Consider the following 72,089-nt stretch of genomic DNA (forward strand, 5'->3'; position numbering starts at 1 on the left):
GGACACAGGGGGGCAGAAAGCTGGACACTGGGGCAGAACGCTGGACACAGGGGGGGGCAGAAAGCTGGACACTGGGGGGCAGAAAGCTGGACACAGGGGGGCAGAAAAGACATTGGGGCAGAACGCTGCACACGAGGGCAGAACGCTGGACACGGGGGGCAGAACGCTGGACACTGGGGCAGAACGCTGGACACGGGGGCAGAACGCTGGACACTGGGGCAGAACGCTGGACACTGGGGCAGAAAGCTGGACACTGGGGCAGAAAGCTGGACACTGGGGGGCAGAAAGCTGGACACTGGGGGGCAGAAAGCTGGACACAGGGGGGCAGAAAGCTGGACACTGGGGCAGAACGCTGGACACAGGGGGGGGCAGAAAGCTGGACACTGGGGGGCAGAAAGCTGGACACTGGGGCAGAACGCTGGACACAGGGGGGGGGGCAGAAAGCTGGATACTGGGGGGCAGAAAGCTGGACACAGGGGGGGGCAGAAAGCTGGACACTGGGGGGCAGAAAGCTGGACACTGGGGCAGAACGCTGGACACAGGGGGGGGCAGAAAGCTGGACACTGGGGGGCAGAAAGCTGGACACAGGGGGGGCAGAAAGCTGGACACAGGGGGGCAGAAAGTACATTGGGGCAGAACGCTGCACACGAGGGCAGAACGCTGGACACGGGGGGCAGAACGCTGGACACTGGGGCAGAACGCTGGACACGGGGGCAGAACGCTGGACACTGGGGCAGAACGCTGGACACTGGGGCAGAACGCTGGACACTGGGGCAGAAAGCTGGACACTGGGGGGCAGAAAGCTGGACACTGGGGGGGCAGAAAGCTGGACACAGGGGGGCAGAAAGGACATTGGGGCAGAACGCTGCACACGAGGGCAGAACGCTGGACACGGGGGGCAGAACGCTGGACACTGGGGCAGAACGCTGGACACGGGGGCAGAACGCTGGACACTGGGGCAGAACGCTGGACACTGGGGCAGAAAGCTGGACACTGGGGCAGAAAGCTGGACACTGGGGCAGAAAGCTGGACACTGGGGGGCAGAAAGCTGGACACTGGGGGGCAGAAAGCTGGACACAGGGGGGCAGAAAGCTGGACACAGGGGGGCAGAAAGCTGGACACTGGGGCAGAACGCTGGACACAGGGGGGGGCAGAAAGCTGGACACTGGGGGGCAGAAAGCTGGACACTGGGGCAGAACGCTGGACACAGGGGGGGGCAGAAAGCTGGACACTGGGGGGCAGAAAGCTGGACACAGGGGGGGGCAGATAGCTGGACACTGGGGCAGAACGTTGGACACAGGGGGGGGCAGAAAGCTGGACACTGGGGGGCAGAAAGCTGGACACAGGGGGGGGCAGAAAGCTGGACACAGGGGGGCAGAAAGGACATTGGGGCAGAACGCTGCACACGAGGGCAGAACGCTGGACACTGGGGCAGAACGCTGGACACGGGGGCAGAACGCTGGACACTGGGGCAGAACGCTGGACACTGGGGCAGAACGCTGGACACTGGGGCAGAAAGCTGGACACTGGGGGGCAGAAAGCTGGACACTGGGGGGCAGAAAGCTGGACACAGGGGGGCAGAAAGCTGGACACTGGGGCAGAATGCTGGACACAGGGGGGGGGCAGAAAGCTGGACACTGGGGGGCAGAAAGCTGGACACAGGGGGGCAGAAAGGACATTGGGGCAGAACGCTGCACACGAGGGCAGAACGCTGGACACTGGGGCAGAACGCTTGACACGGGGGCAGAACGCTGGACACTGGGGCAGAACGCTGGACTTTGGAGCAGAATGCTGGACATTGGGGCAGAAAGCTGGACACAGGAGCAGAAAACTGGACACAGGGGCAGAAAGCTGGACACTGGCAGAAAGCTGGACACAGGGGCAGAAAGCTGGACACAGGGGCAGAAAGCTGGACACAGGGGCAGAAAGCTGGACACAGGGGCAGAAAGCTGGACACAGGGGCAGAATGCTTGACACAGGGGCAGAATGGAGAAACGGGGCATGATTGGAGACACGGGGCAGGATGACAGACATGGCGTCATGACTGGAGACACTGGAGGCAGGATTGGAGACAGATGGGGCAGGATCATGGGGCAGGATGGATACAATGGAGACAGATGGGGCAGGATGGGAAGATCATATGGGGCAGGATGGATACTCATGAGGGCAGGATGGGAGAACATATGGCTGGAGCCAGGAATGAGACACACGGGGGCCAGGATGGCGAATATTATTACCACAGGGGCTAATTAAGGGATATTATTACTGCAGTGATGTATTTATTTTATTTTTTGAGTATACTGTTTTAAATGGAGGGGCAGTCCTATTACTGTGAGAGTGACACTATGTCGCCTTCTTCATGTGGTGTAATGTAGAAGTTGGGAAAATTAAGTAATGTGTTCTGCAAGTGGAACTCGTGATAACTGTGTTATTTCCTGCAGAGACGAGTCCTGGCTGGATGAAGTGATGGCGGTCTGTGCTGGATGAAAGATGAAGGACTTCACCTAGAGATGTCACTGGTGAGTCTTTGTGTTACCTATACACTGATACTATACACTGTATACTATATACTGAGGTCCTGTGTATGTCACCGGTGATCACTGTATTACCTATACACAGACGCTGCATACTAAGTACAGATCTCCTGTGTATAATGGCACTTATGGTGATAGTATTGTGGTTTTTTTTTATTATTGATCAGTATTGTAGTATTCAGTCACTAACTGGTGGTAATATGTGGTCTGGTCATGATGTTGTGGTATTTGTTCCTTGTATTTGATATTATTCGATCACTGTGGTGGTAATATGTCATCTGGTCATGGTGTGGCGGTATTTGTGCCTTGTAGATAGTATTATAGGTCACTGCGGTGATATGGTGTCTGGTCTGTCTATTGAACATCAGCTGAGTGAAGAAATAGACTTGTTGTCCTGACTATTTTTGGTAACCTTTGTGTGTATTGAGCCCGGGGGGGGGGGGGGGGCGCCGTCCTGCAGTCTCGCACAGGGCGCCTTTTGGGCTAAGTCCGGCCCTGACAGAGACCGAGCCCGGAATCTGCCTCGCTCTGCAGTGGGAAACTCACTTATTCAGTAAGTGCATCTAGCTGCTTGCTGCTGAATGTCCAGTAATGTTACATCCAGGGGTGGAGGACAGAGACCAAGTCTGGAATCTGCCTCGTTCTGCAGTAGGAAACTCACTTATTCAGTAAGTGCATCTAGCTGCTTGCTGCTGAATGTCCAGTAATATCGTATCCAGTGGTGGAGAACAGAGACCGAGCCCGGAATCTGCCTCGTTCTGCAGTAGGAAACTCACTTATTCAGTAAGTGCATCTAGCTGCTTGCTGCTGAATGTCCAGTAATGGTACATCCAGGGGTGGAGAACAGAGACCAAGTCTGGAATCTGCCTCGTTCTGCAGTAGGAAACTCACTTATTCAGTGAGTGCGTCTAGCTGCTGAATGTCCAGTAATGGTACATCCAGGGGTGGAGAACAGAGACCAAGTCTGGAATCTGCCTCGTTCTGCAGTAGGAAACTCACTTATTCAGTGAGTGCGTCTAGCTGCTGAATGTCCAGTAAAGTCATATCCAGTGGTGGAGAACAGAGACCGAGCCCGGAATCTGCCTCGTTCTGCAGTAGGAAACTCACTTATTCAGTAAGTGCATCTAGCTGCTTGCTGCTGAATGTCCAGTAATGTCGTATCCAGGGGTGGAGAACAGAGACCAAGTCTGGAATCTGCCTCGTTCTGCAGTAGGAAACTCACTTATTCAGTGAGTGCATCTAGCTGCTTGCTGCTGAATGTCCAGTAATGGTACATCCAGGGGTGGAGAACAGAGACCAAGTCTGGAATCTGCCTCGTTCTGCAGTAGGAAACTCACTTATTCATTGAGTGCGTCTAGCTGCTGAATGTCCAGTAATGTCGTATCCAGTGGTGGAGAACAGAGACCAGGGCCGGCCTTTGCCCTGTGCGACCTGTGCGGCCGCACAGGGCGCCAAGCAGTGGCGTAGGAAGGGGGGGGCGGGCCGCCCCGGGCGACACAATGCGGGGGGCGGCACAATGCGGGGGGCGGGTCGCCGGCGGCGCAGAATTTACCTGTTCGCATGTCGGCTTCAGAAAAATGGCCGCCGCGATCTCCATCTGCGCATGCGCGGCATCCCGCGGCCATTTTCCTGAAGCCCCAGGCAGCAGAGCACTCCACCTGCGCACGCGCGGCCTCAGGAAGATGGCCACCCCCACCGATAACCAGACAGAGCAGGATCGCGGTCAGGTAAGCAGAACTTGTTTTGTTTTGTTTTTTATTGAGAGCGGCGATCGGGGGGGGGGCCCAGGGCAGAAAGCTGGACACAGGGGGGCAGAAAGCTGGACACTGGGGGGCAGAAAGCTGGACAATGGGGGGCAGAAAGCTGGACACTGGGGGGCAGAAAGCTGGACACAGGGGGGCAGAAAGCTGGACACTGGGGCAGAACGCTGGACACAGGGGGGGCAGAAAGCTGGACACTGGGGGGCAGAAAGCTGGACACAGGGGGGCAGAAAGGACATTGGGGCAGAACGCTGCACACGAGGGCAGAACGCTGGACACGGGGGGCAGAACGCTGGACACTGGGGCAGAACGCTGGACACGGGGGCAGAACGCTGGACACTGGGGCAGAAAGCTGGACACTGGGGCAGAAAGCTGGACACTGGGGCAGAAAGCTGGACACTGGGGGGCAGAAAGCTGGACACTGGGGGGCAGAAAGCTGGACACTGGGGGGCAGAAAGCTGGACACAGGGGGGCAGAAAGCTGGACACAGGGGGGCAGAAAGCTGGACACTGGGGCAGAACGCTGGACACAGGGGGGGGCAGAAAGCTGGACACTGGGGGGCAGAAAGCTGGACACTGGGGCAGAACGCTGGACACAGGGGGGGGCAGAAAGCTGGACACTGGGGGGCAGAAAGCTGGACACGGGGGCAGAACGCTGGACACTGGGGCAGAACGCTGGACACTGGGGCAGAACGCTGGACACTGGGGCAGAAAGCTGCACACGAGGGCAGAACGCTGGACACGGGGGGCAGAACGCTGGACACTGGGGCAGAATGCTGGACACGGGGGCAGAACGCTGGACACTGGGGCAGAACGCTGGACACTGGGGCAGAACGCTGGACACTGGGGCAGAAAGCTGGACACTGGGGGGCAGAAAGCTGGACACGGGGGCAGAACGCTGGACACAGGGGGGGGCAGAAAGCTGGACACTGGGGGGCAGAAAGCTGGACACTGGGGGGCAGAAAGCTGGACACTGGGGCAGAATGCTGGACACGGGGGCAGAACGCTGGACACTGGGGCAGAACGCTGGACACTGGGGGGCAGAAAGCTGGACACGGGGGCAGAAAGCTGGACACAGGGGGGCAGAAAGCTGGACACTGGGGCAGAACGCTGGACACAGGGGGGGGCAGAAAGCTGGACACTGGGGGGCAGAAAGCTGGACACTGGGGGGCAGAAAGCTGGACACTGGGGGGCAGAAAGCTGGACACTGGGGCAGAACGCTGGACACAGGGGGGGGCAGAAAGCTGGACACTGGGGGGCAGAAAGCTGGACACTGGGGCAGAACGCTGGACACAGGGGGGGGCAGAAAGCTGGACACTGGGGGGCAGAAAGCTGGACACTGGGGCAGAACGCTGGACACAGGGGGGGGCAGAAAGCTGGACACTGGGGGGCAGAAAGCTGGACACGGGGGGGGGCAGAAAGCTGGACACAGGGGGGCAGAAAGGACATTGGGGCAGAACGCTGCACACGAGGGCAGAACGCTGGACACGGGAGGCAGAACGCTGGACACTGGGGCAGAACGCTGGACACGGGGGCAGAACGCTGGACACTGGGGCAGAACGCTGGACACTGGGGCAGAGCGCTGGACACTGGGGCAGAAAGCTGGACACTGGGGGGCAGAAAGCTGGACACTGGGGGGCAGAATGCTGGACACAGGGGGGCAGAAAGCTGGACACTGGGGCAGAACGCTGGACACAGGGGGGGGCAGAAAGCTGGACACTGGGGGGCAGAAAGCTGGACACAGGGGGGCAGAAAGGACATTGGGGCAGAACGCTGCACACGAGGGCAGAACGCTGGACACGGGGGGCAGAACGCTGGACACTGGGGCAGAACGCTGGACACGGGGGCAGAACGCTGGACACTGGGGCAGAACGCTGGACACTGGGGCAGAACGCTGGACACTGGGGCAGAAAGCTGGACACTGGGGCAGAAAGCTGGACACTGGGGCAGAAAGCTGGACACTGGGGGGCAGAAAGCTGGACACTGGGGGGCAGAAAGCTGGACACTGGGGGGCAGAAAGCTGGACACTGGGGGGCAGAAAGCTGGACACTGGGGGGCAGAAAGCTGGACACAGGGGGCAGAAAGCTGGACACAGGGGGGCAGAAAGCTGGACACTGGGGCAGAACGCTGGACACAGGGGGGGGCAGAAAGCTGGACACTGGGGGGCAGAAAGCTGGACATTGGGGCAGAACGCTGGACTTTGGAGCAGAACGCTGGACATTGGGGCAGAAAGCTGGACACAGGAGCAGAAAACTGGACACAGGGGCAGAAAGCTGGACACTGGCAGAAAGCTGGACACAGGGGCAGAAAGCTGGACACAGGGGCAGAAAGCTGGACACAGGGGCAGAAAGCTGGACACAGGGGCAGAATGCTTGACACAGGGGCAGAATGGAGAAACGGGGCATGATTGGAGACACGGGGCAGGATGACAGACATGGCGTCATGACTGGAGACACTGGAGGCAGGATTGGAGACAGATGGGGCAGGATCATGGGGCAGGATGGATACGATGGAGACAGATGGGGCAGGATGGGAAGATCATATGGGGCAGGATGGATACTCATGAGGGCAGGATGGGAGAACATATGGCTGGAGCCAGGAATGAGACACACGGGGGCCAGGATGGCGAATATTATTACCACAGGGGCTAATTAAAGGATATTATTACTGCAGTGATGTATTTATTTTATTTTTTGAGTATACTGTTTTAAATGGAGGGGCAGTCCTATTACTGTGAGAGTGACACTATGTTGCCTTCTTCATGTGGTGTAATGTAGAAGTTGGGAAAATTAAGTAATGTGTTCTGCAAGTGGAACTCGTGATAACTGTGTTATTTCCTGCAGAGACGAGTCCTGGCTGGATGAAGTGATGGCGGTCTGTGCGGGTTGAAAGATGAAGGACTTCACCTAGAGATGTCACTGGTGAGTCAGTGTGTTACCTATACACTGACACTATACACTGTATACTATATACTGAGGTCCTGTGTATGTCACCGGTGATCAGTGTATTACCTATACACAGACGCTGCATACTAAGTACAGATCTCCTGTGTATAATGGCACTTATGGTGATAGTATTGTGGGTTTTTTTTATTATTGATCAGTATTGTAGTATTCAGTCACTAAGTGGTGGTAATATGTGGTCTGGTCATGATGTTGTGGTATTTGTTCCTTGTATTTGATATTATTCGATCACTGTGGTGGTAATATGTCATCTGGTCATGGTGTGGCGGTATTTGTGCCTTGTAGATAGTATTATAGGTCACTGCGGTGATATGGTGTCTGGTCTGTCTATTGAACATCAGCTGAGTGAAGAAATAGACTTGTTGTCCTGACTATTTTTGGTAACCTTTGTGTGTATTGAGCCCGGGGGGGGGGGGGGGGCGCCGTCCTGCAGTCTCGCACAGGGCGCCTTTTGGGCTAAGTCCGGCCCTGACAGAGACCGAGCCCGGAATCTGCCTCGTTCTGCAGTGGGAAACTCACTTATTCAGTAAGTGCATCTAACTGCTTGCTGCTGAATGTCCAGTAATGTCGTATCCAGTGGTGGAGAACAGAGACCGAGCCCGGAATCTGCCTCGTTCTGCAGTAGGAAACTCACTTATTCAGTAAGTGCATCTAACTGCTTGCTGCTGAATGTCCAGTAATGGTACATCCAGGGGTGGAGAACAGAGACCACGTCTGGAATCTGCCTCGTTCTGCAGTAGGAAACTCACTTATTCAGTAAGTGCATCTAGCTGCTTGCTGCTGAATGTCCCGTAATGTTACATCCAGGGGTGGAGAACAGAGACCGAGCCCGGAATCTGCCTCGTTCTGCAGTAGGAAACTCACTTATTCAGTGAGTGCGTCTAGCTGTTGAATGTCCAGTAAAGTCATATCCAGTGGTGGAGAACAGAGACCGAGCCCGGAATCTGCCTCTCTTTGCTGATGTAAAGTCGTCTCCAGCTGGATCCCATGTTCTTTGTGGGTTCACAGCGAGACCCCGCCCTGCCTCACCTGCAAAATAAATGTCACAACATTAGCAAAACAGTAAAGATGACTATATGGATATGGAGACAGATTTTAATGAGCAAGACAGCTGGAAAAGTTTATATGTCATTAATTATTTCCAGATTATATTGCTTGTGGAGACTTAAAGGAAATGCAATGCTTCCCAGGGAATCTGAATAAGTAAATAACCTCTTCAGAGAGGAAGAGGACGTGAACTCTCTCAAATTCCCAGGGAAGAATTGTCTACACGAAGAAACCTAAACTCTTAAACCCCATGTCAGACGTCTCTCACGCAGGAAAATCAGATCTCCTGCTTTACACTGATGAGAAGCAAACACCCCGAAACACATATCTGCAATGGGAATTTCTGCTTTGGCTTCTTTTCCTAAGTTATGTGGCAAGGTTTTTTAAAAAGTCGATATTGACTTTTAAGATTGCTACTTGGAATAGATGGCACTACTGTTCATGTCCTCTGCCTCTCTGAAGAGGCTTCTTACATTATATTACAGTCTTTACAGGCAATGAACTGATCCTAGCCTTACAGGCCATCCTCTGACAGATTGACTACTAGATTATCGATTAGTCTCTTATTGAAAGGAAATGGATTTTAGAAACATTAACAGAACCAGTATGGAAACTCCCCTCTGTATCACTCTGTCACTGTTACTTTGCTTACTGTAAGTGATAGCTGTAATTTGTGTTTAACCCCTTCTCATGCACATCACCATGGAATCAATGGTGCTATATGAATAAATAATAATAATATGTTGCTGGTACCAGCTAGACTCCATACAAAGACCGGTTTTGGCTCCCAGTCTGAAGCTTTAGCTTGCACAAATAAAAATATCGCTATCAACATTAAGGTCTCGAGTGATCAATTTCTAATTAGTTATCCCACTGCTTGTTAATGCTAGAACATAACATACTGTATATCATTAAACATATATTTAAGTCTTAAGAACTTACTGTCGGTTTTGGCTGGGACGGGCTTCATCTTCCGAGAAGCCAGTAGGACGTTCAGATGCTTTAAGAAAAATAAGCAGAGGAGGTGGAACATGTTTTTTGTCCTCTTGATGTTCTGTAAAATACAATGTTAGTGAGACTAGTTGATCATGAAAAGAACATTGATTCTACTCTACAGCCATCCTGGGATTGGAGACCCCCAGCATACTAGGAAATGACTTAAGGGGAAACTGTCACCATGAAAACACTGTTCTATCTGCAGACATCATATAATAGATCTGGGGGATGAGTAGATTGATATATAATGTAGTTGTGTGAGAAAACATTCAGTATTACCTGTGTTTTAATCATTGTTTCCTTTGCTTTTTCTTGGATTTTCGGACCAATTGGCGGTACTATCACTGACACATTTCTTTGTCCATGTATGTATACAGAGGTAGCTGTCAACCACGGATAGGACTGCCCACAGGACCACAAATCCCAGAAAGAGCAGAAGTTTAAATGATTAACTCCTACATGACCTATGACATATATATATGTCATAGTTTGTGCTCTGCATTACATGCAGGCTACTATTCTGAACCCTCATGTTTTTAGGCACATGAGAGCTGATCTGATCAGCTGTCATGTGCCCCTAACAGCCGTGAGTGTAATCATGATCCACCCATAGCTGTTAACCTGTTAAATGCTGCTGTCAATCTACAAAACGGCTGCATTTATCATATTCACGGCAGAAGCGCGTCACTAATCTCACCCATCGTCGTGCCCGTCACATAAATACGAGGTGCCAATGGGATAGCATGACAACCCGGGGTCTGCAAGAGACCCCTGTGGTTGTCATTGCTGATCTGCTATGAGTGCCACCCTAAAGCTATTTTCACACTAGCGTCGTGCACTGCACGTCGCTATGCGCCGTTGCAGCGCATCAACACTAGCGTTGAAAGTGCCGCACAACGGGGGCAGCGGATGCTGTTTTTCAACACATCCGCTGCCCCATTGTGAGGTGCGGGGAGGCGGGGGCGGAGTTCCGGCCGCGCATGCGTGGTCGGAAATGCTGCAGACGACGCACCAAAAAAACGTTGCATGCAACGTTTTTTGGTGGCGACGGTCCGACGCAACCGTCGCACGATGGTTGCGACGTGTGGCAATGCGTCGCACTGCGCCGCTAATTAAAGTCTATGGAGAAAAAAACGCATCCTGCAAGCACTTTTGCGGGATGCGTTTTTTCTGCCAAACGACACATAGCGACGTGCAGTGCACGACGCTAGTGTGAAAGTAGCCTTAGCCCAGCGCTCATAGTAAATGATAATTTCTGCTACAGGCAGCAGGGCTGAAGCGAACAGATGATTGCAGCTTCAAGTCTCCTAAATAGAGCATTGAAACAAGTAAAAAGTGGAAAAAAATGTTTTTAAAAACATGAAGAGAATTAAAAAAATAAAAATTCAACTCACTCGCTTTTGCCCCATTCAAAATAAAGTGATAAAACAAAAAAAATAAAATACACACACATTTGGTATCAACACATTCAGAAATGCCCGAGCTATCAAAATATAAAAATAATTAATCTGATCAGTAAGCGGTGTAACGAGAAAAAAAAAAAATCTAAATTTCAGAATTAAGTTTCTTTGGTCTCCGCAACATTGCAATAACAGGCAATCAAAAGATCGTATCTGCACCAATATGGCATCAATAAAAACGTCAGCTCGGTGCGCAAAAAATAAGCCCTCACCCGGCCCAAGATCCTAAAATTTGGAGACATTACGTGCCTAGGAAAATGGTACCATTGGTTTTTTCTTTTTTTTTTTTTTTTTTTTACAAACTTTCGATTTCTTTCTCACCACTTACCGTAAATAAAAAGAACCTAGATATTTGATGTAAGAGAACTCAGCTGGAGAATCATAATGGCAGGTCAGTTTTAGCATTTAGTGAACAAGGTTAAAAAAAAAATAATAATTCAAAAAAGAAAAAAGCAAGAAGAACGGCACCAGATACAACGGTATAGATCAAACGACCAAAACTATAATTAGTCTGATTGTTACTCAGCAGGTGGTGTTCAACACGCTTCTTGTGGTGCTCGACATCATATATATGGTCTTTGAAAAATGCGTACACCAGAGACAGAGAAAGATGCGGCACTCACCAAATCGTGTTACAATAAAAGTCCTTTATTTCGCCATTACATGGATTAAGGACGTCACTTCATAGGCTGTGGGTACGTGCGAGGGTGCATGGTCATACAGGACCTGTATGATCATGGTGTTTTTGAGGATTTCTCTCCTTTCCGCCATGGGTCCGTGAGGAGCGACATCAGTCACAATATTTGTTTTGCCCTCATGCTTTCCCATAATGTAGAATATTGAAATTACCGTATTTTTCGCTTTGTAAGACGCTCTGGATTATAAGACACACCCCAAATTTTGAGGAGAAAAATAAGAAAAAACTTTTTTTAATAAATTGGTGGGGCTTCTTATAATCCATGCGTCTTATTGCTTACCAGAGGTTGTGGCTGCAGTGGATCAGGGTCCCAGGGTCGTTGCTGGAGGCAGGAGTGGAGCATTGCTGCCGGCTGGGATGAGGGTGTCTGCAGGGGGGCTCCTGTGCTGCGGGGGGGCTCCTGTGCTGCAGGCTGGGATGAGGGGGTCTGCAGGGGGCTCCTGTGCTGCAGGCTCGGATGAGGGGGTCTGCAGGGGGCTCCGGTGCTGCAGGGGGGTTCCGGTGCTGCAGGGGGGCTCCGGTGCTGCAGGGGGCTCTGCCGACATTTTGGAAAGGCCAGAGCCCCCGGCAGTTCGTCCATGCTTTCCTGTGCGGTGAACTTCGGGAAAATGGCCGCCGGGAGGCGGCGCATGCGCAGATGGAGATCTTAGGACGAAGATCTCGAGAGATGAGATTTCAGCCCTGAAATCTCATCTCCCGAGATTCCGGCGGCCATTTTCCCGGAGTCAGTCATACAGAAAAGCATGGACAAACTGTCGGGGGGGCTCTGGTCTTTCACAAAATGTCGCCAGAGCCCCCCTCAGCACCGAAGCCTCCAGCATCACCTGGGGCAGCAGCGGACAACCGCGGCATCGGTGGCGGGCGGCAGCGGTGGCGGACAACAGCGGCGGCAGACAACAGCGGCGGCGGACACCCCCTCATCCCAGCCTGTAACGGTAAGCGGTATATCCGCTTTGTAAGACGCACCCCCATTTCCCCCCCACATTTGGGGGAAATAAAGTGCGTCTTACAAAGCAGAAAATACGGTAGGTTAAAATCTCACTAAGGACAACATTTGCAAGGAGTTTGTGTGGGTTTCCTCTGAGTTCTCCCCACACTCCAAAGACATACTAAGGGGGGATTTTGATTGTAAGCCCCAATGGGGACAGTAATAACAATGTAAGTAAAACGTTGTGGAAATAATGGTGCTACATACAGTGGGGAAAATAAGTATTTGACACACTGCCAATTTTGCAAGTTTACCCACCTACAAAGAATGGAGAGTTCTGTAATTTTTAATGTAAGTAAACTTCAACTGTGAGAGATAGAATCTTAGAAAAATCCAGAAAATCACATTTTATGATTTTTGCATAATTAATTAGCATTTTATTGTATGAAATATGTATTTGAAAATAGAAAAACAGAACTTAATATTTGCTACAGAAACCTTTATTTGCAATTACAGAGGTCATATGTAGTAGTTCTTTCCCAAGTTTTCACACTTCACCAGGGATGTTGGCCCACTCCTCCATACAGATCTTCTCCAGATCTGTCAAGTTTCGGCAATGGTGGAGAGGTTGGAGTGTGATTGATTGAGTGTGTGGACAGGTGTCTTTTATACAGATAACAAGTTCAAACAGGTGCAAATAATACAGGTAATGAGTGTAGAGTAGGAGAAATTCTTAAAGAAAAACTAAAGGTACCTTCACACTGAGCGACTTAACAACGAGAACGACAACGATCTGTGACGTTGCAGCGTCCTGGATAGCGATCTCGTTGTGTTTGACACGCAGCAGCGATCTGGATCCCGCTGCGATATCGCTGGTCGTAGCTGAAAGTCCAGAACTTTATTTGGTCGTCAGATCGGCGTGTATCGTTGTGTTTGACAGCAAAATCAACGATGCCAGCAATGTTTTACAATGGTAACCAGGGTAAATATCGGGTTACTAAGCGCAGGGCCGCGCTTAGTAACCCGATATTTACCCTGGTTACCATTGTAAAAGTAAAAAAAAAACACTACATACTCACCTTCTGATGTCTGTCACATCCCCCGGCGTCCGCGCTGCTGCTCAGAGCTTCCTGCACTGAATGTGTCGGTGCTGGCCGTAAAGCAAAGCACAGTGGTGACGTCACCGCTCTGCTTTAGGGCCGGGGCTTACACAGTGCAGGGAAGCAGATGCCGGGGGACGCAACAGACACCGGAATGTAAGTATGTAGTGTTTGGTTTTTTTTACATTTACACTGGTAACCAGGGTAAACATCGGGTTACTAAGCGCGGCCCTGCGCTTAGTAACCTGATGTTTACCCTGGTTACCCGGGGACCTCGGCATCGTTGGTCGCTGGAGAGCTGTCTGTGTGACAGCTCTCCAGCGACCACACAATGACAAAACAGCGACGCTGCAGCGATCGGCATCGTTGTCTATATCGCTGCAGAGTCGCTTAATGTGACGGTACCTTAACAGTTCTCCGAGAGCCAGAATTCTTGCTGGTTGGTAGGTGATCAAATACTTATTTCATACAATAAAATGCAAATCAATGATGTAAAAATCATAAACTAAATCCAGAAAATCACATTGTAAGATTCTGTGTCTCACAGTTGAAGTGTACCTATGGTAATAATTACAGACCTCTCCATTCTTTGTAGGTGGGAAAACTTGCAAACTTGTCATTGCATCAAATACTTATATTCCCCACTGTAAGTGAGATAAATATATAAAATAAACATCATATAAATGTTATAACCTCTAATTGGTACAGTGATGTATAAAAAAGATGGACCAAACCACTAGAGTTACCTCTGTGTCTAGGGTTTATTCACTGACATTTTCCTTTAAGAGGCTTTTTTTATAAGGGCGTTTTTCCATTAAATTTATGTAATAAAAGTCCTGAGTACTTACTGTCAGAGTTGACGATCGAGTTCTGATGTGACTGGAATTTGGCGACCAGATCCCTAACCGGACCGGAAGGGATTCTGATGTTTTTGAGCTTGTCCCTTTTTTCAGCCCAGGGTCCGTGAGGAGCTTTATGATTTCCTGTAACAGAAAGCACAGAAATCAGTATTTTGATAATAAACACTTCTCTATGTTTCCCATAGATTATTACCTCTACGTCTACGGATCTTTTACCGACAAGATCTTTTAAGAGACGATTTTTACAAGGTTGTTTTTCTTTTCATTGCATTTCTAACATATTTTCAGAAGGGGAGAAAAAACAGAAACGCAAAAAGGGAAAACCTCAATGTCGTGAAGGGATTAAAAAATGGGTTTTACTGAATCTTTCCTCACAAAACTATATCTCAATGTACTCCGCTTTCTCAGCTCTATAATATGGAACCTGCATTTTAAACTGTATTTTCTTGATGACAGGTTCTCTGTAAAGGAGACTGTTCATCATAAATGTTTCTTGGTAAACTGGACACATGATGTAATATTGGCAATAAAGTGGAATAAAACTTTTTTTAAAAATTTTCCTCAGTTAAGTAGATATCAGTAATCAAAATACTTGTCGTTACTAAGGTAACTTTTGTGAAATCAGAGTGGGAATTGCCAGAGAGTTTTCACTGGGGGTGCACTTCTTTTCCCTCTATGACACTGGCCACATCTAGAATATGGGATCCAGTTTAAGGCTGCACATTTAAAATAGCATATGCAGAAATTAGAATCAGTTCAAAAGTGGGAAATTAGATTATTACATGGGATGGAAGGCCTCATATAAGAGGTAGAAAAGTTGGGCTTCTTACATGAGATCTCATTAACATATATAATATATGTGTGTGGTCAATACAAAGGTTTAGCACATGACTTATTCTTTGCAAGGACCATACTTAGGACTAGGGGGCACTCATTACCGATGTAAGAAAAATAATTACTGCATCTAATTAGGAAAGTGTTCTTTACAGTTAGAGCAGTCAGATTTTGGAATGCCGACCAAAAGAGGTAGAAATGGCAGACACTAATACCGCTTTTAAAAAAGAGCTGGATGATTTCCTCAATACACATAACATTGTGGGTTATAGTTAATTTAGTGACAAAATACACAATTGGTGGAGAAAGGTTAAACTTGATGGACCTAAGCCTTTTTCAACCTATGAAAAAAAGCATAAGCAACAAGCAACACATTAGAAAAAGAACACAGCCCCACAATAGCTTAGAGCAGGTTTCTCAATGTGTGAGATGTGAGGATACAGCCCTAATCTCCTGGTCTATCCTTCTGCATGAATCAGTGTGGAGGCAGAGGCAGCACAACTGAGTTTATCTGTGTCACATTACAAACCCTTCTATCAGCAATTATCCTTCTTTGATAGCACAGTCACCATCTCTGCTGTCCTGCCTCTCCCCCACACTGTCTGTCCAGAGATGCATCAGTCATCACACTAATGTCTAATGCAAAAATAACAAAATCATTTTATTTCACTCTGCAGTCACTATTATATCATGTGACCAGTTCAACCAGAAAACTTTGGTGAAAAGTCCTCTTTAAACTGCAAATCAATAACATATTGCTATAAAAACCAAATGTTTATTTTATGCAAGCAAAGAAAGTTAGAATAACAGCTGTTTGGGGGTTTTGGGTGGGTGATGTCAGCAATCTTTTCTATCAGGGTCAAGGCAAAATTAATTTACTGTCAGGGGCGGTGACTGCGTCCTCATCTGGGCCCATGTTCATTACTTCATCATTGGCATAAGGCATAAGGATCATGGTGTTTTTGAGGATTTCTCTCTTTTCCGCCATGGGTCCGTGAGGAGCGACATCAGTCACAATATTTGTTTTGCCCTCATGCTTTCCCGTAATGTAGAATATTGAAATTAGGTTAAAATCTCACCAAGAACAACATTTGCAAGGAGTTTGTGTGGGTTTCCTCCGGGTTCCTCCCACACTCCAAAGACATACTGAGGGGGGATTTTGATTGTAAGCCCCAATGGGGACAGTAATAACAATGTAAGTAAAACGTTGTGGAAATAATGGTGCTACATACAGTGGGGAAAATAAGTATTTGACACACTGCCAATTCTGCAAGTTTACCCACCTGCAAAGAATGGAGAGTTCTGTAATTTTTATTGTAAGTAAACTTCAACTGTGAGAGATAGAATCTTAAAAAAATCCAGAAAATCACATTGTATAATTTTTGCATAATTAATTTGCATTGTATTGTATGAAATATGTATGTTAATATTTGCTACAGAAACCTTTATTTTCAATTACAGAGGTCATATGTAGTAGTTCTTTCCCAAGTTTGCACACACTGCAGCAGGGATGTTGGCCCACTCCTCCATACAGATCTTCTCCAGATCTGCCAAGTTTCGGCAAAGGTGGAGAAGTTGGAATGTGATTGATTGAGTGTGTGGACAGGTGTCTTTCATGCAGATAACAAGTTCAAACAGGTGCAAATAATACAGGTAATGAGTGTAGAGTAGGAGAAATTCTTAAAGAAAAACTAACAGTTCTCCGAGAGCCAGAATTCTTGCTGGTTGGTAGGTGATCAAATACTTATTTCATACAATAAAATGCAAATCAATGATATAAAAATCATAAACTAAATCCAGAAAATCACATTGTAAGATTCTGTCTCTCACAGGTGAAATGTACCTATGGTAATAATTACAGACCTCTCCATTCTTCGTAGGTGGGAAAACTTGCAAAATTGGCATTGCATCAAATACTTATATTCCCCACTGTAAGTGAGATAAATATATAAAATAAACATCATGTAAATGTTATAACCTCTAACTGGTACAGTGATGTATAAAAAAGGTGGACCAAACCACTAGAGTTACCTCTATGTCTAGGGTTTATTCACTGACATTTTCCTTTAAGAGGCTTTTTTTATAAGGGCGTTTTTCCATTAAATTTATGTAATAAAAGTGCTGAGTACTTACTGTCAGAGTTGACGATCGTGTTATGATGTGACTGGAATTTGATGATTACATCACCAACCCGAATGGGAGAGAGTTTGATGTTTTTGAAATTGTCACTTTTTTCAGCCAAGCTTCGAGGAGATTCATCATTTCCAATATTTAGTTTATTCTCATGTTTTCCTGTAACAGAAACCACAGAAATCAGTATTTTGATAATAAACACTTCTCTATGTTTCCCATAGATTATTACCTCTACGTCTACAGATCTTTTACCGACAAGATCCTTTAAGAGACGATTTTTACAAGGTTGTTTTTCTTTTCATTGCGTTTCTATTATATTTTCAGAAGGGGAGAAAAAACAGAAACGCAAAAAGGGAAAACCTCAATGTCGTGAAGGGATTAAAAAATGGGTTTTACTGAATCTTTCCTCACAAAACTATCTCAATGTACTCCGCTTCCTCAGCTCTCTAATATGGAACCTGCATTTTAAACTGTATTTTCTTGATGACAGGTTCTCTGTAAAGAAGACTGTTCACCACAAATGTTTCTTGTTGAACTGGACACATGATGTAATATGGGCAGTGAAGTGGAATAAAACATTTTTAAAAATTTGCCTCAGTTAAGTAGATATTAGTAATCAAAATACTTGTCGTTACTATGGTAACTTGTGAAATCAGAGTGGGAATTGCCAGAGAGTTTTCACTGGGGGTGCACTTCTTTTCCCTCTATGACACTGGCCACATCTAGAATATGGGATCTAGTTTTAGGCTGCACATTTAAAAGAGGATATTCAGAAATTAGAGTCAGTTGGAAGGTGGGAAACTAGACTATTACATGGGATGGAAGGCCTCATATGATGAGAGATGGAAAAGTTGGGCTTCTTCCATGTGATGTCATTAACATATATAATATATATGTGTGGTCAATACAAAGGTTTAGCACATGACTAATTCCTTACAAGGACCATACTTAGGACTAGGGGGCACTCATTACCGATGTAAGAAAGACGATAACTGCAGCTAATTAGGAAAGTGTTCTTTACAGTTAGAGTAGTCAGACTTTGGAATACCAAAAACTTTGGTTTTGAGCACTTTGAGGGGTGCAGTTTTTAGAATCATGTCACTTTTGGGTATTTTCTGTATTAAATGCTCCTCAAAGTAACTTCAAATGTGAAGTGGTCCCTAACAAAATTGTTTTTGCAAGTTTAGTTGGAAAAATGAGAAATATGCTATCGCTGATCAACTTTTAACCCCTTTAACTTCCTAAGAAAAAAAAATTATGTTTCAAAAATTGTGCTGGTGATAGCTAGACATGTGGGAAATGTTATTTAATAACTATTTTGTGTGACAACACTCTGGTTTAAGGACTTAAAATTAAAAAATTAAAAATTGCAAAATTTTCCGATATTTTCAGACATAAACCCAATTTATACTGAACAAATTTTACCACTGTAATGGAGTACAATATGTATTGGAAAAACTGTCTCAGAATTGGTGGGATCCGTTGAAACTTTCAAAATTGGCCTGGTTATGAAGGTGAAAAAGGCTCTGGCACGAAAGGGTTAAGAGACCATTTAGAAAAAGATGTTCTATTAATTACGTATGAAATGTCCCCAGAGTAAGTCATCGACGTCATAAAGCTGTTACCAAGTTATAAAAAAGCAAAACTAACTATTGGCATATAGATTTTATAATCTTGTCCAGGGTTAGAAAAATGTAATTGGTTTGTTTGAAAAATAAGAGCTCCCCTGTGTACAGGTTGTGCCTGGTATTGTAGCTCCGCTCCAGTGACGGGAATGTACAGAGCTGCAATACCAGGAACAAGCTGAAGAGTGTGAAAGCATAGGGTTTTTTTTTTGTTCTTTTTATGGCAGCCCTGTTTTTCTTATCCTGGAGAACTGCTTTAGTGTCAGATTGGTTAGGCTGTACTTACCAAGAGGTGCAGTAGTCGCTCTGTCTTCATCAGATTCATCATCTCTCCCGGATTCATCCCTTGTCAGATGTCTTTAAAACAGTAAAATATAAGGTATATTGTGAATTACAGAGTAACATATCTGTATTCTGCAGAATGAAATATAGACTCTTATGTTTCTTCATTCATTTGTCTCTTACATTCTGTAGAAACATTGGCAATAAGTAACATTTTGGTATTTATCAACCATTTTTCATGTACATGAAAGTTCAATATGTGTGGATCGTACTGGATTGTAAGGTAATGTGAAGATTAGCCATGAGTGGATTTATTTGAGTGGAATTTAATTTTGCTCATATTTACAAAACTCAGAATTTTGGAGAACACAGATTGTTTGTAATTCACTCCACGCAAATAAGACAAAGTGGAAGCTAGCTGCAGCCTCCAGCTTGCGGAACAGTAGAGCGCTGGCAAAAAGTTTAGCTCTCCTGTTGTGAATTTGGTTTTGGGCTCCCCCGGTGGTCACTGGTGGTACTGGACTTGTCTTCACTTTCTCTGTTCACCTGTTTCCTCCAGGATATGGGAGTTTCCTATTTAGCCTTGCTGCTCAGTCATTGCCTTGCCGGTCATCAATGTAACCAGAGCTTTCTGTTGCATGTTCCTGCTCCTAGTCTTCTGATCAGCTAAGTTGGACTTTTGTCCTGAGTATTATTTTGCATTTTTGTTCCAGTTCACAGTTATGGTATATTTCTCTAGCTGGAAGCTCTTGTGAGCTGAAATTACCACTCCAGTCTCATGAGTTGAGACTTGAGTTTAAAGTAATTTCAGGATGGTTTTGTAAATAGGGTTTTCAGCTGACCGTGAAGTTCCCTTTCTTATTTTCCTACTATCTAGTAAGTGGACCTCGCTTTGCTGAACCTGCCTTCATACTACGTATGTCTTTTCCCTCTGAACTCACCGTCAATACATGTGGGGGGCTTCTGTCACCTTTTTGGGGAATTTCCACTAGAGGTAAGCCAGGCCTGTTTTTCCTCTGCCAGGGTTAGTTAGTCCTCCGGCTGGCGCTGGGCGTCTAGGGATATACGTAGGCACGCTACCCGGCCACTGTTAGTTGTGCGGTAGGTTTAGCTCACGGTCAGCTCTAGCTTCCATCATCCAAGAGCTAGTCCTGATTTATGCTTTTCTGAAGTTCTCTTACCATTGAGAACCATGACACTCTCCTCTCTGACCGACTTCTGCTGCTTTATTCTCGATGGCCAGTTTTCCACACTATCATTGTACCGCGCCTCTGGCCAAGTGTTCCCTTTGGATTGGAACGTTGGCTACAAGTGGGCCCTGAAAGGTCTTTGCTCATGTAAGCCCCAACTAAGAGCCAACACTGTGCGGGAGCTGCGGGCAGAGAGCAGTGGGGCTTCCGGAGAGGGGCTTGGTGATGCATGAACTTTATTTTCTTCTTTCCTCCATTTATTATGATCTGGGACTGGGGAGACCCCAGAGCATAATAGGGAACAATCAATGTGTGAAGAATAATTTTGCTGTGAGTCAAATCTCTAAATAAAACCTGCATGATTTGGCAGAATTTTGTCACAGCCTCTCATCTGTAATAAAGATGTAATTTTTTTTACAGACTCCCATGTACAATATAAATCATCCTTTACAATACTCACCTCCATATGATTTTACTGATGAAACCAATGAATATTCCAAGGAGGTACATGGTGATGCGAAGTACAGCATAAATTATGCAATAATTCCAAAGGATCTTTGCCAGATCAGTACAATCCACTGAAAAAGAAGAAAGAATATGCATATTATATATATTCAATAACTTGTCTGTAATACACTATGCCATTATTATCAAAGGGAATCTGTCACCAGGCTTTTGCCATGTTATCTGAGACAGCCATAATGTAGAAGCATAGACCTTTATTACACCGATGTGTCAATTACTGGACTGTTTCAATAGAATCACTGTTTTACCAGCAATTGATTATCACTACAGCACAACTGGTCTTGCGCCTCCTAGTCCAGCCAGGCTCCAGCACTGATTAGCCGCTTTCTGTCAATATACAATGTAAACACAAAGCTGTGGCGGGGTTATACACAGCTCAAAACCTGAGCGCTGCTCAATCTGCAGCAGAGAAATCTGTGACTCTATTATATATTCTATTGGACTGTAGGACCCGGCAAGACGATTAAAAAATGGGGCTGAAGTTTGCAAAATTATGTCTCAGGGATGATGCCATATTAATATACAATAGATATAATGGACAATATAGAGATCTATCCAGTTGCTTAGGTAGAGACCGATGTGTCACAGTGAAAAATTTTGACCTGGGTCCCCACCTGCAAATTTGTCAGATGTATGGTCTCTTGTAGCAATCCAGATCCTGTGAAAACATACGTGTTTGCCCCCTCATGTACAATGTCCCCATCCTGTAATAAAGTCCCCAATTCTGGCCCTTCAAATAATAATATCACCCATCCTGGCCCCTTCCTGTAATAATGTTCCCTATCCTGGACCTCATTCAGTAATAATATCTACCATCTTGATATAAAGTCTTTATCCTTGGCCCCTTCTAGGTATAATGTCCTCCATCCTGGTATAATGTCTCCCTTTCCCAGTATAATTTCCTCGGTATAATGTCTCCCTTTCCCAGTATAAAGTCCTCATTCCTTTGCCTCCTCCTGGTATAATGTCCTCCATCCTGGACCCTTTCCTGGTATAATGCCCCCCATTCTTGGCTCCTTCCAGTTATATATACCCCCCATCTCGGTATATTTTTACAGTAATAATGTCCCTGTTCTACAGCAAAAGTAAAAAAATGAAATGATTCTATTCAACTTCCCCCACTCCCACTACTTGTGACATCTTCTTCCATAGCCGGAGCAGAAGTCGGCAGCTGACTTTAGCGCTCCAGTGACGGGAAGCGCATGACATTGCTAGCATTCGCCACTCGGTGAATATTTGTGCCGCAGTGAGTTTCAGCTCAATGTATGTCTGCAGGTCCCACCTACCCAGTCCTGGTCGCACTCACTGTGACCTCGATCGTCAGGCCCCGGATCTATCATTCTATATCCAGGCATGTAAACATATCAAAAGGGCCTGTGTGTCTAGAGGAAAAAAAGGTTAAAAGACATCTGGAGGCTTTTCCATAAATAGATAATATTACTAGATATCTGCTCTAGATTACTGGAGAAGAGGGATTGATCCAGGAGTGGAGTCTAATTGCAGCATTTATTAGGAAGGCACATTGGCTACAGAACATCGGGTTTACTTCAAATTAATGGTACCGCTCATTACAGTTATTAATATAGACTCGACTCCACTCCCATAGGGATGGAGCCACATATTCATTACTGTAATGAGCGGTACCATGTGACCGCTCACTACAGGAAGAAGCTGCCGACGCCGGGGAACCAGGGACCGCGCCAGGAGCAGGTGAGTATAACGCAGTGTGCGATATTCACCTGTCCCACGTTCCACTGTCGCCGCCGCTCCATCTTCCTCGTCCTCTGCAGTGACGCTCAGGTCAGAGGGCGCGATGACGCGATTAGTGTGCGTGCCGCCCTCTGCCTGAACAGTCAGTGCTGAGGACGCGGAAGACACGGTGTCGCCGACGGTGGAACGCGGACAGGTGAATATAGCAAGTGGCGGGGGCCTGAGCGACGAGATGTGAGTATGTGACTTTTATTTCTATCGCAGCAACAGCATATGGGGCAAATATCTCTATGGAGCATCTTATGGGGCCATAATTAGCATTTGTACAGCATTATATGGGGTAAATGTCTGTATGGAGCATCTTATGGGGCCATAATCAGCATTTGTGCAGCATTATATGGGGCACATGTCTGTATGGAGCATCTTATGGGGCCATAATCAGCATTTGTGCAGCATTATATGGGGCAAATGTCTGTATGGAGCATCTTATGGGGCCATAATCAGCATTTGTGCAGCATAATATGGGGCAAATGTCTGTATGGAGCATCTTATGGGGCCATAATCAGCATTTGTGCAGCATTATATGGGGCAAATGTCTGTATGGAGCATCTTATGGGGCCATAATCAGCATTTGTGCGTCATTATATGGGGCAAATGTCTGTATGGATCATCTTGTGGGGGCCATAATCAGCATTTGTGCAGCATAATATGGGGCAAATGTCTGTATGGAGCATCTTATGGGGGCCATAATCAGCATTTGTGCAGCATTGTATGGGGCACATGTCTGTATGGAGCATCTTATGGGGTCATAATTCGCATTTGTGCAGCATTATATGGGGCATATTTTAATATGGAGCATCTTATGGGGCCCATCATAAACTGTATGGAGCATTATATGGGGCTCCTGAATCAATATGGATATTCAAAAACACTTAACCTACTGATGTCTCAATTAATTTTACTTTTATTGGCACCTATTTTTATTTTTGACATTTACCGGTAGCTGTTGCATTTTCCACCCTAAGCTTATACTCGAGTTATTAAGTTTTCTCAATTTTTTGTGGCAAAATTAAGGGTCTCGGCTTATACTCGGGTCGGCTTATACTTGAGTATATACGGTATTTCCTATACCTCCCTTCTGTTATATGTAGAAGTTATTGTATCCAGCCTGCAGTATTACACCTCTATGTCTTATCTATATATTATTTGACTAAACACTTGTATCAGTCCTGGTCATGTATTAAACATTAGATCCTTCATGACCTTTGACGTACATGTACGTCAAAGGTCGTGTCCTTGTGTATAATGCCGTTCTCATGCCAAGCCTGCATGTCTCTTGGAAGTTAATGGCTGATTCATGTGATTTTAACAGTTGCGGGTGGAGTAGAGCTCCACCGATGGGTGTTAACCTGTTTAATGCCGCTATGAATCTCTGACATTTGCATTTAACATGTGCCGCGGGGGGGTCATATCAGAAGCTGATCGGCGTACCCGTGACATGTTGGGGGGTGACGATGGGTTGCCATGACAGCCGAGGGTCTGCTGAAGATGCCATGCTTGTTGTGCGGATCCTCTTGTGAAAGTCAGCCTGTAGCTGGCGTTCATAGGAGAACGTGGCTTTAGCTATACGTAGCAGTGTTTATCCACTGTTATGTATAGCGCAATCAACCAATCACAGCTTCAAGTCCCTAAAGAGGACTATTAAGTACAGTAAAAATACAGTAAAAAATGAAAAAAGTTCATTAAAAATTAAACACTTAAAAAAAATAATTCTAAATACACTTTTGTTATCGCTGCATTTGTCAATGGAGATCTCAATGTGACATTATGATGTGCGGAACATGAGGAGCGGAACACGAGTGATGTCACAATGGGTCAGATAACTGCAACCACTAAACATGGAGCAGCTCCATCAATCTATATGTGATTAATATAATATTAATGTATAAGGACCAAGCCGTGTTACAGGGTATTATGAATGTATGGGGGCCGCATAGAGAGGCATTATTCATGTGTTGGGGCACAGGGAGACATTACTATTACTGGGCCACATAGGGTGGCGATATTAACTCATGATGAACACATGGGGGACAGGTTTACCAGATGAGTGCCATATAGGGGCCAATATTAATGTATGGGGACAGCATAGGGGACATTATTACTATATGAGGGCCAGATAAGGGGACAAAATTACTGTATATGGGTCAGATAGGAGGAAATGATTAAAAATTGAAATCGCCAGAATAAAATGTTTTGTTATTCACCCCATTATGTGTGAATATTTGGAAAAGTACTTACAATCCCAGCAGGGATACTTTGACCAGGAATCATGGCTACGGATGTTGACAGGCGCCATATGGTTTGGCCAGGGATCACGGCGGCGGATGTTGGCAGGCGCCATATGCTTTGGCCAGGAATCACGGCGGCGGATGATGGCAGGCACGTCTTCCATACATGCTAATAGCACACTCACGATTAAAAGAAATCGAAAGAGCATTTTAGCCTGAAGAAATATCGCTTAATGTGTAATCCACAGTGAGCTTCTTCAGACAAAGCCTCTTCCTGCAGCGTCGCTGCCTTATAACCACAAATTCCGTGATGTCACAATGGAGATCTCTATGTGACATCACAAGGAGCGGAACACGAGTGATGTCACAATGGGTCAGATAACTGCAACCACTAAACATGGAGCAGCTCCATCAATCTATATATGATTAATATAATATTAGTGTATAAGGACCAAGCCGTGTTAGAGCATATTATGACTGTATGGGGGCCAATATTATTGTAAGGGGGCAGCAAAGGGGGACATTATTACTATATGGGGGCCAGAGAAGGGGACAATATTACTGTATATGGGTCACATAGGAGGAAATGATTAATATATTAGGGGCACATAAAGGGACATTATTATTTTTTTTATTTGTTTCTTGTATGTGGTAGTATTGGTACACTGTGTGCAAAACTATTAAAGGGGTTGTCTAGCCCTTATTTTGCCCCCTAGAAAGTAATAATGCCCTGTGTGCCCCTTTCATAGTCACAGTAACCTGAGTTCCCCTATAACCATAAGTGCCCACTTTACATTTAACCCCTTAATCCCATATGACGTACTATCCCGTCAAGGGGACCAGGGACTTAATTCCCAGTGACGGGACAGTACGTCATAGCCGATCGGCCGCGCTCACGGGGGGAGCGCGGCCGATCGCGGCCGGGTGTCAGCTGCCTATCGCAGCTGACATCCGGCACTATGTGCCAGGAGCGGTCACGGACCGCCCCCAGCACATTAACCCCCGGCACACCGCGATCAAACATGATTGCGGTGTACCGGAGGTACAGGGAAGCATCGCGCAGGGAGGGGGCTCCCTGCGGGCTTCCCTGAGACCCCCGGAGCAACGCAATGTGATCGCGTTGCTGCGAGGGTCTCCTACCTCCTATCCCTGCAGGCCCCGGATCCAAAATGGCCGCGGGGCTGCATCCGGGTCCTGCAGGGATTACTTCCGGGTCCGGAGCAGGCTGCAGATGAAACCTGCAGCGATGTGAGTGAGAGCGCCGATGTGATAGAGTGCTGTGCACACTATCAGATCGGCGATCTGTGATGTCCCCCCCTGGGACAAAGTAAAAAAGTAAAAAAAAAAAATTCCACATGTGTAAAAAAAAAAAAAAAAAAAAAAACCTAAATAAAGAAGAAAAAGAAAAAATATTATTCCCATAAATACATTTCTTTATCTAAAAAAGCCAAAAGAAACAATAAAAGTACACATATTTAGTATCGCCGCGTCCGTAACGACCCGACCTATAAATCTGTCCCACTAGTTAACCCCTTCAGTGAACACCGTAAGAAAAAAAAAAAAAAAACCAGCCAAAAAACAACGCTTTATTATCATACCGCCGAACAAAAAGTGAAATAACACGCGATCAAAAAGATGGATATAAATAACCATGGTACCGCTGAAAACGTCATCTTGTCCCGCAAAAAACAAGCCGCCATATAGCATCATAACCAAAAAAATAAAAAGTTATAGTCCTCAGAATAAAGCGATGCCAAAATAATTATTTTTTCTATAAAATAGTTTTTATCGTATAAAAGCGCCAAAACATAAAAAAATGATATAAATGAGATATCGCTGTAATCGTACTGACCCAACAAATAAAACTGCTTTATCAATTTTACCAAATGTGGAACGGTATAAACGCCTCCCCCAAAAGAAATTCATGAATAGCTGGTTTTTGGTCATTCTGCCTCACCAAAATCGGAATAAAAAGTGTTCAAAAACTGTCACATGTCCGAAAATGTTACCAATAAAAACGTCAACTCGTCCCGCAAAAAACAAGACCTCACATGACTCTGTGGACCAAAATACGGAAAAATTATAGGTCTCAAAATATGGAGACGCAAAAACTTTTTTGCTATAAAAAAGCGTCTTTTAGTGTGTGACAGCTGCCAATCATAAAAATCCGATATAAAAAACGCTTTAAAAGTAAATCAAACCCCCCTTCATCACCCCCTTAGTTAGGGAAAAATAATAAAATTAAAAAATGTATTTATTTCCATTTTCCCATTAGGGCTAGGGTTAGGGCTAGGGTTAGGGCTAGGGTTAGGGTTAGGGCTAGGGTTAGGGCTAGGGTTAGGGCTAGGGCTAGGGTTAGGGTTAGGGCTAGGGTTAGGGCTAGAGTTAGGGCTAGGGTTAGGGCTAGGGTTAGTGCTGGGGTTAGGGCTAGGGTTAGGGCTAGGGTTAGGGCTAGGGTTAGGGTTAGGATTGGGGCTAGGGTTGGAGCTAAAGTTAGGGTGGGGCTAAAGTTAGGGATAGGGTTTGGGCTAAAGTTAGGGTTGGGGATAAAGTTAGGGTTGGGGCTAAAGTTAGGGTTAGGATTACATTTACGGTTGGGATTAGGGTTGAGATTAGAATTAGGGGTGTGTCAGGGTTAGGGGTGTGGTTAGGGTTACAGTTGGGATTAGGGCTACGGGTGTGTTTGGATTAGTTTCAGGTAGAATTGGGGAGTTTCCACTGTTTAGGCACATCAGGGGCTCTCCAAACGCGACATGGCGTCCGATTTCAATTCCAGACAATTCTGCGTTGAAAAAGTAAAACAGTGCTCCTTCCCTTCCAAGCTCTCCCGTGCGCCCAAACAGGGGTTTACCCCAACATATGGGGCATCAGCGTACTCGGGACAAATTGGACAACAACTTTTGGGGTCCAAGTTCTCTTGTTATCTCTGGGAAAATAAAAATTTGGGGGGCTAAAAATCATTTTTGTGGGAAATAAAGGATTTTTTATTTTCACAGCACTACGTTGTAAACTTTAGTGAAACACTTGGGGGTTCAAAGTTCTCACAACACATCTAGATAAGTTCCTTGGGAGGTCTAGTTTCCAATATGGGGTCACTTATGGGGGGTTTATACTGTTTGGGTACATCAGGGGCTCTGCAAATGCAACATGACGCCTGCGGACCAATCCATCTAAGTCTGCATTCCAAATGGAGCTCCTTCCTTTCCGAGCTCTGCCATGCGCCCAAATAGTGGTTCCCCCCCACATATGGGGTATCAGCGTGCTCAGGACAAATTGGACAACAACTTTTGGGGTCCAATTTATCCTGTTACCCTTGTGAAAATATAAAACTGGGGGCTAAAAAATCATTTTTCTGAAAAAAAAAAAAAGCATTTTTAGTTTCACGGCTCTGCGTTATAAACTGTAGTGAAACACTTGGGGGTTCAAAGCTCTCAAAACACATCTAGATAAGTTCCTCAGGAGGTCTAGTTTCCAATATGGGGTCACTTGTGGGGGGGTTGTACTGTTTGGGTACATCAGGGGCCTGTTGTGAATTTGGTTTGTGGGCTCCCCCGGTGGTCTGTTATGGTAGTGCCTCTTATGTGCCTTCCTCCATCTCTGATTACCTGTCGCCACCCTCTAGGGGAGTTTCCTATTTAAGGCTGCTTGGCTGTTAGTCATATGCCGGCCAACAATGTGCTAGTAGCATTCTGTTGCATTCACCTGCCTCAAGTTCCAGTTTAGCTAAGTTGAATTTTGTTTCTTGTTTTTGCTATTTTTGTCCAGCTATCTGCAATGTGACTCTTCAGTGCTGGAAGCTCTTGTGGACAGAAAATTACTACTCCAGTGGCATGAGTTGTCACTGGAGTTTAAAGTAATTTCTGGATGGTGTTTTTGAATAGTGATTTTTAGGTCGACCGTGAAGTAACACTTTCCTGTCCTTCTGCTATCTAGTAAGCGGACCTCACTGTGCTAAATCTGCTGTTCATCCTACGTATGTCATTTCCTCTGAACTCACCGTCAATATCTGTGGGGGCCTACTATCATCTTTTGGGGTTCCTCACTGGAGGTAAGGCAGGCCTGTATATTTCTCTTATAGGGGTAGTTAGATCTCCGGCTGGCGCGTGGTGTCTAGGGCATCGTAGGTACATCCCCCGGCTACTGTAAGTGTTGGGTCAGGTTCAGGTCACGGTCGACCTTAGTTTCCATCACCCGAGAGCTAGTCCGTTTTGTATTTTTATTCCCCTGGTCATTGGGGTAACCATAACAGTTTGGCCGGCCGCCATAAAAAATCTATGTGTTAAAATATGCACTAAAGCAGGAAGGAGAAGAAAAGGTTTTTTTTTTTTTTCTGTGTTTGAAAGTGCACCTTAGTTTGATCATTTGTATTCCTTGCTTAAACTGCAGTCTTCAGCCTTTTTTTTTTTTTTCCTCTCCTCTTAACCTCTGAATGCTTGGGTTACACCCATTTGAAACATGGATCCACAGAGTTTAGTTGCAGGTTTGAATAACCTTGCGACAAAAGTACAGAACCTACAAGATTTTGTTATACGTGCTCCAATGTCTGAACCTAAGATTCCTCTGCCTGAATACTTTACCGGAGACAGATCCCGGTTTTTGAGTTTCAGAGAAAATTGCAAATTGTTTTTGTCTCTGAGATCTCACTCTGCTGGTGATCATACTCAACAAGTTAAAATTGTTATCTCTCTACTGCGCGGCGACCCACAAAGTTGGGCATTTGCATTATCGCCAGGGGATCCTGCGTTGTTAAATGTAGATGCGTTTTTTCAGGCTTTGGGGTTGCTTTATGAAGAGCCTAATTTGGAGATTTTGGCTGAGAAAGCCTTGATAGCTCTTTCCCAAGGGCAGGATGAAGCTGAGATATACTGCCAGAAATTCCGTAAATGGTCGGTGCTTACTAGATGGAATGAGTGCGCTTTAGCAGCTAATTTCAGAGAAGGTCTCTCTGATGCCGTGAAGGATGTCATGGTGGGGTTCCCTGTGCCTGCAGGTCTGAATGATGCCATGAAATTGGCTATCCAGATTGATCGGCGTTTGCGGGAGCGCAAATCTGTGCACCATATGGCGGGGTCTTCTGAGGAAAAATCTGTGCACCATATGGCGGTATCTTCTGAGCAAAAACCTGTGCACCATATGGCGGTGTCTTCTGAGCAAAGACCTGTGCACCATTTGGCGGTGACCTCTGAAAAGGCATTAGAGCATATGCAATGCGATCGTGTTTTGTCTAGAGGCGAACGTCAAAATTACAGGCGCAAAAATGGATTGTGCTTCTACTGTGGAGATCCAGCTCATGTTATATCAGCATGCTCTAAACGCATAAAAAAGGTTGATAAAAAGGTTGATAAATCTTTTTCTACAGGTACCTTGCAGTCAAAATTTCTTTTGTCCGTGACATTGATTTGTACCTTATCATCTGTTACTGTGAATGCTTATGTGGATTCTGGCGCCGCTCTGAGTCTCATGGATTGGTCCTTTGCCAAGCGTTGTGGGTTTGATTTGGAGCCGTTGGAAGTTTCTATTCCCCTGAAGGGTATTGATTCTACACCTTTGGCTAGCAATAAACCACAATATTGGACACAAGTGACTATGCGTCTTACCCCAGACCATCAGGAGATTATTCGTTTCCTTGTATTATATAACCTACATGATGTCTTAGTGCTTGGATTACCATGGTTACAGATTCATAATCCCGTCTTGGACTGGAAATCTATGTCTGTGTTGAGCTGGGGATGTCGGGGCATTCATGGGGATGCACCTTTGGTTCCTATTTCTTCATCTACTCCCTCTGAGATCCCAGCATTTCTGTCAGATTTTTATGATGTCTTTCAAGAGCCTAAAGTTGATTCTCTCCCTCCTCACAGAGAGTGTGACTGCGCTATTGAATTGATCCCCGGTAGTAAGTTTCCTAAGGGTCGCTTGTTTAATTTGTCTGTGCCCGAACATACTGCTATGCGGGAGTATATCAGAGAATCCTTGGAAAAGGGTCATATTCGCCCCTCGTTGTCTCCACTAGGGGCAGGATTTTTCTTTGTAGGTAAAAAGGATGGTTCATTGAGACCTTGTATCGACTATCGACTTTTGAATAAGATTACAGTTAAATACCAGTACCCGTTACCTTTACTGACTGATCTGTTTGCTCGTATAAAGGGGGCTAAGTGGTTCACTAAGATCGATCTACGTGGTGCGTATAATTTGGTGCGGATTAAGCAGGGGGATGAGTGGAAGACCGCATTTAATACGCCTGAAGGCCATTTTGAGTATTTGGTAATGCCTTTCGGTCTCGCAAATGCCCCTTCCGTTTTTCAGTCCTTTATGCACGATATTTTCCGTGAATATCTGGATAAGTTTATGATTGTGTATTTGGATGATGTTCTTGTTTTTTCGGAGGACTGGGAATCTCACGTTCAACAGGTCAGGAGAGTTTTTCAGGTTTTGCGAGCTAATTCTCTTTTTGTAAAGGGCTCAAAGTGTAGTTTTGGAGTTCAGAGAATTTCCTTTTTGGGATATATTTTTTCCCCTTCATCTATGGAGATGGACCCTGTCAAGGTCCAGGCTATTTGTGATTGGATGCAACCTACTTCTTTGAAGAGTCTGCAAAAGTTCTTGGGTTTTGCTAATTTCTATCGCCGATTTATAGCGGGTTTTTCTGCCATTGCTAAACCTTTGACTGATTTGACCAAAAAGGGTGCTGATGTTGCTAATTGGTCTTCTGCGGCTGTGGAGGCCTTTCAAGAGCTTAAGCGCCGCTTTTCTTCCGCTCCTGTGTTGCGCCAACCTGATGTGTTACTTCCGTTCCAGGTTGAGGTGGATGCTTCGGAGATCGGAGCAGGTGCAGTTTTGTCGCAGAAAGATCCTGACTGCTCAGTAATGAGACCATGTGCGTTTTTCTCCCGAAAGTTTTCGCCCGCTGAGCGAAATTATGATGTGGGAAATCGGGAACTTCTGGCCATGAAGTGGGCGTTTGAGGAGTGGCGTCATTGGCTTGAGGGTGCTAGACACCAGGTGGTGGTCCTCACTGACCACAAGAATCTAATTTATCTTGAGTCGGCCAGGCGTCTGAATCCTAGACAGGCGCGCTGGTCGTTGTTTTTCTCCCGATTTAACTTTGTGGTGTCATATCTGCCTGGGTCCAAGAATGTGAAGGCGGATGCCCTCTCTAGGAGTTTTGAGCCTGACTCGCCTGGTGATTCCGAACCTACCGGCATCCTGAAGGATGGGGTGATATTGTCAGCTGTCTCCCCAGACCTGCGGCGTTCTTTGCAGGAGTTTCAGGTGGATAGGCCTGATCGCTGTCCGCCTGGTAGACTGTTTGTCCCTGATGATTGGACCAGTAGAGTTATCTCGGAGGTTCATTCTTCCGCGTTGACAGGTCATCCTGGAATTTTTGGCACCAGGGAATTGGTGTCTAGGTCCTTCTGGTGGCCTTCTTTGTCTCGAGATGTGCGCATGTTTGTGCAGTCTTGTGATGTTTGTGCTCGGGCCAAGCCCTGCTGTTCTAGGGCCAGTGGGTTGTTGTTGCCCTTGCCTATTCCTAAGAGGCCTTGGACGCACATCTCTATGGACTTTATTTCTGACCTTCCGGTTTCTCGTAGGATGTCTGTCATCTGGGTGATTTGTGACCGTTTTTCCAAGATGGTTCATTTGGTACCTTTACCCAAATTGCCCTCCTCCTCTGAGTTGGTTCCTCTATTTTTTCAGAATGTGGTGCGTTTGCATGGTATTCCTGAGAATATAGTGTCTGACAGGGGTACTCAGTTTGTGTCTAGATTTTGGCGGACGTTCTGTGCCAGGATGGGTATCGATTTGTCTTTTTCGTCTGCATTCCATCCTCAGACTAATGGCCAGACTGAGCGTACTAATCAGACCTTGGAGACTTACTTGAGGTGTTTTGTGTCCGCTGATCAGGATGATTGGCTTGACTTTTTGCCATTGGCAGAGTTTGCCCTTAACAATCGGGCCAGTTCTGCCACTTTGGTTTCTCCATTTTTTTGTAATTCAGGGTTTCACCCTCGGTTTTCGTCCGGTCAATTGGAGTCTTCGGATTGTCCTGGAGTGGATGCTGTGGTTGATAGGATGCATCGGATTTGGGGACAGGTTGTGGACAATCTGAAGTTGTCCCAGGAGAAGACTCAACAGTTCACTAATCGTCATCGGCGTATTGGTCCTCGTCTTTGTGTTGGGGACCTGGTGTGGCTGTCTTCTCGATTTGTTCCTATGAAGGTCTCGTCTCCTAAGTTTAAGCCTCGGTTTATCGGCCCTTATAGGATTCTGGAGGTTCTTAATCCTGTGTCCTTTCGTTTGGACCTCCCAGCATCTTTTAATATCCATAATGTTTTCCATCGGTCATTATTGCGGAGGTATGAGGTACCGGTTGTTCCTTCTGCTGATCCACCTGCTCCTGTGTTGGTTGAGGGTGAATTGGAGTATGTGGTGGAAAAGATCTTGGACTCCCGTGTTTCCAGACGGAAACTTCAGTATCTGGTTAAGTGGAAAGGTTATGGCCAGGAGGATAATTCTTGGGTGACAGCATCCGATGGTCATGCTCCCGATTTGGTTCGTGCATTTCATAGTGCTCATCCAGGTCGCCCTGGTGGTTCTGGTGAGGGTTCGGTGCCCCCTCCTTAAGGGGGGGGTACTGTTGTGAATTTGGTTTGTGGGCTCCCCCGGTGGTCTGTTATGGTAGTGCCTCTTATGTGCCTTCCTCCATCTCTGATTACCTGTCGCCACCCTCTAGGGGAGTTTCCTATTTAAGGCTGCTTGGCTGTTAGTCATATGCCGGCCAACAATGTGCTAGTAGCATTCTGTTGCATTCACCTGCCTCAAGTTCCAGTTTAGCTAAGTTGAATTTTGTTTCTTGTTTTTGCTATTTTTGTCCAGCTATCTGCAATGTGACTCTTCAGTGCTGGAAGCTCTTGTGGACAGAAAATTACTACTCCAGTGGCATGAGTTGTCACTGGAGTTTAAAGTAATTTCTGGATGGTGTTTTTGAATAGTGATTTTTAGGTCGACCGTGAAGTAACACTTTCCTGTCCTTCTGCTATCTAGTAAGCGGACCTCACTGTGCTAAATCTGCTGTTCATCCTACGTATGTCATTTCCTCTGAACTCACCGTCAATATCTGTGGGGGCCTACTATCATCTTTTGGGGTTCCTCACTGGAGGTAAGGCAGGCCTGTATATTTCTCTTATAGGGGTAGTTAGATCTCCGGCTGGCGCGTGGTGTCTAGGGCATCGTAGGTACATCCCCTGGCTACTGTAAGTGTTGGGTCAGGTTCAGGTCACGGTCGACCTTAGTTTCCATCACCCGAGAGCTAGTCCGTTTTGTATTTTTATTCCCCTGGTCATTGGGGTAACCATAACAGGGGCCCTGCAAATGCAACGTGACGCCTGCAGACCAATCCATCTAAGTCTGCATTCCAAATGGCGCTCCTTCCCTTCCGAGCTCTGCCATGCGCCCAAACAGTGGTTCCCCCCCACATATGGGGTATCAGCGTACTCAGGACAAATTGGACAACAATTTTTGGGGTCAAATTTATCCTGTTACCCTTGTGAAAATATAAAACTGGGGGCTAAAAAATCATTTTTCTGAAAAAAAAAAGAATTTTTAGTTTCACGGCTCTGCGTTATAAACTGTAGTGAAACACTTGGGGGTTCAAAGCTCTCAAAACACATCTAGATAAGTTCCTCAGGAGGTCCAGTTTCCAATATGGGGTCACTTGTGGGGGGGTTGTACTGTTTGGGTACATCAGGGGCTCTGCAAATGCAACGTGACACCTGCAGACCAATCCATCTAAGTCTGCATTCCAAATGGCGCTCCTTCCCTTCCGAGCTCTGCCATGCACCCAAACAGTGGTTCCCCCCCACATATGGGGTATCAGCGTACTCAGGACAAATTGGATAACAACTTTTGGTGTCCAATTTATCCTGTTACCATTGTGAAAATACAAAACTGGGGGCTAAAAAATCATTTTTCTAAAAAAAAAAATTTTTATTTTCACGGCTCTGCGTTATAAACTGTAGTGAAACACTTGGGGGTTCAAAGCTCTCAAAACACATCAAGATAAGTTCCTTAGGGGGTCTACTTTCCAAAATGGTGTCACTTGTGGGGGGTTTTAATGTTTAGGCACATCAGGGGCTCTCCAAACGCGACATGGTGTCCCATCTCAATTCCAGTCAATTTTGCATTGAAAAGTCAAATGGCGCTCCTTCCCTTCCGAGCTCTGCTATGCGCCCAAACAGTGGTTTACCCCCACATATGGGGTATCGTTGTACTCAGAACAAATTGAACAAAACTTTTGTGGTCTAATTTCTTCTCTTACCCTTGGGAAAATAAAAAATTGGAGGCGAAAAGATCATTTTTGTGAAAAAATATGATTTTTTATTTTTACGGTTCTGCATTATAAACTTCTGTGAAGCCTTGTTGGGTCAAAGTGCTCACCACACATCTAGATAAGTTCCTTAAGGGGTCTACTTTCCAAAATGGTGTCACTTGTGGGGGGTTTCAATGTTTAGGCACATCAGGGGCTCTCCAAACGCCACATGGCGTCCCATCTCAATTCCAGTCAATTTTGCATTGAAAAGTCAAATGGCGCTCCTTCGCTTCCGAGCTCTGTCATGTGCCCAAAAAGTGGTTTACCCCCACATATGGGGTATCGGTGTACTCAGGACAAATTGTACAACATCTTTTGGGGTCCATTTTCTCCTGTTACCCTTGGTAAAATAAAACAAATTGGAGCTGAAGTAAATTTTGTGTGAAAAAAAGTTAAATGTTCATTTTTATTTAAACATTCCAAAAATTCCTGTGAAACACCTGAAGGGTTAATAAACTTCTTGAATGTGGTTTTGAGCACCTTGAGGGGTGCAGTTTTTAGAATGGTGTCACACTTGGTTATTTTCTATTATATAGACCCCTCAAAATGACTTCAAAGGTGATGTGGTCCCTAAAAAAACATGGTGTTGTAAAAATGAGAAATTGCTGGTCAACTTTTAACCCTTATAACACCCTAACAAAAAAAAATTTTGGTTCCAAAATTGTGCTGATGTAAAGTAGACATGTGGGAAATGTTACTTATTAAGTATTTTGTGTGACGTATCTCTGTGATTTAAGGGCATAAAAATTCAAAGTTGGAAAATTGTGAAATTTTCAAAATTTTTGCCAAATTTCCATTTTTTTCACAAATAAACACAAGTTATATCGAATAAATTTTACCACTAACATGAAGTACAATATCTCATGAGAAAACAATGTCAGAATCGCCAAGATCCGTTGAAGCGTTCCAGAGTTATAACCTCATAAAGGGACAGTGGTCAGAATTGTAAAAATTGGCCCGTTCATTAACGTGCAAACCACCCTCGGGGCTTAAGGGGTTAAGGTTTCAGACTTAAATTAAAAATACGCATAGAACCGTCTTTGTCCACAGACCGATAATGGTTTAATAAAGGACTTCGTTCACACAGCTCATGGGTGAGTGCTGCATCTTTTTCTGCTTTGATATATTTTTATGGAATTTCTCCATTCATGCTGTGCACCTATACCTGGAGCTCTTTTATTGCTGTTCTTAAAGTGCCGGTTTTCCACCACAACAGGCTATACAACTGTATTACCTTGTTGCCATTCATTTTTTCTTGTTCAGACCTAAATTAGCCTGTTAGGGTTATGGCTTGTTCACTATTATCATTAGGAAAGGCAAGGTGATGCAAATTTTCCAGCTTTATAAAAACCCAGGCTCCTCTAACCTTGTGCCGAAAACCAGCAGCCATGGGTTCTTCTAAGCAGCTGCCTAGCACTCTGAAAATGGAAATGGTGAAGGCCTACAAAGCAGGAGAAGACTATAAGAAGATAGCAAAGTGTTTTCAAGTTCCCCTTCCTCAGTTTGTAATTAAGAAATAGCAGTTAAGAAGCTTACAACCTGTAATGATCACACGGCCACCTCAACACCATCAGAGTTACTGCAATCCTCCACCTACTGTCTCCTTCCCCATAAGCCTGTAGAATGTAAGCCCGCAAGTGCAGGGTCATCTCCCCTCTGTATCAGTGTGTCATTGTTAGTTTGTTTACTGTAAGTGATATTTGTATTTTGATGTAACCCCGTCTCATGTACAGCACCATGGAATTAATGGTGCTATATAAATAAATAATAATAATAGTTAACAGGAACAGTGAAGGTGAAAATAAGGTCTGGAAGACCAAGAAAAATTTCACTGAGTCTGCTCGTAGGATTGCTAGAGAGTCAAATTAGAACACCAGCTTGACAGCAGAAGACCGTTAGAAAGATTTGGCAGACTTTGCAGTTGTGGTATAGTGTTCTACTGTTCAGAGACTCCTGCACAAATATGGCCTTCATGGAAGAATCATCAGAAGAAAACCTCTCTTATGTTCTCTCCATATAATTCAGCTTAAGAAGTATGCAAAAGAACATCTAAACAAGCCTGATGCATTTTGGAAACAAGTCCTGTGGACTGATCAGGCCACAATGTTCAAAGGTATGTGTGGAGAAAAAAGGGCACAGAATTTCAGGAAGAAAACACCAACCATTAAGCCTGAGGGTGGACCAATCATGCTTTGGGTTTGTGGAGCGCCCCCACACCGCCGCAGGGCCGAGGGGTACCCGGAGCCAGGCCTCTGGGGTCTCAGTCCTTTGGTTGTCACGGTGGCTAGACCCGGTCCGTGGCCCTGTCTGTCGGTGGGGGACGTCCGGTGCAAATAAGTGATGTTATAACGGTGGTGTAGCGGTGCAGTTGTGGGGTGCAGGTCGCGGTAAATAACGAGGACACCAGGTTGCAGTCTCTTTACCTCTTTACTGGAGATCTCTCGGTCCTCAGTCCAGAATCCGGTTCACCAGGCTGCGCAAGTCCGGCCGGTCCAATGGCACTTCCAGAGTTCTCCTCACAGGTGGAAATCAGTGCCCTCCTTCTAGCGCTGTGTGTTGTAGTCCTTCCCTGCTGTGCTCACGGAAAGTACCCCACAACGGTTGTGTCTGTTTCTTAAGTTCCCTCACAACTCGATTAATTGATGTTCTTCTCTTCTTCCATCCCTCCCTGTTATTCAGGTTGGAACGGCACCCGTTTGTCAGGTAGGCCTGGAGTTCTTCCGGGACCCTAGAGACGCCCCTCTCCCGCAATTGCCCCCCAAGACTTCATAGGTGATATGTGGTAGACAGCCCGCCTTAAACTGACTGCCCTGCCGCTGTTTGGAGTATGGCTTGAAGCTGTATGCTATTCCACTCCCTCGGCGTTCCGGCCACCGGTAATGCGCCTCAGTAGGATGTTGCTCCGGTCCTACAGCATGACCCCTACTGGTATTCTCCTTTTGCTTGATCTCGTTTCTCACTCAGCACAATCTTTCTCGCTTCTAGTCCTTTCTTAGGGCACCGCCGCTATGCTGAGCAGGCACGGTCCCGTTACGTTCTTTCCAATGCCAAGCCTCTGTCAGGATCCCACCCCTGACAAAGACCCTACTGTCTCTTCCTCCACAACACCCTCTGCCACAAGGTGTTGCTTCGTTCAATCCAGTCAGCCTTCTCTCCTAACTTCCTGCCTGACCCCCAGTTTACCCACTATGGTGGGGAGTGGCCTAATGAATAGCACCCTTAGCTCCCCCCGGAGGCCCTGCTGTGAAACATATTGGTGTCTGTGATACCTGATTAGAGGAACTCCTTCAGTGCCATCGAACGCACCATGGCTCCCCATAGTGGCGGATCCACAGTACTGCAACGACCAGGACTCTGGGGCGCTGCACTCCCCCCTGGTTAAACACAGTACTCCGGGACTGGGAAGAAAACAACAATACAGGTTAGCAAAAAGACATACAATTTTGTTGAGTGCAAAAACAATACGTATACTTGAACAGGCTTCCCTTTATGGGAGGTGAGGACACTTTAACGTTACAAACATAATTAAACATCATAGCAACAGGCTACCATTAACTCTCGTTACCCAACCGGGTATTCTACTAGTGCAATTTAATGAACAATAATTTAACATTGCCTTCAAGGAACATACACTCCTAGCTCTCTAAAGGCCTTCCCATAATCACATTACAGGGCAAATTAACTTTTTCATTCTCCTACTTTGAACCTGCAGGACCGCCTGTCCCTATGGCACCAGACCTACTGCCTCTCCTTTCTTTTACAGGACCGCCCTGTTCAGCCAGGGCCTACTGCCTTTCGCTACTATACATGGTATAGACATAACATTCCTTTCAATTAGAGAACACTGAGCCGGCTCTACTTGGCTCCTATTAGGACTCACTTCCTAACCCCTACGGGTTCACTTTCTGTCCTTAGTAACGAACTAACTTTCTATGGGGACTCAGGGTTTACCTTCTATCCTCACCTTCATTGTTACTTTCTTACTTTCAACTAAGCAGAACTCTAAATCTACCCCTACGGGCTTTCTGCATCTTTCCTTTCAAAGAACATTATCTAGGTTTCACATTTCAAACAGATTAACACACATAACTTCTTTTTATGTAAAACAGTTACATTTCTTCTAGAACATCATCATATTACTGTTCTAAAACAGTATCACTTTCAAGTTCAGGTCAAACATCCCCTTTAAGAGGGGATCAAGTCTTTCTGAGGTAGCTCGTCTTCTCAGCCTACCAGTCCATGCTCAGCAAAGGTTCCAGAACGGTATCTTCGCAAAGAGTCTTTAAGTAAAACCAGTAGGAAGCGCCTTTAATAAGGTGCAAACTATTTACAAGAAAGTTTGGATCATGCACTGTTCATGATTTCTCAGTTTGTAAAACTTGTGCAAAACTGTAGAAAAACAAACAATAGGGATCCCGGGTCAACAAAGGGATCCATAAAGAGTTAACCCTGAACGGGTTTAGCAAACAGTAAACAGGGAAACAGTAACTATATACATTTTCAGGTTTCCGAGGTTTATTCTTGCTCAGGTGGTTGGGGGTCCGGGCCTCCGGCTGCCATGGCGCCGGTGCCAGTGGTCCGAACGTGAAGATGAACTCGACTGGCCAACTCAGTGGCCGCTACCAGGCGCACCGTTGCGATGGTGACAAGATCGGGTGCTCCTGGGACCAGGTCCGGGGTAGTGGGTGTCGCAGTTCCGGACATACATCGCCGAACGTTCCGTGCATACCACCCGAGCGGGTTCTGGTGGCGGTTGTAGGTCACCGAATCCCCCTTCTGCAACGGTTCTCCGCCCCGGCCACAGCAGGGAGTCCTCACGTTACAGTGCGCAACAAAAACATCAGTATCCAATCCCGGCTCGTGTATGAGGCCCCATCCCCTTTTTGCATGGTAGGCCAACACAGTTCCCCGCCTTACCGCGTCCCTGTCATCCCATGCCGGAGGGGATTGTTGTACTTTCGACGGACCCATCAACTCGACCTCTTTCCGTCCTTCCCAATGTAGAATCAAGCACTGTCTATACTGTTCCCACGTAAGCACCGCAAGAGTGAATCCGTTCTCCCGAGATCCATCCGTCCCAACCCAGGGGTTGTCCCACCGAAGAACTACCCTGTCTGGGCTCACATCCACGGGTTCCCCCATTCTAGTCGGCAGCGGTAGCACCATCCTTCCCAGGGCATCGGGGGGTAACACCATTAACCCGGCCGAGAAGAGTCGACCCTCACGGAGATGGGGGTTGATCGTGGAAGCGGGCTCGTGGGGGGGCGCAGGGGCGCTTTCCGTACCTGCGCCTGATGTGGTTCCATCGATGCCGATCTGGTCCATTAACAAGGGTGCTGAAGTCGGCTGCAGCCCGGACCGCGGCTCTTCCAATAGGATCCCCGGATGCGGCTCCGCTCGCTGCGGCTCCTCCTCCGCTGGCCCCGAGGACGGGATCGGGGAATTCAGGTCCACCATCTGTTCCAAGGAATTCGGATTTTTCTGCTGTAGTGGACGTAGGTCCGCCTCTGGTGAGGAAGGGTAGGCCGGAATCGCTTCTTCCTCGCTCAGGCACTTGCTGTTCATCACCGCCGTCTGATAGTCGGTGGCAGTGCATGCATCTGACTCCGCCATTTCTCCGAGGTCGGGCTTCTCCATCACCCGCTTCCCGCCGTTGCAAATCAGGAGGTTGTCCTCTGTTTTGGGGCAGGTCATCTCCTTGCAGCCAGAAGCGCAGGGGGCGGTATCCATTTCTCGCACCATTCTGGTAGTCTCCTCCCATAGCACGCCCTCCTTCTTCTCCGAAGTAGCAATGGCGGCGGCTTTTGGCGGGAGCTTCTCTTGGTCAATGGTAGCATGCAGTCTCTCAATAAAGCTACAGTCAAAGCACAGTAAATCACAGTCTCTAGGCACACATGACCTGACTCTTCAGGCTTAAGTAGATCCTGTTCGTGACGCCAAGATTTGGAGCGCCCCCACACCGCCGCAGGGCCGAGGGGTACCCGGAGCCGGGCCTCTGGGGTCTCAGTCCTTTGGTTGTCACGGTGGCTAGACCCGGTCCGTGGCCCTGTCTGTCGGTGGGGGACGTCCGGTGCAAATAAGTGATGTTATAACGGTGGTGTAGCGGTGCAGTTGTGGGGTGCAGGTCGCGGTAAATAACGAGGACACCAGGTTGCAGTCTCTTTACCTCTTTACTGGAGATCTCTCGGTCCTCAGTCCAGAATCCGGTTCACCAGGCTGCGCAAGTCCGGCCGGTCCAATGGCACTTCCAGAGTTCTCCTCACAGGTGGAAATCAGTGCCCTCCTTCTAGCGCTGTGTGTTGTAGTCCTTCCCTGCTGTGCTCACGGAAAGTACCCCACAATGGTTGTGTCTGTTTCTTAAGTTCCATCACAACTCGATTAATTGATGTTCTTCTCTTCTTCCATCCCTCCCTGTTATTCAGGTTGGAACGGCACCCGTTTGTCAGGTAGGCCTGGAGTTCTTCCGGGACCCTAGAGACGCCCCTCTCCCGCAATTGCCCCCCAAGACTTCATAGGTGATATGTGGTAGACAGCCCGCCTTAAACTGACTGCCCTGCCGCTGTTTGGAGTATGGCTTGAAGCTGTATGCTATTCCACTCCCTCGGCGTTCCGGCCACCGGTAATGCGCCTCAGTAGGATGTTGCTCCGGTCCTACAGCATGACCCCTACTGGTATTCTCCTTTTGCTTGATCTCGTTTCTCACTCAGCACAATCTATCTCGCTTCTAGTCCTTTCTTAGGGCACCGCCGCTATGCTGAGCAGGCACGGTCCCTTTACGTTCTTTCCAATGCCAAGCCTCTGTCAGGATCCCACCCCTGACAGAGACCCTACTGTCTCTTCCTCCACAACACCCTCTGCCACAAGGTGTTGCTTCGTTCAATCCAGTCAGCCTTCTCTCCTAACTTCCTGCCTGACCCCCAGTTTACCCACTATGGTGGGGAGTGGCCTAATGAATAGCACCCTTAGCTCCCCCCGGAGGCCCTGCTGTGAAACATATTGGTGTCTGTGATACCTGATTAGAGGAACTCCTTCAGTGCCATCGAACGCACCATGGCTCCCCATAGTGGCGGATCCACAGTACTGCAACGACCAGGACTCTGGGGCGCTGCACTCCCCCCTGGTTAAACACAGTACTCCGGGACTGGGAAGAAAACAACAATACAGGTTAGCAAAAAGACATACAATTTTGTTGAGTGCAAAAACAATACGTATACTTGAACAGGCTTCCCTTTATGGGAGGTGAGGACACTTTAACGTTACAAACATAATTAAACATCATAGCAACAGGCTACCATTAACTCTCGTTACCCAACCGGGTATTCTACTAGTGCAATTTAATGAACAATAATTTAACATTGCCTTCAAGGAACATACACTCCTAGCTCTCTAAAGGCCTTCCCATAATCACATTACAGGGCAAATTAACTTTTTCATTCTCCTACTTTGAACCTGCAGGACCGCCTGTCCCTATGGCACCAGACCTACTGCCTCTCCTTTCTTTTACAGGACCGCCCTGTTCAGCCAGGGCCTACTGCCTTTCGCTACTATACATGGTATAGACATAACATTCCTTTCAATTAGAGAACACTGAGCCGGCTCTACTTGGCTCCTATTAGGACTCACTTCCTAACCCCTACGGGTTCACTTTCTGTCCTTAGTAACGAACTAACTTTCTATGGGGACTCAGGGTTTACCTTCTATCCTCACCTTCATTGTTACTTTCTTACTTTCAACTAAGCAGAACTCTAAATCTACCCCTACGGGCTTTCTGCATCTTTCCTTTCAAAGAACATTATCTAGGTTTCACATTTCAAACAGATTAACACACATAACTTCTTTTTATGTAAAACAGTTACATTTCTTCTAGAACATCATCATATTACTGTTCTAAAACAGTATCACTTTCAAGTTCAGGTCAAACATCCCCTTTAAGAGGGGATCAAGTCTTTCTGAGGTAGCTCGTCTTCTCAGCCTACCAGTCCATGCTCAGCAAAGGTTCCAGAACGGTATCTTCGCAAAGAGTCTTTAAGTAAAACCAGTAGGAAGCGCCTTTAATAAGGTGCAAACTATTTACAAGAAAGTTTGGATCATGCACTGTTCATGATTTCTCAGTTTGTAAAACTTGTGCAAAACTGTAGAAAAACAAACAATAGGGATCCCGGGTCAACAAAGGGATCCATAAAGAGTTAACCCTGAACGGGTTTAGCAAACAGTAAACAGGGAAACAGTAACTATATACATTTTCAGGTTTCCGAGGTTTATTCTTGTTCAGGTGGTTGGGGGTCCGGGCCTCCGGCTGCCATGGCGCCGGTGCCAGTGGTCCGAACGTGAAGATGAACTCGACTGGCCAACTCAGTGGCCGCTACCAGGCGCACCGTTGCGATGGTGACAAGATCGGGTGCTCCTGGGACCAGGTCCGGGGTAGTGGGTGTCGCAGTTCCGGACATACATCGCCGAACGTTCCGTGCATACCACCCGAGCGGGTTCTGGTGGCGGTTGTAGGTCACCGAATCCCCCTTCTGCAACGGTTCTCCGCCCCGGCCACAGCAGGGAGTCCTCACGTTACAGTGCGCAACAAAAACATCAGTATCCAATCCCGGCTCGTGTATGAGGCCCCATCCCCTTTTTGCATGGTAGGCCAACACAGTTCCCCGCCTTACCGCGTCCCTGTCATCCCATGCCGGAGGGGATTGTTGTACTTTCGACGGACCCATCAACTCGACCTCTTTCCGTCCTTCCCAATGTAGAATCAAGCACTGTCTATACTGTTCCCACGTAAGTACCGCAAGAGTGAATCCGTTCTCCCGGTATCCATCCGTCCCAACCCAGGGGTTGTCCCACCGAAGAACTACCCCGTCTGGGCTCACATCCACGGGTTCCCCCATTCTAGTCGGCAGCGGTAGCACCATCCTTCCCAGGGCATCGGGGGGTAACACCATTAACCCGGCCGAGAAGAGTCGACCCTCACGGAGATGGGGGTTGATCGTGGAAGCGGGCTCGTGGGGGGGCGCAGGGGCGCTTTCCGTACCTGCGCCTGATGTGGTTCCATCGATGCCGATCTGGTCCATTAACAAGGGTGCTGAAGTCGGCTGCAGCCCGGACCGCGGCTCTTCCAATAGGATCCCCGGATGCGGCTCCGCTCGCTGCGGCTCCTCCTCCGCTGGCCCCGAGGACGGGATCGGGGAATTCAGGTCCACCATCTGTTCCAAGGAATTCGGATTTTTCTGCTGTAGTGGACGTAGGTCCGCCTTTGGTGAGGAAGGGTAGGCCGGAATCGCTTCTTCCTCGCTCAGGCACTTGCTGTTCATCACCTCCGTCTGATAGTCGGTGGCAGTGCATGCATCTGACTCCGCCATTTCTCCGAGGTCGGGCTTCTCCATCACCCGCTTCCCGCCGTTGCAAATCAGGAGGTTGTCCTCTGTTTTGGGGCAGGTCATCTCCTTGCAGCCAGAAGCGCAGGGGGCGGTATCCATTTCTCGCGCCATTCTGGTAGTCTCCTCCCATAGCACGCCCTCCTTCTTCTCCGAAGTAGCAATGCGGCGGCTTTTGGCGGGAGCTTCTCTTGGTCAATGGTAGCACGCAGTCTCTCAATAAAGCTACAGTCAAAGCACAGTAAATCACAGTCTCTAGGCACACATGACCTGACTCTTCAGGCTTAAGTAGATCCTGTTCGTGACGCCAAGATTTGGAGCGCCCCCACACCGCCGCAGGGCCGAGGGGTACCCGGAGCCGGGCCTCTGGGGTCTCAGTCCTTTGGTTGTCACGGTGGCTAGACCCGGTCCGTGGCCCTGTCTGTCGGTGGGGGACGTCCGGTGCAAATAAGTGATGTTATAACGGTGGTGTAGCGGTGCAGTTGTGGGGTGCAGGTCGCGGTAAATAACGAGGACACCAGGTTGCAGTCTCTTTACCTCTTTACTGGAGATCTCTCGGTCCTCAGTCCAGAATCCGGTTCACCAGGCTGCGCAAGTCCGGCCGGTCCAATGGCACTTCCAGAGTTCTCCTCACAGGTGGAAATCAGTGCCCTCCTTCTAGCGCTGTGTGTTGTAGTCCTTCCCTGCTGTGCTCACGGAAAGTACCCCACAACGGTTGTGTCTGTTTCTTAAGTTCCCTCACAACTCGATTAATTGATGTTCTTCTCTTCTTCCATCCCTCCCTGTTATTCAGGTTGGAACGGCACCCGTTTGTCAGGTAGGCCTGGAGTTCTTCCGGGACCCTAGAGACGCCCCTCTCCCGCAATTGCCCCCCAAGACTTCATAGGTGATATGTGGTAGACAGCCCGCCTTAAACTGACTGCCCTGCCGCTGTTTGGAGTATGGCTTGAAGCTGTATGCTATTCCACTCCCTCGGCGTTCCGGCCACCGGTAATGCGCCTCAGTAGGATGTTGCTCCGGTCCTACAGCATGACCCCTACTGGTATTCTCCTTTTGCTTGATCTCGTTTCTCACTCAGCACAATCTTTCTCGCTTCTAGTCCTTTCTTAGGGCACCGCCGCTATGCTGAGCAGGCACGGTCCCGTTACGTTCTTTCCAATGCCAAGCCTCTGTCAGGATCCCACCCCTGACAGAGACCCTACTGTCTCTTCCTCCACAACACCCTCTGCCACAAGGTGTTGCTTCGTTCAATCCAGTCAGCCTTCTCTCCTAACTTCCTGCCTGACCCCCAGTTTACCCACTATGGTGGGGAGTGGCCTAATGAATAGCACCCTTAGCTCCCCCCGGAGGCCCTGCTGTGAAACATATTGGTGTCTGTGATACCTGATTAGAGGAACTCCTTCAGTGCCATCGAACGCACCATGGCTCCTCATAGTGGCGGATCCACAGTACTGCAACGACCAGGACTCTGGGGCGCTGCATTTGTGTTGCAGCCAATGGCATGGGGAACATTTCACAGGTAGAGGGAAGAATGATTCAATGAAATTTCAACAAATTCTTGATGCAAGATAACACCATCCGTGGCTAGACCTTAAAATAGCAGTTACACAAAGGAACTGTCCAATAGTAAGCAGCAATTCTTGGCACTTCAAATCACTATAATAATAACCCAAAAGGTTTAGGCTGAAACCTTTGGATAATTATCCAAAGATGCTATAGGCATTAATTTACTAAATTATCTCTTAGTACCCTGTTTGGCTATTTATAGTTTCAATCAAGCCTTATTATATTGTTAATATTATTGTGCACTAGGCTCTTATAAATTCTGTTTTGCAGCGAGTTGTTATTTATTCATTTGTTGATATTTATTTTAGGGTTGGTCTATTTGGTCTCCTCTCTGGGTATTTTGTGTGTAATAATGAACTATGTGTTTTATAATTTTAAATATTTATTAATAAATTTGATATTTTAATTCTTATTTTGGTTCTCTTCGTTTGGTCTGTTGTTTAAATTCAGCCTAGACCTTTTGGGTTACTACTCAAAATAGCAGTGCATGCAAGATGACCCAGGAATCTCACAGAACTGGAAGAATTTTACAAGAAAGAATGGATGAAAATCCTTCAAACAAAAATTGAAAGATTCGTGTCTGGCTACAAAAAGCATTTACAAGCTGTGACACTTTCAAAAGGAGGTGCTACTATGTGCTAGCCATGAAGGGTGCCCAAAGTTTTGCATCAGCCCATTTTCCTTTTTGTAATTTTTCAAAATGTAAAAGACAAAAATATATTTTCTTTTTTTGCCTAAAATACAACGGAAATGTGACATCATTAATTTTAGGACTTTTAGAGATCATTTCATCTTCAACTGCTTACCTGTTCACAATAACAGTAATTTTGACCAGGAGTGCCTAAACTTTTACATGCCACTGTATATATGAAATATTAACACATGTCAGATGTCATTAATTTGACTGCGGTTAATATTTCAGCAGTGTAAAGACATTTTTCACATGTGCATAAGGGTGACATTTCTGCCCTAAAATGCGTAAGAATTGTAAGGGTGCAAAAACCAATCAGGGGAGGAGACTTAAGAATAAAAATCCTAAAAAGGGAATCTTATTAGATTGTTATTTTTTAAAACCAGAGCCCCATCAGGGTCTAAATGTTAGACAGGACCTGATATTATAATACAACCATGATTAAAGTTACACACAGAAACATGTAGGCTTTAGCATCATCCTGCATGGTTTTACCTGCTTTGTTACGCGTTTTTAAACTTATTCTAATAAAATTTAAAATTTTACTTACCCAAGGCCTCATTGCTGGAGAACCAGTGTTGCGATCACTGTTATTCATCGAATAACGGCAACCGCAAAAAAAGATCATATTTCCCATTTATTTCTCTCTCCTCTGATGTGATCTAGTATATCAGAGGAGAGAGAAATGGGGTCCCCCAAGCCCCCCTGGTACCAGCGATATCCCCCATTCCCTACGGCTGTGTCCCCCGGCCCTTGGCGTCATCTTCCAGGAAAAAATTGCGGGTGCTTGAGCACTGGGCCCGCCAAGATTTGCAGTCGGCACCCGGCAACAATAGGAGATTTCTCCTATTGGTTAATTTTGATCACTGTGATAGACCATATAGACACTGTGATCAAAATAAAATGAATTGTAAATAAACCACCCCTTTATCACCCCTTTAGTTAAGCACATTTTTTTTATTTTATTATTTTTATTTCCATGTTTCTGTTAGGGTTATGGTTGGGCTTATAGTTGGGGTTATAGCTAGGGTTAGGGTTAGGTTTGGGGCTAGGGTTAGAGTTATGGTTGGGGTTATAGTTAGGGTTATAGTTAGGGTTGGGCTAGGGTTATAGTTAGGGATAGTGTTAGGGTTGGGGTTATAGATATGGTTAGGGTAGGGTTATGGTTGGGGTTATAGTTATGGTTATAGCTAGGGTTAGGGTTAGGTTAGGGCTAGTGTAGGGTTGGGGTTATAGTTGGGGTTATAGCTATGGTTATGGTTGGGGTTATTGTTAGGGTTATAGCTAGGGTTAGGGTTGGGGTTATAGTTATAGTTATGGTTATAGCTAGGGTTAGGGTAGGGTTAGGGCTAGTGTAGGGTTGGGGTTGTAGTTGGGGTTATAGCTATGGTTATGGTTGGGGTTATTGTTAGGGTTATAGCTAGGGTTAGGGTTGGGGTAGGCATATGGTTAGGGCTGGGGTTATAGTTGGGGTTATAGCTAGGGTTATGGTTGGGCTAGGGATAGGGCTATGGTTGGGGTTATAGTTAGGGTTATAGCTAGGGTTAGGGTTGGGCTAGGGTTATGGTTGGGGTTATAGTTAGGGTTATAGCTAGGGTTAGTGTTGGGCTAGGGTTAGGGTTGGGGATATAGTTAGAGTTATAGCTAGGGTTAGGGTTGGGCTAGGGTTAGAGCTTGTGTTAGAGTTGGGGTTATAGTTGGGGTTATAGTTAGGGCTGGGGTTATAGTTAGGGTTATAGCTAGGGTTAGGGCTAGTGTTAGGGTTGGGGTTACAGCTAGGGTTAGGGTTGGGGTTATAGTTAGGGTTATAGCTAGGGTTAGGATTAGGGCTAGTGTTAGGGTTGTGGTTATAGTTGGAGTTATAGCTAGGGTTAGGGTTGGGCTAGGGTTAGGTTTATGGTTGGGGTTATAGCTAGGATTAGGGTTGGGCTAGGGTTAGAGTTATGGTTGGGGTTATAGCTATGGTTAGGGTTGGGTTAGGGCTAGGTTTAGGGTTGTGGTTATAGTTGGGGTTATAGGTAGAGTTAGGGTTGGACTAGGGTTAGGGTTATGGTTGGGGTCATAGTTGGGGTTATAGCTAGGGTTGGGGCTAGGGTTAGGGTTGTGTTGTTTGGGTTAGGGTGGTGTTGTGGTTGGGTTATGGTTAGGGTTGGGATTAGGGTTAGGGGTGTGTTGAGGTTAGGGCTGTGTTAGGGTTGGAGTTAGAATTGGGGAGTTTCCACTGTTTAGGTACATCAGGGGGTCTCCAAACGTGACATTGCACCCGCCATTGATTCTAGCCACTTTTGGGTTCATTTTCTCCTATTACCCTTGTGAAAATGAAAAAAAGTTTGGTTCCAAAGTAAATTGTTTGTGAAAAAAGTAAAACATTCATTTTTTGATTCCACATTGTTTTAGTTTTCATAAAGTACCTGAAAGGTCAATAAACTTCTTGAATGTGGTTTTGCGCACCTCGAGGGGTGCCGTTTTTAGAATGGTGTCACTTTTGAGTATTTTCTGTCATAAAGACCCCCCAAACTCACTTCAAATGTGAGGTGGTCCCTAAAAAGTTTTGTAAATTTTGTTGGAACAATGAGAAATCGCTGGTTAAATTTTAACCCTTATAACATCCTAGTAAAAAAAAAAATGTCTCCAAAATTGTGCTGATGTAAAGTAGTCATGTTGGAAATGTTATTTATTAACTATTTTGAGTGATATGACTCTGATTTAAGGGCATAAAAATTAAAAGTTTGAAAACTGTAAAATTTTCAAAATTCTAGCCAAATTTCCCTTTTTTTCATAAATAAATGCAAGTAGGGTAATATCGAATACATTTTACCACTAACATGAAGTACATTATGTCATGAAAAAACACTGTCAGAATCAGTGGGATCCATTGAAGCGTTCCAGAGCTATAACCTCATAAAGTGACAGTGGTCAGAATTGTAAAAATTGGCTTGGTCTCTAAGTAACAAATTGTACGGCCATAGAAAATCGCAGCATTCTGCGTTTGTCAGCGTATTGCGCAAAAAATCCGCCAATGAAAGTCTATGGGGGCGTGTGACTTGTGAGAAATACGCAGCGGTGTTCTCTAGAAAAGCCGGCAATTCAGTGCGGTGTACAGTAAAATCACACTGACAGAATAGAATAGAATAGGTAGAATAAATGTGTACACATAGAATAGGTATATATATATATATATATTTATATGTCAGTGAGACGCATATATATATATATATATTTATATTTCATATAGCGCTAGATAGCAGAAAAGCCGGTAATTCAATTTGCTATCTCCTTCACAAACCCGACAGGATATGAGTCGTGGGAACTCGAGCCTGGGAAAATATTCTCAAAAGTTTCCAGGCTCGAGTTCATATGAGTTGATCCAGCAGAGGGCGCATCACCACGACTCGAGGTAACTACAGGACATTCCCTGTTATGATCTGGTGGCCTAGGAGCAGCATGAGACGTACTCTGGAGAAGGTGGTACCTGTACTGACCGCGAACCCTGAACTTAACACCGCAACTAGAAGTAGCCGTGGGATGTTCCTGACACTCCCTAGACACCTCGTCACAGCCGGAGGACTAAATACCCCTAGAGAAAGAAACAGAAAAACTATCTTGCCTCAGGGAAAATCCCCAAAGGATAGACTGCCCCCCACAAATATTGACGGTGAGAGGAGAGGGAATTAACATACACAGACTGAAATCAGGATTTAGCAAAGGAGGCCATTCTAGCTAGATAGAAAAGATAGGATAGAGTACTATGCTGTCAGTATTAAAACACTAGAAAATATCCACCACAGAAAATACAAAATCTCCACATCTAACTAAAGATATAGAGGGTATATCTGCATCTCCAGAGATACCAGCTTGGATGAGCAAGTCCTTATACAGACCAAGCTGGACAAGACAAAACATAGGAATGCACTGAACTGTAAAGCCCACAGCATGTGGACTGCAAAAACAAGGCCAGAACTTATCTTTGTAGAAACGAACTGCAAAGCAGGAGAGACCAGGCAGAGATGTGAATCCTCCAAGAACAATGGACAACTGGCACTGACTAAAGGGTCAAACAAAACTAAATAGCCCAGTGGAATGCATTAAGTGGACCCACCTGATGAAATGCTGTGATTGAAGACAGCAGCGCTACCACTTATAACCACCGGAGGGAGCCCAAGAGCAGAATTCACAACAATTCCCCTGCATTCCATTCATTCACAAAGTTTTACAGACAGGAGCACAGCTGCATTAGCAGAGCTCCTGGGTGTAAAATGATTTAACCCCTTCAGATGGATTTACAGCGTGGGACAAGACTGAACGATGGAAGGTATGGAATATTGTTGTTTGTTTTTTTGTAACTTTATTTCAGGTGACAAGGGTCTTCAGGTGGATTAAGAGTATAATAAAATATTAAAACACCATGTGTCTTTATTTCATTAAAATACATTTTAATAATGTGTGTGTGTTTTATTAACCATTTCGTACTATTGGATTAATGATGGATAGGTGTCATAATTGACGCCCCTCCATTATTAACCTGGCTTAATGTCACCTTACAATAGCAAGGTGACATTAACCCTTCATTACCCCATATCCCGCCCCTACAGGGGAGTGGGAAGAGAGAGGCTAAGTGCCAGAATAGGTGCATCTTACAGATGTGCCTTTTCTGGGGTGGCGGGGCGCAGATGTATTTAGCCAGGGGGGGTCCTATAACCATGGTCCCTCTCTAGGCTATTAATATCTGCCCTCAGTCACTGGCTGTCCCACTCTGGTGGAGAAAATTGCGCGGGAGCCCACGCTAATTTTTTCCGGGATTTAACCCTTTAATTTAATAGCTAGAGACACCAAATTTTACACAGAGACACTTGTTACATTAGTAAAGAGGAATATGTAATAAAAGAAGGGATATGAGATGGTTTACTGTATGTAAACCATGTCTCATATCCTGTCGGGTTTGTGAAGGAGATAGCAAAAGCCGGCAATTGAATTACCGGCTTTTCTGCTATCTAGCGCTGAATTAAATATAAATATATATATATATATATATATGTGTCTCACTGACATATATATATATATATTTATATAGACTGTATATATGTTTTTAAGAATATTTGAGCCGATGGATCCATGATATGTCCATTTTGCAAGCCTGCGTGAAAAAAAACGCCGTACAGAAGCCATACGGATGACACACGGATACATTTGTGCGTACAAATCGCATCCTCGCATTGAATACGGAGCAGTGTTTTGGGACAATTTCTGCGTATTACGGCCGTAAAAAACGGACCGTATTTTCATACGTCTAGTGTGACGCCGGCCTAAGACTAAAATTCTCTATAATCTGAGCCTCCCACACTCGTCTCCAGGACTTCTCTTTTGCTGCACCAGTTTTTGGAATGCACTGCTCCAGGCAATCCACTTAATACCCACTATCCACTGTTTCAAGAGTGCACTTAAAATACATATCTTTAGACTGTCCCATCATCTCACCTCACTAGTCTAAAGGCCCCGTCTCACACAGCGACGCTGCAGCGATACAGACAACGATGCTGATCGCTGCAGCGTCGCTGTGTGGTCGCTGGGGAGGTGTCACACAGACAGCTCTCTCCAGCGACCAACGATCAGGGGAATGACTTCGGCATCGTTGAAACTGTCTTCAACGATGCCGAAGTCCCCCTGCAGCACCCGGGTAACCAGGGTAAACATCGGGTTACTAAGCGCAGGGCCGCGCTTAGTAACCCGATGTTTACCCTGGTTACCAGCGTAAATGTAAAAAAAAACAAACAGTACATACTCACCATCTGTTGCCCGTCAGGTCCCTTGGCGTCTGCTTCCTGCTCTGACTGAGCCGCCGTACAGTGAGAGCTGAGAGCAGAGCGCAGCGGTGACGTCACTGCTGTGCTCTCACTTTACGGCGGCTCAGTCAGAGCAGGAAGCAGACGCCAAGGGACCTGACGGGCAACAGATGGTGAGTATGTACTGTTTGTTTTTTTTTACATTTACGCTGGTAACCAGGGTAAACATCGGGTTACTAAGCGCGGCCCTGCGCTTAGTAACCCGATGTTTACCCTGGTTACCAGTGAAGACATCGCTGGATCGGTGTCACACACACCGATTCAGCGATGTCAGCGGGACCTCAACGACCAAAAAAAGGTCCAGGCCATTCTGACACGACCAGCGATCTCGCAGCAGGGGCCTGATCGCTGGTACGTGTCACACATAGCGAGATCGCTACTGAGGTCGCTGTTGCGTCACAAAACTTGTGACTCAGCAGCGATCTCGCTAGCGATCTCGCTATGTGAGACGGGGCCTTTAGGCTGCCGTCACACTAGCAGTATTTGGTCAGTATTTTAAATCAGTATGTGTAAGCCAAAACCAGGAGTGGAACAATTAGAGGAAAAGTATAATAGAAACATATGCACCACTTCTGCATTTATCACCCACTCCTGGTTTTGGCTTGCAAATACTGATGTAAAATACTGACCAAATACTGCTAGTGTGATGGCAGCCTAACTATTCCCTTGCTGTCTTTCATGCATTTTCTACCTGTACTTGTAAACATACTGGCTGTTGACCGGTTCACACAGTGTTCTTTGAACGCCCCTATTTATTATACTGACACACTGAAGTGCTGCGGAATATCCTGGTGCTATAGGATTAAAAATTATTGATAATAATATGCTTGTTAATAAGGAAGGATCCACTTGAGCTTAAAATCACCATGTTTTATTTATCAGTGTGGTTTGAGAGGGAAATTTTCCAGTCTAAAATGGCTTATTTTGCTGGATAGATATTCTTAGGCCACGTTCACACTTTCAGTATTTGGTCAGTATTTTGAAAAATACAGAAGTGATGATGTGTTTCTATTATACTTTTCCTCTGATTGTTCCACTCCTGGTTTTGGCTTACAAACACTGAGGTAAAATACTGACCGTGTGTACATATCGTTAGGGTCAGCAATGACAACTGATTATAAGTTATTTAGTGAACTTTGATGTGTTGTTCCTAGGGGTGCGTTAATACAGCTGCCCAGTTACAGGTGGGTCATTGGATTTTAGTATACATATGACCCACATTTCATAGTATTTCTGTTCTCCTGGGGCTGAGGGGCTTGTCAAAATTTTAAAACCTAAGCTGATGTGTAGTTGCAGCTTTCCACCCAATTTGTGTGTGATTTTCATCTTCATTCTTGTTACGCCATATTTATTAGAGGGAGACGTAATGTCACTGACAATAGAGTCTAATATACTGATTGTGACTACTAGGGTTGAGCGACTTTCACTTTTTTAGGATCGAGTCGGGTTTCGCGAAACCCGACTTTGTCAAAAGTCGAGTCGAGTGAAATCGTCCAATTATCGCCAAAAGTCGGGGATCGACTGAAACACAAAACGCAATGCAAGTCAATGGGGAAGCATAGTCGGCAGTGAGTGGAGGCCAGGAAAACACCTACAGTGCCCATTTTAATGGCAAAAACATCCATTCTTGTTACTGAAGCTTGTCAATCTTAATTTACTTTATAATAATAGATAGGCATTGGAAATTGGGGGTAATTTGGCTAAAGTTGTGGGGGGTAGGGCTGGTTTAAGTTTTTAGTGGGCCCAGGAAACGTGGACTACATCACGGCGGTGGAGCAGGGAGAGGTAAGTATTTCAACTTTGCAAGTGCTGTGATCCTGAGCAAGCAGGGGGGGCCCACTCGTTCACATTGGCACTGGCACAGGGCCCCTCACAGTACGGCGGTGTGTTTGCACGGTAGGGGCGCCTCCCACCGGCAGCAACACTTTTGCGTACTATGAGGGGCCCTGTGCCAGTGACGTCGCCAACGAGTATGCCCCCCCACCTGATGAAGGAACCTGCACTTTCATCTGCACCTTCCTCTTTGTCCCCGTGTAAGGTTGTATAGTATGCGGGAAGGGGAACCTGACTTTCAGCAGGGTCAGATTCTGGCTGTGTAGCATGCAAGGGGAATGTAGCAGTCTGGGTCAATGTACCAGCAGACTCATCTAGCACTGGCTGGGCAATGGGCAGGATGCGGAGGAAACACAGACATAGGCCCAAATAATAAAGTGGGCTAAATGCAGTTCAAAATTGGTAACAGGACTAACCAGGCGGCATTGCTTTGTTCAGTGGAAGACAACTGTAATGAGAGGCTGACATAGTGAGTAGGCCCAAATAAGTAACTAGGCTAAAGGCAGTTCAAAATTGGTAACAGTAGTAAACAGGCGGCACTGCTTTGTTCAGTGGAGGAGAACAGCAAGGAGCGGCAGACACTGTTAGTTGGCCCACCCAAACTAGTAGCCCAAATGCAGTTTAAAATTCTAAATACAGGCCGAAAGCCTGAAGAGTGAAGCTCAGGAGAAAAGCACAGGAGAACACCAAGGCGCGGCAGACACCGTTAGTAGGCCCAACCAAACTAGTAGCCCAAACGCAGTTTAATATCTGATATAGGCCGAAAGCCTGAAGATTGAAGCTCAGGAAAACCAAACAAGAGGAAACCCAGGAGCGGCAGACACCGTTACTAGGCCCCACCCAAACTAGTAGCCCAAATGCAGTTTAATATTTAAAATGTAGGCCGAAAGCTTGAAGTTTGAAGCTAAGCTTTATTCAGTGGAGGGGACAAGCAAGGAGTGGCTGACACCGTTAGTAGGCCCCACCCAAACTAGTAGCCCAAACGCAGTTTAATATTTAAAATGTAGGATGAAAGCCTGAAGATTGAAGCTCAGGAAAACCAAACAGGAGGAAACCCAGGAGCGGCAGACACCGTTACTAGGCCCCAACCAAACTAGTAGGCCAACTGCAGTGTTACATTAACAACTACTTAATGAGAGCCTGAAGGTTGAAGCTCAGGCAAGTAAACCTGGAGAACACCTTGGAGCGGCAGACACCGTTAGTAGGCCCCACCCAAACTAGTAGCCCAAATGCAGTTTAATATTTAAAATGTAGGACGAAAGCCTGAAGATTGAAGCTCAGGAAAACCAAACAGGAGGAAACCCAGGAGCAGCCCACACTGTTATTACACCCCAACCAAACTAGTAGCCCAAATGCAGTTTCCTATTTTAAAAAATAGGCCGAAAGCCTGAAGATTGAAGCTAGTCTTTGCAAAGTGGAGAACACCAAGGAGCGGCAGACACCGTTAGTAGGCCCCAACCAAACTAGTAGCCCAAATGCAGTTGTTAGATTAAAACTATTTAACAAGAGCCTCAAGATAGAAGCTCAGGAAAGGCAACCTGGAGAACACCTTGGAGCGGCAGACACCGTTTGTAGAACCCAACCAAACTAGTAGCCCCAATGCAGTTGTTAGATTAAAACTATTTAACTAGAGCCTCAAGATAGAAGCTCAGGAAAGGCAACCTGGAGAACACCTTGGAGCGGTAGACACCGTTTGTAGAACCCAACCAAACTAGTAGCCCAAATGCAGTTTCCTATTTTAAAAAATAGGCCGAAAGCCTGAAGATTGAAGTTCAGGAAAACAAAACAGGAGAACACCAAGGAGCGGCAGACACCGTTAGTAGGCCTCAACCAAACTAGTAGCCCAAATGCAGTTTCCTATTTTAAAAAATAGGCCGAAAGCCTGAAGATTGAAGCTAGTCTTTGCAAAGTGGAGACCACCAAGGAGCGGCAGACACCGTTATTACGCCCCAACCAAACTAGTAGGCCAAATGCAGTTGCCTATTAAAAAAATAGGCCGAAAGCCTGAAGATCGAAGCTCTGGAAATCAAAACAGGAGAACACCAAGGAGCGGCAGACAACGTTAGTAGGCCCCAACCAAACTAGTAGCCCAAATGCAGTTTCCTATTTTAAAAAATAGGCCGAAAGCCTGAAGATTGAAGCTAGTCTTTGCAAAGTGGAGAACACCAAGGAGCGGCAGACACCGTTAGTAGGCCCCAACCAAACTAGTAGCCCAAATGCAGTTGTTAGATTAAAACTATTTAACGAGAGCCTCAAGATAGAAGCTCAGGAAAGGCAACCTGGAGAACACCTTGGAGCGGCAGACACCGTTTGTAGAACCCAACCAAACTTGTAGACCTAATGCAGTGTTATATTAACAACTACTTAATGAGAGCCTGAAGATTGAAGCTAAGGCAAGTAAACCTGGAGAACACCTTGGAGCGGCAGACACCGTTTGTAGAACCCAACCAAACTTGTAGGCCTAATGCAGTGTTATATTAACAACTACTTAATGAGAGCCTGAAGATCGAAGCTAAGGCAAGTAAACCTGGAGAACACCTTGGAGCTGCAGACACCGTTTGTAGAACCCAACCAAACTTGTGGCCCCAATGCAGTTTTCAAATTCCGATAGGCTGAAAACCTGACAATTGCAGCTCAGCATTTTTAAGAGGAGGACAGCTGTATTGAGTGGCGCAGACAGACACTGGTAGTAGGCCTTACACCACAACGTTGGCTCGATGCAGGTTTAAAAAAGGTTACAGAGGTACACGGGCAGCATTGGTGTGGTCAGCGGAGGACAATTGTCAGGCGGGACCACAGACAAACTTACTAGGCCTTAAATTAAAAAAGTTGGCTCGATGCAGGTTTTATTAGGTTACAGGGGTACACAGGCAGCATTGCTGTGGTCAGCGGAGGACAATTGGAAGGAGGGACCACAGACAGACTTAGTAGGCCTAAAATAAAAAATTTAGGCTCACTGCAGGTTCAATTATGTTGCAGGGGTGCACAGGCAGCATTGGTGTGGTCAGCGGAGGACAATTGGAAGCAGGGACCGCAGACAGACTTAGTAGGTCTAAAATAAAAAATTTAGGCTCAAGGCAGGTTTAATTATGTTGCAGGGGTGTACAGGCAGCATTGGTGTGGTCAGCGGAGGACAATTGGAAGGAGTGTCTGACACAGTTAGTACTCCAAAATAATAAACAGATGTTAATGTCTTGCAAAAAAAAAACAAAAACAGGTGGCATACTTTGGTACAGGGGTGGGCTCCTCTGCTGACTTTCAGACATTGTTATTTGGCGCAAAGTATTTACTGGTGTAAATGTAGGACAGGGCCCCTGAATATTTTAACTAGCATCATACATGTCAACAAATTGGTATTGTCAGTGCCAGGCATTGAAGGATTTCACCGCATAGACTAAACAGTGGTGGAGCAGTGAGAGATAATTTTGCAAGTGGTAGAGCACTGTTTGAGCTTGTGGGGGGGGGGGGGGACACTCTCTCGTGGCCGGCGGTACTGGTCCAGGGCCCTTCATGTTACAACGGTGTGTCTGACGTTGGGTGCGCACCACCACCGCCAGAGAAACTTCATTGTACTATGAGGGACCCAGTGCCAGTGCCGTCACCCAAAAGTGGGCACACCCACCTCTTCAGACAAACGGCACTCTCACGGGTGCTTGCACCAAGTGGTGACCACGGCCCCGTGGGGGGAGTCAGCCCATTTAGGGAGGTGTAAACATGTCGTATGCTGGACATACAGCAGCTGCAAATTAAGAGATCGGAACAGTCAGTAAGACCAGTCCAAAAGCAAGACCTTTTAACAGGAAAGCTAGTTGTCAGCGGGGATAGGTGAGGCAAAATAATTAGAAATCCATGAGTGGTTCATTTTAATGAAGGTTAGATCATCAACATTTTGGGTAGCCAGATGAGTCCTTTTTTCGGTCAGTAGTGAACCAGCAGCACTGAATACTCTTTCTGATAGTACACTAGCTGCTGGGCAAGCAAGCTCCTGCAATGCATATTCGGCCAATTCAGGCCAGATGTCTATTTTGGATGCCCAGTAATCAAATGGGAATGACGGGTGAGGGAGAACATCGATAAGGGAGGAAAAATAGTTAGTAACCATACTGGACAAATGTTGTCTCCTGTCACTTTGAATTGATGCTGCAGTACCTGTCCTGTCTGCGGTCATTGCGAAATCACTCCACAACCTGGTCAGAAAACCCCTCTGTCCAATGCCACTTCTGATTTGTGCACCTCTAACCACCTCTGCCATGTTGCCCCCTGCAGCTCGTGTGAGAACCGTCCTCGGCGCTGTGTGCTGGGAAAGCCTGAATCAAACGGTCTACAAGAGTTGCTTGTTTGGTTGCCAATATTTGTTCAAGGTTCTCATGTGGCATGATATTTTGCAATTTCCCTTTATAGCGTGGATCCAGGAGGCAGGCCAACCAGTAATCGTCATCGGTCATCATTTTTATAATGCGGGGGTCCCTTTTTAGGATACGCAAGGCATAATCCACCATGTGGGCCAATGTTCCAGTTGTCAATTCACTGCTTGTGATGGGTTGAGGAGCACTTTCGGGAAAATCAACGTCATTTGTCTCCCTCAAAAACCCTGAACCTGGCCTTGCAACGCCACCAGTTTCTATTGCCCCCTGAGAAGCTTCCTCATCCAAAAAATACTCATCCCCATCATCCTCCTCTTCACCCGCCACCTCGTCCAGTAGACTTCCCTGACCAGACAATGGCTGACTGTCATCAAGGCTTCCCTCGTCCTCGGCTGCAGACGCCTGCTCCTTTATGTGCATCAAACTTTGCATCAGCAGACGCATTAGGGGGATGCTCATGCTTATTATGGCGTTGTCTGCACTAACCAGCCGTGTGCATTCCTCAAAACACTTGACACAGGTCCTGTAGCTTCGACCACTGCACACCTGACAACTCCATGTCTGCCATCCAACTGCCTGCCCGTGCATGTGTATCCTCCCACAAATACATAACAGCACGCCTCTGTTCGCACAGCCTCTGAAGCATGTGCAGTGTGGAGTTCCACCTTGTTGCAACGTCGATGATTAGGCGATGCTGGGGAAGGTTCAAAGATCGCTGATGGTTCTGCATACGGCTTGAGTGTACGGGCGGATGTGCGAGCAAAGTCTGCGCACCTTCAGGAGCAGGTCGCGTAACCCCGGATAACTTTTCAGGAAGAACTGCACCACCAGGTTTAAGGTATGAGCCAGGCAAGGAATATGTTTCAGTTGTGAAAGGGCTATGGCAGTGTCGTAGCTGTTTTCATTCTAACCCAATGTCAGTATGCCAGATCACCAGTGAGAGCTAAATCAGGTAGTTACGCCCGTTATTTTACAAGCGCGCTTGGAGACAAAAAGACACCTCACTCATATCCTGTGAGCAAGTCACTTTTATCTGATGTAATGCAGCAAAAGGCAGTATTTTATACCATTTACAACAAATGTAACACACAATGTAATTCATGTAGCCCCCACCATCACCCAGGGTCATACTGACCTTTATTTCTCACGTACCCTTAGAACATGTTGTGGCTGACTATTGAGAACATACAGTACATGATAAGAAGTGTAGTCTCCTTGAAGAGGAGACCATCAGACTACTGCATCAACAGATTCTAGTAATTCTAGCAATTAAAGGCAAAATACACTTAAAGGCAAACTATTAACCCTTCTATAGCAGCAGCCATAAAATTCCTTCCGCTATCACTCACTACCTTGCCTACCTCAAGATGTACACTGCCCAGCCATGACTGAGTTTCTTGCTGCAAGAACTCGGACAGAACTTCCGCGGTGTGTCTGTTGTCGCCCAAACACTTCATTGCCAACACAGCCTGCTGACGCTTGCCACTAGCTGTTCCATAATGGGACACCTCGTGTGCAACAGTGCCAGCTGCGGATGGAGTGGTCGTGCGACTGCGGTCTGTGGACAAGCTCTCGCTTCTGCTGGAGGACGAGGAGGAGGAGGAGGGGTGGCGAACGCCTACAGCCAACTGTTTCCTAGACCATGGGCTAGGCAGAACGGTCCCAATATGGCTGTCCCCTGTGGACCCTGCATCCACCACATTAACCCAGTGTGCTGTGATGGACACGTAACGCCCCTGGCCATGCCTACTGGTCCATGCATCTGTTGTCAGGTGCACCTTTCTACTCACAGATTGCCTGAGTGCATGGACAATGCGGTCTTTTACATGCTGGTGGAGGGCTGGGATGGCTTTTCTCTAAAAGAAGTGTCGACTGGGTAGCTTGTAGCGTGGTACAGCGTAGTCCATCAGGGCTTTGAAAGTTTCGCTTTCAACTAACCGGTAGGGCATCATCTCTAACGAGATTAGTCTAGCAATGTGGGTGTTCAAACCCTGTGTACGCGGATGAGAGGATGAGTACTTCCTTTTCCTAACGAGAGTCTCTTGTAGGGTGAGCTGGACTGGAGAGCTGCATATGGTGGAACTTGCGGGGGTGCCGGTAAACATGGCAGACTGAGAGAGGGTTGGTGATGGTATTCTTGCTGTTGGCCTACATACAGTGTTTCCTACCACGAACCTGATGATTCCCTGACTGCTTTGGCCTTGCGACGAAACCTCCACATTTGCTGCAGGTGGTGTGGTAAACGGTGGGCTTACAGTGAGGGAAGGAATGTAGCGTTGCTGACTAGCTTCATTGTGAGAGGGTGGAACAACGTTAAGGGATGTTTCGTAGTTAGTCCAGGCTTGCAAGTGCATTGTGGTTAAATGTCTACGCATTCAACTTGTATTTAGATTTTTAACATTCTGACCTCTGCTGAAGGTCCTTGAGCATTTCTTACAGATGACTTTGCGCTGATCATTTGGATCTTGTTTAAAAAAGTGCCAGACTGCACTCTTCCTACTATCGGATACCTTTTCAGGCATTGCACACTGAGCTACTTTAACCGGATGGCCACGCTGTCCTACAACTGTTTTAGGTTTTGACACATGTTTTTGGCCAGATACGGGTCTGCCAGATGGAAGCTGTTGCGATGTTGATGCCTGCTGCGGCTCCTCCTCCTCCGCTTCAGAGATACTGCCGGCTGCACCCTGTTCCCCCAATGGCTGCCAATCGGGGTCAACAACTGGGTCATCTATGACCTCCTCTTCTATTTCCTGTGCACCTTCCTCTGTGTCACCGTGTAAGCCGGTGCTATAGCGTTCGTGACGGGGCTCCATAGTCTCATCAGGGTCAGATTCTGGATCAGTACACTGCGAGGGCAATGTTGTGATCTGAGTCAAAGGAACAGCATTATAATCTGGCTGTGGCTGTGCATCTGTGCACTCCATGTCCGATTCATCTTGTAATGGGCATGGCCTGTTAACAATTTCCCTTTCTAACCCAGGCACGGTATGTGTAAAGAGCTCCATGGAGTAACCCGTTGTGTCGCCTGACACATCCTTCTCTGTTGTTCTGGGTGAAGAACACAAGGAAGCGACTTGTTCCTGACCGGGAACATCCACTGATGACGCGCTGCTTTTAAATTTTGCACTTTCCGAAGAGGAGGCGAAAGAGCTAGAGGCAGTCAGCAAGGAAAGCCAAAACTTGTTCCTGCTGCTCTGGCTTTAAAAGCGGTTTTCCTACTCCCAGAAAAGGGAGCGTTCGAGGCCTTGTGTAGCCAGACGATGACGCTGGCTCACCAACTCAAGACTTAGGTGCTATATTGCTTTTCCCACGACCACCTGATGCTCCACCACCACTACCATCATTACCAGCTGGCAAGGACCGCCCACGGCCACGACCTCTTCCACCAGACTTCCTCATTCTTGGAAAAATGTAACCAAACTAACAAACGTTATATGGTACTGTAAAACCAGTTTGAAGGTGTCCGCAAACTTGTTGTGAATTTAAATCTCTCTTTATAGGTGTGTGTGAGACTGCAGGAGAAATTAGGCCCACTGTATTACAGTACACAGCTTCAGTGGCAGACAGTGGCTGGCAGATATGCCACTAACAGGACTGATGCAGATGCACACACTGGCAATAAAAATCTCCCTTTTTTATATGGGAGACTAGTGAATAAATCAGACCCACTGTATTACAGTATAGTTTCTGTGGCAGGAAATGACTGACAGATACCACAGACAGCACTGGCACAGATGCACAGATTTGGCAATATTAATCTCCCTCTTTTTTTTATATGGGAGACTGGTGAATAAATCAGGCCCAATGTATGACAGTATAGTTTCTGTGGCAGGAAATGACTGACAGATACCACAGACAGCACTGGCACAGATGCACAGATTTGGCAATATTATTCTCCCTTATTTTTTTTATATGGGAGACTGGTAAATAAATCAGGCCCAATGTATGACAGTATAGTTTCTGTGGCAGGAAATGACTGACAGATACCACAGACAGCACTGGCACAGATGCACTGATTGGCAATATAAATCTCCCTTTTTAGGTGTTGGACAGTGCAGAAAAATACAGGCCTACTCTTTTACACTACACAGTTTCAGGGGCAGAAAGTGGCTTGAAAAACAAAAACACTAGTGCATGCCCTTATCATCTCCCGCCTCGACTACTGCAACCTCCTACTCTCTGGCCTCCCCTCTAGCACTCTGACACCACTCCAATCCATCCTACACTCTGCTGCTCGACTAATCTACCTGTCTCCCCGCTATTCCCCAGCCTCTCCCCTATGCCAAGCCCTTCACTGGCTTCCTATCGCCCAGAGACTCCAGTTCAAAACCCTCACAATGACCTACAAAGCTATCCACAACCTATCTCCTCCATACATCTGTGACATGATCTCCCGGTACCTACCAACACGCAACCTCCGATTCTCTCAAGACCTCCTTCTCTACTCCCCTCTCATCTCTTCTTCCCACAACCGCATCCAAGACTTCTCCTGTGCTTCCCCCATACTCTGGAACTCTCTACCCCAGCACATCAGACTCTCGCCTACCATAGAAACTTTCAAAAAGAACCTGAAGACTCACCTCTTCCGACAAGCCTACAGCCTGCAGTGATCCTGAACCTACTGAACCGCCGCACAACCAGCTCTGCCCTCTCCTAGTGTATCATCACCCATCCCCTGCAGACTGTGAGCCCTCGCGGGCAGGGTCCTCCCTCCTTATGTACCCGTGTGCCTTGTTTTTGCTCATGTTTAATGTATCTGTCTATATTTGCCCCGTATTTCACATGTAAAGCGCCATGGAATAAATGGCGCTATAAAAATGAATAATAATAATAATAATAATAAAAAAGAGATATATATATATATATAAAAAAGGGACTGTACTACAATTACTATCTCCCTACAATAATCTCAGAAAAGTATGGCAGGCAGCAATAAAAAGGACTGCTGCACACAAAAGTGTGGACAAACAAACAAGATAGCTGTGCAGAAAGGAAGGAGCAGCAGGATTTGTGCTTTGAAAAAAGCAGTTGGTTTGCACAGCGGCGTACAAACAGCAATGCAGCTATCAGGGAGCCTTCTAGGGCAGCCCAATAAGCTACAGAGCTAATGAAGAAAAATCTAGCCTCCACTGTCCCTGGAAAGAAAAGGTGGTGTTGGACAGTGGAAATCGCTACAGCACAAATGGTTTGGGGGTTAATGTACCCTGCCTAACGCTATCCCTGCTTCTGACGAAGCGGCAGCAACCTCTCCCTATGCTCAGCTCGGCAGCAGTAAGGGTATGTGTCCACGTTCAGGAAACGCTGCATTTTTGACGCAGCGTTGAGCCGCAGCGTCAAAAACGCAGCGTCCAGATGTTACAGCATAGTGGAGGGGATTTAATGAAATCCCGTCTCCACTGTGCATTAAAAAACGCATGAGTTTTTCCCGCAAAAACGCACATGCGTTGCGTTTTTTCAGAACGCAGCATGTTGCTACAATGAGCAAAACATGCAGGAACACCGCAGGTGACCTGCCAGTGACCTCAGGTGCATTTTTGGTCAGGATTTTACCTGCATAAAATCCTGACCAAAGCCTGAAGCAAACCTGAACGTGGACACATACCCTAAGATGGCGGTCAGCGGGAACGCTCCTTTATAGCCCCTGTGATGCCGCAGAAAGCAAGCCAATCACTGTCATTCCCTTCTCTAAGATGGTGGGGACCAGGACCTATGTCATCACGCTGCCCACACTCTGCGTCCACCTTCATTGGCTGAGAAATGGCACTGAATGCGTCATATGAACCGCAACTTTGGCGCGAGGATCGCGTACCGCATGGCCGATCCCACGCTGGGATCAGGTCGGGTTTCATGAAACCCGACTTTGCCAAAAGTCGGCGACTTTTGAAATTGTTGGATCCGTCTCGCTCAACCCTAGTGACTACATTTTGGTTGAGCCTAGGGCAAATCATTTATTTACAGGTATGTCTGAGTTGAATTGATTGGTTTTATTTTCCTGTTTATTCTCAAGCTTTAACAAAGACTTCGTGGAGTAAAATTTCTCCATGATACTCTTATCATGTTTCTGTTCTTATTCATGAGTGTAATACATCACTTGGTTATTTGCATGATTTGTAATCCCATGGACTAGCATGGCACTGAAAAAAAAAGCCCAACTTGGTACAAGGTCAGCTATATTGCAGAGGGCAAAAGGAATACACAAGGACATTTCTTAAGGATTCTTTACACATTAGATTAAAGCCAGTATATCCTTTTTTTTTTTCGTTAACGGCCTACCATCGGACGTGTATGTCAGTAAAAAGAAGAAATAGTTGATACTTTTGTTCTCTGGGGAGTTTGGTTGCCCAGAGGAGTCTTGAAGACCACAAGCCATATAGGAGAGGGGTTCCTGTCTGTTGAGCCCAGGGGTACAGAGGATATTGGGGTTAAATGCCCTCCCTCATTTTTATTCTCTCACCCATGGTAATAGAAGGTTGATCGGTACAGGGGTTAATTCTGGAGAGGCACATTGCGGTGGTAGCAAAGGTGTTCAGCCCTGGATTGGTCTGCCCACCCAATATCCTGGTATAGCCATTGTGGAGTTTGTGTCTTCCTATTCCACTCCACCTTTCCCATTTACTTCAACTAAGGTGGCTTTTTCCCCTAATAAATACCACCATATTGGTCCCCTTCTGCTTCTTTCCACGGTACCTGCTGACTGAGCTGGCGATGTCACACCAGCAGTTATTGCCGATGGAGAGTTAATGGCAGCCCTGAAGGCACGCATACAAGCAGAAGGGCAGGGTTTCTTACTGCGCCTCCTGGGTAAACTTGCGGCTGCAGCTTCTGCTTCTCTGTCAACATCGGGTGTACAGGATAGTATGGGCGTCTGTCAGTCCGCACGGTGTTCCCGCACACTGCAGAGGCTAAGGCTACTTTCACACATGAGGTTTTTTTGTCTCAGGCACAATATGGCTAATTTTCTAAAAAACTGATCCAAATAGTGAAAAACTGAAGCGACGGATCCGTTTTTTTGCTGGATCCGTTTTTTGGTTTTCACTCGGGAATACAGTGACTTCCTGTTCCGGGAGAGAGAGAGTCGTTGTGCGGTTTTCCGCCGGAGAGAAAAAACGTTGCTCTGGACGTTTTCTCCGTCCGCCGGAAAACTAATTTTTGATGGATATACAAAAAACGGATGAATCTTTGGGATATCAGGCGCAATCCGGCACTAATACAACTCTATGAGGAAAAAACGTATCCGGCGGAAAAAAAACGGATCCTTTTTTTACAAATTCGCCCGATTGTGCCTGATGCAAAAAACCTGATGTGTGAAACTAGCCTAAGACCCAACCCCCTTGCGTCTGCCTAGAGACGCGATCCAAAGGAGACGAGCAGGAGATGGCTGGTGCATGCAGTAACTGAGGCCTCCTCAGTGCTGCTTCTCGTGCATAGTGCATGTCCACTTTCCCTTGGTGCCATTTCTCACAGCGCTGTCCACTGTGTTTGGTGTTGATTTTCCATTAGCCATGGGCAATCAGAGGAGCGCCTCTTCTACTGTGAACCTTTAAACCCCTCTGCTATGTAGGTTAATAATAGGGTTACAGAGTCTCTCATACAACCCATAGCTAGAGATGAAGCTGATAAGTGTTTCTTTGATACCCATGAGCCCCCTACTAACAGCTCACAGGTGGAAAGATTTCTACATACTTCGCTGAGAAGATGACTGGTCCTACAAGCCGCTTGTCCTTCTTGGGCACAGAGTTAGATTCAGAAGAAATAGTTTTCAAGTTTTCTGGTAAGATTGAGAAACTATTGAGTTTGGCTAGCATTTTTTGCTCCATTTCAAAGTCATTGTTGAAACAAATGCAGGAGGGTCTATTTGGCTTTGCATGCAGGGACGTGTTTTTTTGCTGCGGCTATTCTTATCGACAAAAGGCGTTACTAGACCTGAGCATCACATTCGTGCCACGACGCCTATGAAGGCGGTTCTTTCTGAATGAGTATAGCGTCCTTACTTGCTGTCAGGCAGCAGAAGTACCAAAAAGTAAATTATCACTGTTCACTGACGCTTCCGGTTTGGTCGGTTTTGGGGCTATCCACTGTTCTGAGAGGTGCGCTGACAAGTGGCTAAACAAATGGGATATTACCGGTCTGTGCAGAAACCTCACATTTCTGGAATCATTTCCGATCATAGTGACAGTTGAGCTTTGAGACCCCAAGCTTAAGAACAGAAAGGTATGTTTTTGGACTGACAATTTGCGTGCTGTTCACAGCATTAATACAGTATTACCACTTCATCGTCTCTTCCCATGCTGGCTTTGCTTAGACATTTCGTTCTTTGTTGTTTGCAGTTTAATTATATGGTTCCATGCTCGCCATGTACCAGGTGTTAAAAATGTTGGTGCTGATGACCTTTCACGTTTTTTTTGGCAGGAGTTTCGTTGCCTCATACCTGAGGCTTCAGAAAAGGGCAGGATGTGCCTCCTGCAGCTGTAATACATTTCGATGTACTCATAGTGTCGTTGGTTCGCTTGTCCGTGGCTCCATCTACTTGGAATAATTATGGTAAGGCATGGAGAGAGATAGCTGGAGAAAGTTTTTTTTAGATAATACTAAATTATTACAACAGCATCATTCCTTACTTGTTCCATCTCAGATCAAAAGGGGTATCCCACTCTGTGGTTCAAAGAAAATTAGCGGGTTTAAGTTTTCATTAGGTCTATTGGGTGTTTCAGACATGACAAAAGTATTCAACATCCTGCAAGCCCTTAAGTGAAAAAATAATTTGTCATGAAAGAATGTCATCGGCCCATCTCTTATAGTTTGCTAGATTGTTTGATTACTGCAACTGAAATAGTTTGGGAGCTTTCAAGTCTGCCCTGAGCAGTTCAGCCTTTTGCTTAGCTTTCTTCGGTGCATTATGGGTTAGGGAGCTAGCCGAAAACGGTTCGGTCCATATTCATATCCGGTGGTCTATGGGATACTTTGGGACAGGTAGATGGCCTAGTGTGAGATATGGGAAAATGATATCTAATTGATATCATTTTGATATCTGATGGAATTCCCTATCAGATACAGTTTGGCCCAAAATACTTGCTCCCAAACTCAGCCCCCACCTATGGCATTCCCCTAGTCCAAAAGGGATGTCAAATACCCATCAAACAATGGGACCTCATTATTCAGCGAAGACACTTCCTTGAACCGGGCAGACCAATGGCTTTTTTAATTAGCTCAAGCAAAAAGGCCTTTGAAACTCTCCCCAGGGTGGGCCAAAAGGCATAGACCCTGTGTCCCCCAGCACCAAGTCCAGCAATTATCACAGGGGTGTGAACTCTTGTGCAGTTACCAGCCAACTGGCTTCCTTTGTTTGACAGGCTGACATGCAGACATATTGGCACCGCAGATTCCAGGCTCAACGGCACAAGGCTCTGAGATATTGAATCTAAAAAATGTCCTATAATAAATTAATGCAATATCTCTGAACCTAGAAAAAGCACATAATCGGAATCTGCATTCCTTTCTCCACAAGCCCATACCATGCAGCCACCTCTAGAACTCTGTGTTATTGAGTTATAAAGCAAAGCTACCAGAAATTAAATACGGTAGCCATATTTGGTCTCCCTGCACAAAAATCCAGCAGAACCCAGTGGCGCCGCCGTCGTCCCTTTTTGTAGCTGCCGGCTGAAAGTTTTGGGCATCAATGGTTCTGGTCGGAAAACCATGCTCTCAGATATGGGAGGAGAGAGGCTTCACAGCCCAGGGGTTGGCACAGTATGTGGGAGGGAGCAGCCTAGGGAATAATAGGCAGTTCCTCACTTTGGACTCAGTTTTTCTACTGGCAGGAGGCCCGTTAGCTGACACAGTCAGAGAATCAAGTAAACAAGATTTTGACCTGTGATTTATCAGTGCCTTCCTGTGGTCACATGCTATATAACACTGTAATTGTAATCTATCTGTATCCTACCATTGTACTACACTCCTGACTGTATACTTATATATTGTTCCAGTGTGTATATATATACCTGTATCTTTCTAGTGTGACTTTGAGCGATTAAATACAAATTTAATGTTAGGCTGCTCTTTTATCTTTATTCACGAATCTCCACGTCCGCACGCTTGGTTGGTTATTATTATACGCTACCCGAGGTTGGTTTCTGACCCAATATAAGGCTGGTTTCACATTTGCGGTTGTGTCCGCAGCATTTCTGATGCATACGTCCGCATGTGTCTTGATTTCCTATCTTTAACGTTGTAGACGCAGGTGCATGCGTTTGCATGCGTAAGCCCGCGTTTGCTTACACATGCGCTTTTTGGTGGTGTGTGGCTGGGCGCGGCTGACACACCATGTTAGAATTTTTTTAGTGTCAAATTTCCGCTGCCATACGCATGAGGACACTTGCGGAAGGACTGCGTCAAAACAACGCATTACAGTCTATGGGAACGCAAGGACATGCATTCGCTTGCGTTTGCACAAGGGTCTATATACCATTGGGCGTGGCTTGTGTCAAGGAATTTCTCCTTGAAATATTTTTTCATAACAAACGCATGCACATAAACAACGCAAACTCATGCAAAAACGCATGCAAATGTTGCTTTTTTTATCTGTCATGCATAAGTTGATGTGGATATAAAACGCAGCGTTATCATGCTTTTGCATACATTTTGCTATGCGTTTGCGGTTGTGTATGAAACGCTGCGGACTCAACTGCAAATGTGAACTTGGCCTAAGCCTGTTGTCGGACAGGGCTTATATCTAATGAGGAACTGGTGGCAGCAAACTGTATTGTCTTAGTGAGGAACTCTGACATTGACAGCTGGGAGGTTTACATATATATCCCCAGCCTGGACTGGTGATATCTATCCCCCCTCACTGGGAGCTCCTCAATAACTCGCACCTATAAGGGAAGCCTCTCTGGCGACTATTTGCCCTCGATACAGTTCCCTGACTGACCTGGGTTAAGTGGTGGTGCCAGATTGCCTTTCCCTGCTGGGTTATTCTCTCCCCTCCCCAGAGGTGAGTGTAGTCGACACACCCCTTCCCCTGTACGATCCATCACACCTAGATTGCCTGTTTCACATTGTATCTACCTATATAGCCATCCGGCAGAAGGGGACAATTTTTTTAGCTCATGTTGATGGTCCCCTTTTATCTGTTATCAGTTCCAAGACGTTTTTAGACACGGCCTTAGGAGAGTTGAGATTCTGCCTGAAAAATTTGGTACTCACTTTCAGTGCAGTTATGGAGGCACCCATGGCAGGCATGTCTAACGAGGAGGACAAGCGGTGGAAGTCAGAGTGTTTTGCTTCCTATATTCACCCTGAACTGTTGAACTATTTAGTTTTTCAGGTGCTCAGCATCTGACTGTGTGATTGCTGGGGCATTCATGCATTTTTTTGGGCCGCTAAGACAGCAGCATGCAGACCGAGGAGAAAGAACTTTGGCTTTTAGGATATCGAGGTAATGTGGAGAGGTATCCGTGGTCTTATATGGTCATAAGGGTGCCCAGAAGCGCTGGAGCTGAGCAGGACTGTTTGTTCACCAGCTATTTTGATAACTCATGTGGGAGGTAATGATTTGTGCTTCCTAAAAATGGCAGAGTTAATGACCTTTACGCCCGCGGATCTGGATCATAATATAGATTTTTTTTTCTCAGAGGTAATTTTGCTTTGGTCTGAAATAATCCCGAGAGATTTGTGGCAGGGTGCCAGAGATGCCGTTGTGGTCGAGAAAGCCTGTAGAACAAGTAACTGTTCCATCTCTTGTTTTGAACTATCAAAAACTGGCATTGTAGCTCACCCTAGGCACTTAGAAGGGGATAACTGTCGCTTCATGGGCAATATGGAGTCTACTCACTTAAATGACATAGTCTTGGATATATTTCTATCGGGCCTTCAGGACGAGGTTGAGCAGGCTTTGCTATTTCTGATTGGGGGTCGGAGGTCGGGGCTCGGTGTAGGCTTACATGAGCCCCTTCGTGGCGGTAAAAATTATCGATTTGGATAGTATGGAGCTGAAGACCAACTTGCCCTCAAAGAACCGGTGGTGCATACTGTTTTGAATCCCGAATGTTATACATGTTTTACGGTTTTAAGAGAATAGTTATTTGCGAGAATAAAAGGAATAAAAGCTGTGGCCGACCCTATTCACCAAAGAAGTTATGTGTCATTGTCATGATTGGACTTGTTATGGAAGGGAGGCATTCTGTTTCTTTAAAGGTGTTTGTTGTAGTCTCAGCAGTCTAGCTTTCACCACTGCACTTTCTCAGCTGAAAACACATGTGTAATGGGAAATAGGGCAAAGTGGCTCTCCAGTGTGTCGGCATGTTTAGTGTGGTCATTATAAGTTTACAGACAGTCAGTTACAGTTATGCTAGTAGCAAGTACTTACGTTTGTTGTGTGGGCGGCATTTATTACCTTTGTAAACTAACTGTTTGCTTAAGCGACATATGTTATCTATTATAGGCATGTATCCTAGTTAATGGAACACTAACCTAAGCTGTGACTCACATCTATATATATGTAGATGTTTCTTGAAGTGTAGTGACACTGAGGTAGTGACATTTTTTCAGAACTTAAAATCAGTCATACCATAAGGGCAGAGAGCACACATATGATTAAAAACTATCTTCAGTGTAAAGAAGAATGCATCCAAGAAGTGATGATACGGCCCCCACAGAGCCCTGATCTCAACATCACTAAAGGCCCCGTCTCACATAGCGATTTACCAACGATCATGACCAGCGATACGACCTGGCCGTGATCGTTGGTAAGTCGTTGTGTGGTCGCTGGGGAGCTGTCACACAGACAGCTCTCTCCAGCGACCAACGATCAGGGGAACGACTTCGGCATCGTTGAAACTGTCTTCAACGATGCCGAAGTCCCCCTGCAGCACCCGGGTAACCAGGGTAAACATCGGGTTACTAAGCGCAGGGCCGCGCTTAGTAACCCGATGTTTACCCTGGTTACCAAAAAAACAAACAGTGCATACTCGCCTTTCGGTGTCCGTCAGGTCCCTTGCCATCTGCTTCCTGCTCTGACTGAGCCGCCGTACAGTGAGAGCAGAGCGCAGCGGTGACGTCACTGCTGTGCTGCGCTCTCACTGTACGGCGGCACTCAGAGCAGGAAGCGGACGGCAAGGGACCTG

The 72,089-nt window shown here is 46.2% G+C and overlaps 1 protein-coding gene and 1 long non-coding RNA gene across 2 annotated transcripts; both read right to left on the reverse strand.

The window, feature by feature from the left end:
* Positions 1-7,905: 7,905 nt before the first annotated feature.
* Positions 7,906-14,461, reverse strand: LOC143809172 (uncharacterized). Its single transcript, XR_013222114.1, has 3 exons — positions 14,333-14,461; positions 9,246-9,357; positions 7,906-8,285 (listed from the first exon to the last, which is right to left on the reverse strand). It is a non-coding gene; the product is annotated as an uncharacterized LOC143809172 (long non-coding RNA).
* Positions 14,462-15,514: 1,053 nt separating this feature from the next.
* LOC143803672 (uncharacterized) lies at positions 15,515-25,129 on the reverse strand. The gene is made up of 5 exons (XM_077281450.1): positions 24,942-25,129; positions 20,869-20,986; positions 19,223-19,293; positions 17,312-17,470; positions 15,515-15,519 (listed from the first exon to the last, which is right to left on the reverse strand). Exons 1-5 carry the CDS (start codon positions 25,093-25,095, stop codon positions 15,515-15,517), a joined length of 507 nt encoding a protein of 168 aa, XP_077137565.1. The 5' UTR covers positions 25,096-25,129.
* Positions 25,130-72,089: the final 46,960 nt, after the last annotated feature.

The sequence above is a fragment of the Ranitomeya variabilis genome, chromosome 2 (genome assembly GCF_051348905.1).
Source record: "Ranitomeya variabilis isolate aRanVar5 chromosome 2, aRanVar5.hap1, whole genome shotgun sequence".
Classification (NCBI taxonomy): Eukaryota; Metazoa; Chordata; class Amphibia; order Anura; family Dendrobatidae; genus Ranitomeya; species Ranitomeya variabilis.

Coding starts and splice junctions, on each gene's coding strand:
- LOC143803672 (XM_077281450.1), bottom strand. CDS start 25,095: ATGGAAGACGTGCCTGCCATCATCCGCCGCCGTGATTCCTGGCCAAAG. Junction 20,987..24,941: donor AAAGTATCCCTGCTGGGATT/GTAAGTACTTTT, acceptor CTTCTTTTTCAG/TGGATTGTACTGATCTGGCA. Junction 17,471..19,222: donor AGCGACTACTGCACCTCTTG/GTAAGTACAGCC, acceptor TTTCTGTTACAG/GAAAACATGAGAATAAACTA.